This window comes from Coregonus lavaretus (genome assembly GCF_964263955.1).
Source record: "Coregonus lavaretus genome assembly, chromosome: 14".
Classification (NCBI taxonomy): Eukaryota; Metazoa; Chordata; class Actinopteri; order Salmoniformes; family Salmonidae; genus Coregonus; species Coregonus lavaretus.
Genome location: NC_140001.1, coordinates 1,770,513 through 1,842,601, shown reverse-complemented (window position 1 = coordinate 1,842,601; position 72,089 = coordinate 1,770,513). Strand labels below are relative to the sequence as shown.

Here is a 72,089-nt window from a genome sequence, read left to right as displayed (position 1 = left end):
TGTCATAGTTGACGTGTACCTATGATGAAAATTACAGGCCTCTCTCATCTTTTTAAGTGGGAGAACTTGCACAATTGGTGGCTGACTAAATACTTTTTTCCCCCACTGTACACCTGTTCTGAAAGGCCCCAGAGTCTGCAACACCACTAAGCAAGGGGCACCACCAAGCAAGCGGCACCATGAAGACCAAGGAGCTCTCCAAACAGGTCAGGGACAAAGTTGTGGAGAAGTACAGATCAGGGTTGGGTTATAAAAAAATATCAGAAACTTTGAACATCCCACGGAGCACCATTAAATCCATTATAAAAAAATTGAAAGAATATGGCACCACAACAAACCTGCCAAGAGAGGGCCGCCCACCAAAACTCACGGACCAGGCAAGGAGGGCATTAATCAGAGGCAACAAAGAGACCAAAGATAACCCTGAAGGAGCTGCAAAGCTCCACAGCGGAGATTGGAGTATCTGTCCATAGGACCACTTTAAGCCGTACACTCCACAGAGCTCGGCTTTACAGAAGAGTGGCCAGAAAAAAGCCATTGCTTAAAGAAAAAAAGAAGCAAACATGTTTGGTGTTCGCCAAAAGGCATGTGGGAGACTCCCCAAACATATGGAAGAAGGTACTCTGGTCAGATGAGACTAAAATTGAGCTATTTGGCCATCAAGGAAAACGCTATGTCTGGCGCAAACCCAACACCTTTCATCACCTCAAGAACACCATCCCCACAGTGAAGCATGGTGGTGGCAGCATCATGCTGTGGGGATGTTTTTCATCGGCAGGGACTGGGAAACTGGTCAGAATTGAAGGAATGATGGATGGTGCTAAATACAGGGAAATTCTTGAGGGAAACCCGTTTCAGTCTTCCAGAGATTTGAGACTGGGACGGAGGTTCACCTTCCAGCAGGACAATGACCCTAAGCATACTGCTAAAGCAACACTCGAGTGGTTTAAGGGGAACATTTAAATGTCTTGGAATGGCCTAGTCAAAGCCCAGACCTCAATCCAATTGAGAATCTGTGGTATGACTTAAAGATTGCTGTACACCAGCGGAACCCATCCAACTTGAAGGAGCTGGAGCAGTTTTGCCTTGAAGAATGGGCAAAAATCCCAGTGGCTAGATTATAAAGACATACCCCAAGAGACTTGCAGCTGTAATTGCTGCAAAAGGTGGCTCTACAAAGTATTGACTTTGGGGGGCGTGAATAGTTATGCACGCTCAAGTAGTTTTTTTGTCTTGTTTCTTGTTTGTTTCACAATAAAAAATGTTTTGCATCTTCAAAGTGGTATGCATGTTGTGTATATCAAATTATACAAAACCCCACAAAAATCTATTTTAATTCCAGGTTGTAAGGCAACAGAATAGGAAAAATGCAAAGGGGGGTGAATATTTAGCAAGGCACTGTAAAGTTACCAGATAAGTAGGGCTATATTCTCCATAAAATATCAACATATCTATTCCTTAAATTCAGTTTCCATTTTAAAACATTAACCTAACTTAATCTAATCTAACAGTCATAACGTTTTAGTGGGTAGGTCCTCATCCCATACCAGGCTGTGGTCTAAATGCCATTCTATACACTTTAAACATTATTTGCCTTAACAATGTACAGGTTTATACATTAAATAAAATGCACTCTCTCAGGCCCTGATTGCTTTTGGCTATGTTTAACAAAGCATTTCAACAAAGAAGGACAACTTAGCTCTACATCTGGTTCTGTGAATATGGATATTAAATGTGTTAAAATATCCTGATTCATAACCAACAAACTAAAGGTTCAAAAGTTGGGACTGTTGTGGTCCGGAAACCATTTTGGATTTGGGGATATTAACTTGTATACAATTTTACACAAAATACAAAAGGGATGCTCCAAGACAGGGAAGGACAAACAACAAGCACAGCACTTACACAAATGACTGATGATTGGCTGAGAGAAATTGATGATAAAAAGATTGTGGGGGCTGTTTTGTTAGACTTCAGTGCGGCTTTTGACATTATCTATCATAGTCTGCTGATGGAAAAATGTGTTATGGCTTTACACCCCCTGCTATACTGTGGATAAATAGTTACCTGTCTAACAGAACACAGAGGGTGTTCTTTAATTGAATCCTCTCCAACAAAATCCAGGTAGAATCAGGGATTCCCCAGGGCAGCTGTCTAGGCCCCTTAATTTTTTCAATCTTTACTAACGACATGCCACTGGCTTTGAGTAAAGCCAGTGTGTCTATGTGCGCGGATGACCCAACACTATACACGTCAGCTACTACTGCGACTGAAATGACTGCAACACTTAACAAAGAGCTGCAGTTAGTTTCAGAATGGGTGGCAAGGAATAAGTTAGTCCTAAATATTTCAAAAACTAAAAGCATTGTATTTGAAACAAATCATTCACTAAACCCTAAACCTCAACTAAATCTTGTAATGAATAATGTGGAAATTGAGAAAGTTGAGGAGACTAAACTGCTTGGAGTAACCCTGGATTGTAAACTGTCATGGTCAAAACATATTATATATTGATACAACAGTAGCTAGTATGGGGAGAAGTATGTCCATAATAAAGCGCTGCTCTGCTTTCTTAACAGCATTATCAACAATGCAGGTCTTACAGGCCCTAGTTTTGTTGCACCTGGACTACTGTTCAGTCGTGTGGTCAGGTGCCACAAAGAGGGACTTAGGAAAAATTGCAATTGGCTCAGAACAGGGCAGCACGGCTGGCCCTTGAATGTATACAGAGAGCTAATGTTAATAATAAACTCAGCAAAAAAAGTAACAGTCAGTATCTGGTGTGGCCACCAGCTGCATTAAGTCCTGCAGTGCATCTCCTCCTCATGGACTGCACCAGATCTGCCAGTTCTTGCTGTGAGATGTTACCCCACTCTTCCACCAAAGCACCTGCAAGATCCCGGACATTTCTGGGGGGAATGGCCCTAGCCCTCACCCTCCGATCCAACAGGTCCCAGACATGCTCAATGGGATTGAGATCCGGGCTCTTTGCTGGCCTTGGCAGAACACTGACATTCCTGTCTTGCAGGAAATCACACACAGAACGAGCAGTATAGCTGGTGGCATTGTCATGCTGGAGGGTCATTGTCAGGATGAGCCTGCAGGAAGGGTATCACATGAGGGAGGAGGATGTCTTCCCTGTAACGCACAGCGTTGAGATTGCCTGCAATGACCACAAGCTCAGTCCGATGATGCTGTGACACACCGCCACAGGCCATGATTGACCCTCCACCTCCAAATCGATCCCGCTCCAGAGTACAGGCCTCGGTGTAACGCTCATTCCTTTGACGATAAACGCGAATCCGACCATCATCCCTGGTGAGACAAAACCGCGACTTGATGTTCAGATGTATCGATCCTGTGCAGGTGTTGTTACACGTGGTCTGCCACTGCAAGGACGATCAGCTGTCCGTCCTGTCTCCCTGTAGCGCTGTCTTAGGCGTCTCACAGTACGGACATTGCAATTTATTGCCCTGGCCACATCTGCAGTCCTCATGCCTCCTTGCAGCATGCCTAAGGCAAGTTCACGCAGATGAGCAGGGACCCTGGGCATCTTTCTTTTGGTGTTTTTCAGAGTCAGTAGAAAGGCCTCTTTAGTGTCCTTTGTTTTCATAACTGTGACCTTAATTACCTTAATTGTTAGTGTCTTAACGACCGTCCCACAGGTGCATGTTCATTCATTGTTTATGGTTAATTGAACAAGCATGGGAAACAGTGTTTAAACCCTTTACAATGAATATCTGTGAAGTTATTTGGATTCTTACGAATTATCTTTGAAAGACAGGGTCCTGAAAAAGGGACGTTTCTTTTTTTGCTGAGTTTATGCACGTCAATCCCTCCTAGCTCAAATTGGAGGAGAGATTGACTTCATCACTACTTGTATTTGTGAGAGTTATTGACATGTTGAATGCACGAGCTGTCTGTTTAAACTACTAGCACACAGCTCAGACACCCATGCATACCCCACCAGAGGTCTCTTCACAGTCCCCAAGTCCAGAACAGAATATGGGATGCGCACAGTACTACATAGAGGCATGACTACATGGAACTCTATTCCACATCAAGTAACTAATGCAAGCAGTAAAATTAGGTTAAAAAAAAAAACATAAAAATACACCTCATGGAACAGTGGGGACTGACACAAACATAGGCACAGACACATGCATACAAACACACACATGGATTTTGTGTCGTAGATATGTGGTAGTAGAGTAGGGGCCTGAGGGTTGTGAAATCTGTTGTGAATGTATTGTAATGTTTTTAAAATTGTATAACTGCCTTAATTTTGCTGGACCCCAGGAAGAGTAGTTGCTGCCTTGGCAGCAGCTAATGGATATCCATAATAAATACAAATACAAGATGGCAAAAGTAATTAGATGGTACATACACAAGGTAAAACTAAATACAAAACATATTTTCAACATTTTGGGAAAGATGGCATTTGAGCACTCTTGGCGCTCAAGTTTCTATTTATTTATTTGTGGTCAATGTATGGTGTGGTGGATTATTATTGCTGTGACAGAAAGGGGAACACAAATCCACTGTTAAATATAGCTGCAAGCAGCCATGCCGGATTTAAGCTTTGGCCCCATAGCGCCACCATCAGGACACATTGGACACGTCGCCCTAGGATGAGCTACTTCTGTACTCCTTACCATGCCTACAAAATATCAGAACTCAACATCGAACACATGATGCAATATGCTTTTGGTACATTTTCAATGATGTTGACTACTTTAAAATGTCTTCTTCTCCAGAACCGCTGGACCGACTGGCACCAAATTTGGTAGCATCTATGTACTAGGGATGTGACAAATTGACAATTTTCCTTAAAGTTTAAACAGCCTTTTATCATTAAAACAATACAAATGTATAGAATTCCACGTGAATTCCCCAGGCCTTTATATCATCTAGTTAACACGGAAAATGTTTTGTGATTTTACATTTTGTGGGGGAAGAAAAACCAAAAAACCTTTTTTACGGTTAGGGATTTTTCTTAATGTTAAGGATCCCAACTTCATTTAAAAGTTTGAACATTTACACCCCTTTAAAGTTTAAACGCAATATTTTCCAGGCCTCTAGCTCAAGCAATATGTCGACTATGAGCCAATGTTTCTATTTTTTATTTTTTATTTCACCTTTATTTAACCAGGTAAGCCAGTTGAGAACAAGTTTTTCTCATTTACAACTGCGACCTGGCCAAGATAAAGCAAAGCAGTGCGATAAAAACAACAACACAGAGTTAAATACAGGGAAAAAGTATTTGATCACCTGCTGATTTTGTACGTTTGCCCACTGACAAAGACATGATCAGTCTATAATTTTAATGGTAGGTTTATTTGAACAGTGAGACAGAATTACAAAACAAAAATCCAGAAAAATGCATGTCGAAAATGTTATAAATTGATTTGCATTTTAATGAGGGAAATAAGTATTTGGCCCCTCTGCAAAACATGACTTAGTACTTGGTGGCAAAACCCTTGTTGGCAGTCACAGAGGTCAGATGTTTCTTGTAGTTGGCCACCAGGTTTGCACACATCTCAGGAGGGATTTTGTTCCACTCCTCTTTGCAGATCTTCTCCAAGTCATTAAGGTTTCGAGCCTGACGTTTAGCAACTCGAACCTTCAGCTCCCTCCACAGATTTTCTATGGGATTACGGTCTGGAGACTGGCTAGGCCACTCCAGGACCTTAATGTGCTTCTTCTTAAGCCACTCCTTTGTTGCCTTGGCCGTGTGTTTTGGGTCATTGTCATGCTGGAATACCCATCCACGACCCATTTTCAATGCCCTGGCTGAGGGAAGGAGGTTCTCACCCAAGATTTGACGGTACATGGCCCCGTCCATCATCCCTTTGATGCGGTGAAGTTGTCCTGTCCCCTTAGCAGAAAAACACCCCCAAAGCATAATGTTTCCACCTCCATGTTTGACAGTGGGGATGGTGTTCTTGGGGTCATAGGCAGCATTCCTCCTCCTCCAAACACGGCGAGTTGAGTTGATGCCAAAGAGCTCGATTTTGGTCTCATCTGACCACAGCACTTTCACCCAGTTCTCCTCTGAATCATTCAGATGTTCAATGGCAAACTTCAGACGGGCCTGTATATGTGCTTTCTTGAGCAGGGGGACCTTGTGGGCGCTGCAGGATTTCAGTCCTTCACGGCATAGTGTGTTACCAATTGTTTTCTTGGTGACTATGGTCCCAGCTGCCTTGAAATCATTGACAAGATCCTCCAGTGTAGTTCTGTGCTGATTCCTCACCGTTCTCATGATCATTGCAACTCCACGAGGTGAGATCTTGCATGGAGCCCCAGGCTGAGGGAGATTGACAGTTCTTTTGTGTTTCTTCCATTTGCGAATAATCGCACCAACTGTTGTCACCTTCTCACCAAGCTGCTTGGCGATGGTCTTGTAGCCCATTCCAGCCTTGTGTAGGTCTACAATCTTGTCCCTGACATCCTTGGAGAGCTCTTTGGTCTTGGCCATGGTGGAGAGTTTGGAATCTGATTGATTGATTGCTTCTGTGGACAGGTGTCTTTTATACAGGTAACAAGTTGAGATTAGGAGCACTCCCTTTAAGAGTGTGCTCCTAATCTCAGCTCGTTAGCTGTATAAAAGACACATGGGAGCCAGAAATCTTTCTGATTGAGAGGGGGTCAAATACTTATTTCCCTCATTAAAATGAAAAACCAATTTATAACATTTTTGACATGCATTTTTCTGGATTTTTGTTGTTGTTATTCTGTCTCTCACTATTCAAATAAACCTACCATTAAAATTATAGACTGATCATTTCTTTGTCAGTGGGCAAACGTAAAAAATCATCAGGGGATCAAATACTTTTTTCCCAGCAGAGAACTGGAAGGAATGGCGGACAAAGGAGGTGTTGGCTTTGGGGATGACCAGTGAGATATACCTGCTGGAGCGCATACTACGGGTGGGTGTTGCTATAGTGACCAATGAGCTAAGATAAGGCAGGGATTTGCCTGGCAGTGATTTATAGATGGCCTGGAGCCAGTGGGTTTGACGACGAATATGTAGTGAGGACCAGCCAACAAGAGCGTACAGGTCACAGTGGTGGGTAGTATATGGGGCTTTGGTGACAAAACGAGTAGCACTGTGATAGACTACATCCAATTTGCTGAGCAGAGTGTTGGAGGCTATTTTGTTGGCTATTCAGTTTTACGAGGGCATGTTTGGCAGCATGAGTGAAGGAGGCTTTGTTGCGAAATAGGAAGCCGATTCTAGATTTAACTTTGGATTGGAGATGCTTAATGTGAGTCTGGAAGGAGAGTTTACAGTCTAACCAGACACCTAGGTATTTGTAGTTGTCCACATACTCTAGGTCAGACCCGTCGAGAGTAGTGATTCTAGTCGGGTGGGTGGGTGCCAGCAGCATTCGACTGAAGAGCATGCATTTAGTTTTACTAGCGTTTAAGAGCAGTTGGAGGCTACGGAAGGAGTGTTGAATGGCATTGAAGCTCGTTTGGAGGTTTGTTAACACAGTGTCCAATGAAGGGCCAGATGTATACAAAATGGTGTCGTCTGCGTAGAGGTGGAGCTGAGAATCACCAGCAGCAAGAGCGACATCATTGATATACACAGAGAAAAGTGTCGGCCCAAGAATTGAACCCTGTGGCACCCCCATAGAGACTGCCATAGGTCCAGACAACAAGCCCTCCGATTTGACACATTGAACTCTATCTGAGAAGTAGTTGGTGAACCAGGCGAGGCAGTCATTTGAGAAACCAAGGCTATTTAGTCTGCCAATAAGAATGTGGTGGTTGACAGAGTCGAAAGCCTTGGCCAGGTCGATGAAGATGGCTGCACAGTACTGTCTATTATCGATCGTGGTTATAATATCGTTTAGGACCTTGAGCGTGGCTGAGGTGCACCCATGACCAGCTCGGAAACCGGATTGCATAGCGGAGAAGGTACGGTGTGATTCGAAATGGTCGGTGATCTGTTTGTTAACTTGGCTTTCAAAAACTTTTGAAAGGCAGGGCAGGATGGATATAGGTCTGTAACAGTTTGGATCTAGAGTGTCACCCCCTTTGAAGAGGGGGATGACCACGGCAGCTTTCCAATCTCTGGGGATCTCAGACGTTACGAAAGAGAGGTTGAACAGGCTAGTAATAGGGGTTGCAACAATTTTGGCGGCTAATTTTAGAAAGAAAGGGTCCAGATTGTCTAGCCCAGATGATTTGTAGGGGTCCAGATTTTGCAGCTCTTTCAGAACATCAGCTGTCTGAATTTGTGTGAAGGAGAAGCGGGGGGGGCATGGGCAAGTTGCAGCGGAGGGTGCAGAGCTGGTGACCGGGGTAGTGGTAGCCAGGTGGAAAGCATGGCCAGCCGTAGCAAAATGCTTGTTGAAATTCTCGATTATTGTAGATTTATCGGTGGTGATAGTATTTCCTAGCCTCAGTGCAGTGGGCAGCTGGGAGGAGGTGCTCTTATTCTCCATGGACTTTACAGTGTCCCCAAACCTTTTGGAGTTAGTGCTACAGGATGCACATTTCTGTTTGAAAAAGCTAGCCTTTGCTTTCCTAACTGCTTGTGTATATTGGTTCCTAACTTCCCTGAAAAGTTGCATATCGCTGGGGCTATTCAATGCTAATGCAGTACGCCAAAGGATGTTTTGGTGCTGGTCAAGGGCAGTCAAGTCTGAGGAGAACCAGGGGCTATATCTTTTCTTAGTTCTGAATTTTTTGAATGGGGCATGCTTATTTAAGATTGAGAGGAAAGCACTTTTAAAGAACATCCAGGCATCCTCTACTGACGGAATGAGATCGATATCCATCCAGGATACCTGGGCCAGGTCAATTAGGAAGGCCTGCTCGCTAAAGTGTTTTAGGGAGCGTTTGACAGTGATGAGGAGTGGTCGTTTGACCGCGGACCCATTACAGACGCAGGCAATAAGGCAGTGATCACTGAGATCCTGGTTGAAGACAGCGGAGGTGTATTTAGAGGGTAAGTTAGTCAGGATGATATTTATAAGGGTGCCCATGTTTACGGATTTAGGGTTGTACCTGGTAGGTTCCTTGATAATTTGTGTGAGATTGAGGGCATCTAGTTTAGATTGTAGGTTGGCCGGGGTGTTAAGCATATCCCAGTTTAGGTCACCAAGCAGTAAGAACTCTGAGGATAGATGGGGGGCAAGCAATTCACATATGGTGTCCAGGGCACAGCTCGGGGCTGAGGGGGGTCTGTAGCAAGCGGCAACAGTGAGAGACTTATTTCTGGAAAGGTGGATTTTTAGAAGTAGGAGCTCAAACTGTTTGGGCACAGACCTGGATAGTATGATAGAGCTCTGCAGGCTATCTCTACAGTAGATTGCAACTCCACCCCCTTTGGCAGTTCTATCTAGACGGAAAATGTTGTAGTTGGGGATGGACATTTCTGAATTTTTGGTGGCCTTCCTAAGCCAGGATTCAGACACTGCTAGAACATCAGGGTTGGCGGAGTGTGCTAACGCAGTGAATAACTCAAACTTAGGGAGGAGGCTTCTGATGTTAACATGCAAAAAACCAATGCTTTTACAGTTACAGAAGTCAACAAATGATAGCTCCTGGGGAGTAGGAGTGATTCTGGGGGCTGCAGGGCCTGGGTTAACCTCTACATCACCAGAGGAACAGAGGAGGACTAGAATAAGGATACGGCTAAAGGCTTTAAGAACTGGTCTTCTAGTGCGTTGGGGACAGAGAGTAAAGGGGGCAGATTTCCGGGCGTTGTAGAATAGATTCAGGCCATTATGTACAGACAAGGATATGGAAGGATATGAGTACAGTGGAGGTAGACCTAAGCGTTGGGTAACAATGAAAGAGATAGCATCACTGGAGGCACCGATTGAGCCGGTCTCCGCGTGTATGGGGGGTGGAACAAAGGAGCTATTTGAGGCAGTTTGAGAGGGACTTGGTGCTTTACAGTGAAATTGTTTAATAATAACTAACTGGAACAGCAATAGGCAAGGCATATTTACATGGGAGAGAGGCATAAAGCAATCACAGGTGTTATTCGAGAGAGCTAAGACAACAACTGGTAATGGCGATGAAAGTTTGGGCTGAGGCTAAACAGATAAACAGGACAGGGTACCGTGTAAAGGAACAGTCCAGCAGGCATCAGCTGTGCAGCTGAGTGATCATAAGGTCCAGTGAACAGCAATATGTGAGTCCGAGAGCAGTTCGAATTGGTGCTACAGCACTGGCTAGCAGGAAGCACGGCTGTTGTTTGCGTGTGCTAGCGGGCCGGGGCTAGCAGATGGATCTTCGTGGACGTCGCAACGGGAAGCCTGTTGAAACCACAGATGATTACGTTGGCAGACCAGTCGTGATGGATCGGCAGGGCTCCGTGTCGACTCTAGGAGATCCAGTCCGGTTGACAGAGAGGTAGATAGCTGGGAGATGGGCCTGACTCGAGGCTAGCTCAAGGCTGATTAGCCAACAACAACATCCATTTGGTTGCAGCTAGCTAGTTGCGATGATCCGGAGTTAAAGGTCCAGTGATTCCGGCAGAAAAACCGATATGTTCTGGGTCGATAACGCGCTGTGCAGACAGTGCAGACTGGCCGAATAATAGTCCAGGCTAGAGCTGGCTGGTAGGTAGTGCAGGCCATGGACAAAGATGAAAAACCGCTAACGGTAGCTGATAGCAAGTAGCTAGTTAGCTGGCTACTCCCGTCCGGTAGACAGAGAGGTAGATAGCCGGGATATGGCCCTGGCTCGAGGCTAGCTCAAGGCTAACTGGTGCTTGCTTCGGGGGCAGTGGTGATTAGCCAACAGCAACATCCATTCGGTTGCGGCTAGCTAGTTGCAATCCGGTGTTAATGTCCAGTGATTCAGTTATTCCGGCAGAAAATCTGATGTTCTGGGTGAAAACCGCTAACGGTGGCTAATAGCAAGTATAGCTAACTAGTTTCAACTGGAGATTCTAGATAAAAGGTAAGTCAATAATAGAATCCGTTCCGGGTTGCAGGAAAGTATATTTAGTAGAAAGATGAAAAGGGGGCGGCAGGTAGCTTAGTGGTTAAGAGCGTTGTGCCAGTAACCGAAAGGTCGCTGGTTCTAATCCCCGAGCCGACTAGGTGAAAAATCTGTCAATGTGCCCTTGAGCAAGGCACTTAACCCTAATTGCTCATGTAAGTCGCTCTGGATAAGAGCGTCTGCTAAATGACTAAAATGTAAATGTAAAAGTGTGATAGGGTAATATGTATGAAAAATACCAAAAATAAATTTAAAAAACAGGCTATTTACACGGACACACACATAGTACACGACCGCACTGCTACGCCATCTTGGATACATGAGATTGCGTAAATGTTTTTCCCGTCCGATAGCGCCACCATGCGACTAAACTGAACCATGATTAACAGGTTAGCTAGACTCATTTCCCTGACCATGTGCCAAATTTCATCACTCTGAGTAAAACAGATCAAGAGATGTATAGCGCCACTGTGTGGTCAATTTGAATGTCCTTGCATATGTCGAGTGTCAACAGTGTTCAGTACAAATGTTCTAAGTTTTGTTACAATATGAATGTGTCTGATTTATGTGCAAGACCACGCCCACGTGAATGTTTATTGGCCATGTTGTTTGAGATGCTAGCCTGGAAAATATTGCATTGAGAGACATTGGTCAATCGACGATATATGTCAAGTTTCGTCTAGATCGGCCCAGTGGTTCCGGAGATGTCATTTAAGTGTTTTCACCTTATTAACATTTCACTAAATTAACATTCAATTCTCTGGCAACATTCCTGTAGTCAGCATGCCAATTGCACACTCAAAACTTGAGACATCTGTGGCATTGTGTTGTGTGACAAAACTGCACATTTTAGAGTGGCCTTTTATTGTCCCCAGCACAAGGTGCACCTGTGTAATGATCATGCCGTTTAAAGCTTCTTGATATGCCACACCTGTCAGGTGGATGGATTATCTTGGCAAAGTATAAATGCTAACTAACAGGGATACAAACAAATTTGTGCACAACATTTTTGAGAAATAAGCTTTTTGTGCGTATGGAAAATGTCAGGGATCTTTTATTTCAGCTCATGAAACATGGGACCAACACTTTACATGTTGCGTTTTATATTTTTGTTCAGTGTAATTACACTTTGGATGGTGTATCAATACACCCAGTCACTACAAAGATACAGGCGTCTATCCTAATTCCGTTGCCGGAGAGGAAGGAAACCGCTCAGGGATTTCACCATGAGGCCAATGGTGACTTTAAAACAGTTACAGAGTTTAATGGCTGTGGATGATCAACAACATTGTAGTTACTCCACAATAATAACCTAACTGACAGAGTGAAAAGAAGGAAGTCTGTACAGAATAAAAAATATTCCAAAACATGCATCCTATTTGCAATAAGGCACTAAAGTAATACTGCAAAAAAAATGTGGGAAAGAAAGAAACGTTATGTCCTGAATACAAAGTGTTATGTTTGGGGCAAATCCAACACAACACATCACCGAGTACCACTCTCCATATTTTCAAGCATGGTGGTGGCTACATCATGTTATGGGTGTGCTTGTCATCGACAAGGACTAAGGAGTTTGGGAGGATAAAAACAAACAGAATAGAGCACAGGCAGAATCCCAGAGGGACACATGGTTCAGTCTGCTTTCCAACAGACACCGAGACTAGAGGAACACCTGGTTCAGTCTGCTTTCCAACAGACACCGAGACTAGAGGAACACCTGGTTCAGTCTGCTTTCCAACAGACACCGAGACTAGAGGAACACCTGGTTCAGTCTGCTTTCCAACAGACACCGAGACTAGAGGAACACCTGGTTCAGTCTGCTTTCCAACAGACACAGAGACTAATTCACCTTTCAGCAGGACAATAACCTAAAACACAAGGCCAAATATACACTGGAGTTGTTTACCAAGACAGTGAATGTTCCTGAGTGGCCGAGTTACAATTTGGACTTAAATCTGCTTGAAAATCTATGGTAAGACTTGAAAATGTCTGTCTAGCAATGATCAACAACCAATTTGACAGAGCTTGAAGAATTTTTAAAAGAATAATGTGCAAATATTTTACAATCCAGGTGTGGAAAGCTCTTAAGAGACGTACCCAGAAAGACTCACAGGTGTAAAGGTGATTCATATTACCTCAACTACCTCAACTAGCCGGTGCCCCCGCACATTGACTCTGCAACGGTACCCCCCTGTATATATAGCCTCCCTACTGTCACTTTATTTTACTTCTGCTCTTTTTTTCTCAACACTTTTTTTGTTGTTGTTTTATTCTTACTTTTTTTGTTTAAAATAAATGCACTGTTGGTTAAGGGCTGTAAGTAAGCATTTCACTGTAATGTCTGCACCTGTTGTATTCGGCGCATGTGACCAATAAAATGTGATTTGATTTGATTCTAACATGTATTGACTCAGGGGTATTTCTGTATTTCATTTTCAACAAATTTGCACAAATGTTTAAAAACATGTTTTCACTTTGTCATTATGGAGTATTGTGTGTAGATGGGTGAGAAAAACAATCAATTAAATCCATTTTGAATTTCAGCTGTAACAACAAAATGTGGAAATATTAGACAAATTATTTGATTAGATTCATGGCTGCTGTTTTACAGCCCTCTAACATGGCTCAGGAGACTGAAAAGATTTGGCATGGGTTCTCAGATCCTCAAAAAGTTATACAGCTGCACCATCGAGAGCATCCTGACTGGTTGCATCACCGCCTGGTATGGCAACTGCTCAGCCTCCGACCACAAGGCACTACAGAGGGTAGTGCGTACGGCCCAGTACATCACTGGGGCCAAGCTTCCTGCCATCCAGGACCTCTATACCAGGCGGTGTCAGAGGAAGGCCCTAAAAATTGTCAAAGACTCCAGCCACCCTAGTCATAGACTGTTCTCTCTGCTACCGCACGGCAAGCGGTACCGGAGCGCCAAGTCTTGGTCCAAAAGACTTCTCAACAGCTTCTACCCCCAAGCCATAAGACTCCTGAACAGCTAATCATGGCTACCCGGTCTATTTGCACTGCCCCCCCACCCCCACCCCATCTTTTTACTCTGCTGCTACTCTGTTAATTATGTATACATAGTCACTTTAACTCTACCCACATGTACATATTACTTCAACTACCTCAACTAGCCGGTGCCCCCGCACATTGACTCTGCACCGGTACCCCCCTGTATATATAGCCTCCCTACTGTTATTTTATTTTACTTCTGCTCTTTTTTTCTCAACACTTTTTTGTTGTTTTTTTATTTTACTTTTTTATTTAAAAATAAATGCACTGTTGGTTAAGGGCTGTAAGTAAGCATTTCACTGTAATGTCTGCACCTGTTGTATTCGGCGCATGTGGCAAATAAAATTTGATTTGATTTGAATATGTCAAGGGGTATGAATACTCACTGAACTCACAGTACAATGGGGTTTTACCTAGCGTCGCTGCTTGAACCCCTAATTAGTTAGTAGTACAACAGTGAGCTGCCTTGGGATAACTTCCCCTAGCTACTGAAAAGCAGCCGCTTCAACCAATCGACACCGTCAACCATAGCCATTGTCCCGCCTCCTGCTGAATGCTTCCATGTCAGTTCATCCAATAGAAAAAGCAATAAAGTGAAGACAGACAGGTGGTAAAAGTCAAGTGTCATGTTAAAGCCCCTCCCCTTCTCTTCTCTTCCTCATTAGCTGGTGAGACCAGCTCAGTGAGACCAGCTCAGTGAGACCAGCTCAGTGAGACCAGCTCAGTGAGACCAGCTCAGTGAGACCAGCTGGAGTCTGTGGGTGGGGTGCCTCCCAACTATCTTTTCCTTCCATCAGCACTGACCTAACAAAGCAGGGGCCGGGTGAAATAAAATAATGTGTCCCAACTTTACTGTGTCCCAACTTTACTGTGTCCCGACTTTACGGTGTCCCGACTTCACGGTGTCCCGACTTTACGGTGTCCCGACTTCACGGTGTCCCGACTTTACGGTGTCCCGACTTTACGGTGTCCCGACTTTACGGTGTCCCGACTTCACGGTGTCCCGACTTTAGGGTGTCCCGACTTTACGGTGTCCCGACTTTACGGTGTCCCGACTTCACTGTGTCCTGACTTTACTGTGTCCCGACTTTGCAGTGTCCCAACTTTACAGTGTCCCAACTTTACGGTGTCCCGACTTTACTGTGTCCCGACTTTACAGTGTCCCAACTTTACGGTGTCCCGACTTTACGGTGTCCCGACTTCACTGTGTCCTGACTTTACGGTGTCCCAACTTTGCAGTGTCCCAACTTTACAGTGTCCCAACTTTACGGTGTCCCAACTTTACGGTGTCCCAACTTCACGGTGTCCCGACTTTACTGTTACTGGCATCCAGACGCCAATGCAGATGAAGGGAAGGAGACCACTAGCTCTGGGATCTCGCTGGCCCAGTGGACAGAGACTGTGTCCCAAATGGCACCCTATTCCCTATATAGTGGCTGGACGGCCAAAAGTAGTGCACTATGTAGGGATTAAGATACCATTTCGGACACAGCCATTGAAGGCTTCTGATAGGAGGATCCTTTGAGTGATAAGAGAATCAGTCCAATGAGATGATGTCTGAGATGCTGTTGGACCCTCCCCCTCCCCCGGTAATAACCCCAGTTTCGTAGGAAGAGGTGGAAGTGTGGTGAGAGCTGGGCTCGTACTGGCTAGAAGAGGACACCAGGGCGGCGCTAGTGGGCACAGCCTGCAGGTTATCCAGGAACATGGGAGCTCTGTAATGCTGCCGGTCACCTTGGATCAGTGAGAACAGATCCAGACCTAGATGAGAGGGGAAAAGATTGTTTCACTCTCCTCCTCTGAACTCAAAGCATCACAGACATATAACCAGACATATAACCAGACATATAACCAGACATATAACCAGACATATAACCAGACATATAACCAGACATTGTTTGATCGGCAGGACAAAGAGGTCAAAGCTCCAACTAGGATTGCAAAATTCAGGAAATTCACAGGTTTTCCAGAAATACTGGTTGCAGGATTTCCTTCCAATAATATTCCCGCTTGATTACGGAAACAAAGAATTTCTGGAAAACTAGCCTAGCTCCAACACTAGCTGGTGACTAACTCTGGTGACAGGGGGGTGACTTACTCTGGTGACGGGGGGGGTGACTTACTCTGGTGACAGGGGGGTGACTTACTCTGGTGACGGGGGGGTGACTTACTCTGGTGACAGGGGGGTGACTTACTCTGGTGACAGGGGGGTGACTTACTCTAGTGACAGGGGGGTGACTTACTCTGGTGACAGGGGGGTGACTTACTCTGGTGACAGGGGGGTGACTTACTCTGGTGACAGGGGGGTGACTAACTCTGGTGACGGGGGGGTGACTTACTCTGGTGACGGGGGGGTGACTTACTCTGGTGACGGGGGGGGTGACTTACTCTGGTGACAGGGGGGTGACTTACTCTGCATGTCTGTAGGGATGGTGACAGGGGGGTGACTTACTCTGGTGACAGGGGGGTGACTTACTCTGCATGTCTGGAGGGATGGTGACAGGGGGTTGACTTACTCTGGTGACAGGGGGGTGACTTACTCAGGTGACAGGGGGGTGACTTACTCTGGTGACGGGGGGGTGACTTACTCTGGTGACGGGGGGGGTGACTTACTCTGGTGACAGGGGGGTGACTTACTCTGGTGACAGGGGGGTGACTTACTCTGGTGACAGTGGGGTGACTTACTCTGGTGACAGGGGGGTGACTTACTCTGGTGACGGGGGGGTGACTTACTCTGGTGACAGGGGGGTGACTTACTCTGGTGACAGGGGGGTGACTTACTCTAGTGACAGGGGGGTGACTTACTCTGGTGACAGGGGGGTGACTTACTCTGGTGACAGGGGGGTGACTTACTCTGGTGACAGGGGGGTGACTAACTCTGGTGACGGGGGGGTGACTTACTCTGGTGACGGGGGGGTGACTTACTCTGGTGACGGGGGGGGGTGACTTACTCTGGTGACAGGGGGGTGACTTACTCTGCATGTCTGTAGGGATGGTGACAGGGGGGTGACTTACTCTGGTGACAGGGGGGTGACTTACTCTGCATGTCTGGAGGGATGGTGACAGGGGGTTGACTTACTCTGGTGACAGGGGGGTGACTTACTCAGGTGACAGGGGGGTGACTTACTCTGGTGACGGGGGGGTGACTTACTCTGGTGACGGGGGGGGTGACTTACTCTGGTGACAGGGGGGTGACTTACTCTGGTGACAGGGGGGTGACTTACTCTGGTGACAGTGGGGTGACTTACTCTGGTGACAGGGGGGTGACTTACTCTGGTGACAGGGGGGTGACTTACTCTGGTGACAGGGGGTGACTTACTCTGGTGACAGGGGGGTGACTTACTCTGGTGACGGGGGGCGACTTACTCTGGTGACGGGGGGTGACTTACTCTGGTGACGGGGGGGTGACTTACTCTGGTGACGGGGGGTGACTTACTCTGGTGACGGGTGGGTGACTTACTCTGGTGACGGGGGGTGACTTACTCTGGTGAAGGGGGGGTGACTTACTCTGGTGAAGGGGGGGTGACTAACTCTGGTGACGGGGGGGTGACTTACTCTGGTGACGGGGGGGTGACTTACTCTGGTGACAGGGGGGTGACTTACTCTGCATGTCTGTAGGGATGGTGACAGGGGGGTGACTTACTCTGGTGACAGGGGGGTGACTTACTCTGCATGTCTGGAGGGATGGTGACAGGGGGGTGACTTACTCTGGTGACAGGGGGGTAACTTACTCAGGTGACAGGGGGGTGACTTACTCTGGTGACGGGGGGGTGACTTACTCTGGTGACAGGGGGGTGACTTACTCTGGTGACAGGGGGGTGACTTACTCTGGTGACAGGGGGGTGACTTACTCTGGTGACAGGGGGGTGACTTACTCTGGTGACAGGGGGGTGACTTACTCTGGTGACAGGGGGGTGACTTACTCTGGTGACAGGGGGGTGACTTACTCTGGTGACGGGGGCGACTTACTCTGGTGACTGGGGGGGTGACTTACTCTGGTGACGGGGGGTGACTTACTCTGGTGACGGGGGGGTGACTTACTCTGGTGACGGGGGGGTGACTAACTCTGGTGACGGGGGGGTGACTTACTCTGGTGACGGGGGGGTGACTTACTCTGGTGACAGGGGGGTGACTTACTCTGTATGTCTGTAGGGATGGTGACAGGGGGGTGACTTACTCTGGTGACAGGGGGGTGACTTACTCTGCATGTCTGGAGGGATGGTGACAGGGGGGTGACTTACTCAGGTGACAGGGGGGTGACTTACTCTGGTGACAGGGGGGTGACTTACTCTGCATGTCTGTAGGGATGGTGACTTATTCTGCATGTCTGTAGGGATGGTGACAGGGGGGTGACTTACTCTGGTGACAGGGGGGTGACTTACTCTGCATGTCTGGAGGGATGGTGACAGGGGGTTGACTTACTCTGGTGACAGGGGGGTGACTTACTCTGGTGACAGGGGGGTGACTTACTCAGGTGACAGGGGGGTGACTTACTCTGGTGACAGGGGGGTGACTTACTCTGGTGACGGGGGGGTGACTTACTCTGGGGACAGGGGGGTGACTTATTCTGGTGACAGGGGGGTGACTTACTCTAGTGACAGGGGGGTGACTTACGCTGGTGACAGGGGGGTGACTTACTCTGGTGACAGGGGGGTGACTTACTCTGGTGACAGGGGGGTGACTAACTCTGGTGACGGGGGGGTGACTTACTCTGGTGACGGGGGGGTGACTTACTCTGGTGACGGGGGGGTGACTTACTCTGGTGACAGGGGGTTGACTTACTCTGCATGTCTGTAGGGATGGTGACAGGGGGGTGACTTACTCTGGTGACAGGGGGGTGACTTACTCTGCATGTCTGGAGGGATGGTGACAGGGGGTTGACTTACTCTGGTGACAGGGGGGTGACTTACTCAGGTGACAGGGGGGTGACTTACTCTGGTGACGGGGGGGTGACTTACTCTGGTGACAGGGGGGTGACTTACTCTGGTGACAGGGGGGTGACTTACTCTGGTGACAGGGGGGTGACTTACTCTGGTGACGGGGGGTGACTTACTCTGGTGACGGGGGGGTGACTTACTCTGGTGACGGGGGGTGACTTACTCTGGTGACGGGTGGGTGACTTACTCTGGTGACGGGGGGTGACTTACTCTGGTGACGGGGGGGTGACTTACTCTGGTGAAGGGGGGGTGACTAACTCTGGTGACGGGGGGGTGACTTACTCTGGTGACGGGGGGGTGACTTACTCTGGTGACAGGGGGGTGACTTACTCTGCATGTCTGTAGGGATGGTGACAGGGGGGTGACTTACTCTGGTGACAGGGGGGTGACTTACTCTGCATGTCTGGAGGGATGGTGACAGGGGGGTGACTTACTCTGGTGACAGGGGGGTAACTTACTCAGGTGACAGGGGGGTGACTTACTCTGGTGACGGGGGGGTGACTTACTCTGGTGACAGGGGGGTGACTTACTCTGGTGACAGGGGGGTGACTTACTCTGGTGACAGGGGGGTGACTTACTCTGGTGACAGGGGGGTGACTTACTCTGGTGACAGGGGGGTGACTTACTCTGGTGACAGGGGGGTGACTTACTCTGGTGACAGGGGGGTGACTTACTCTGGTGACGGGGGCGACTTACTCTGGTGACTGGGGGGGTGACTTACTCTGGTGACGGGGGGTGACTTACTCTGGTGACGGGGGGGTGACTTACTCTGGTGACGGGGGGGTGACTAACTCTGGTGACGGGGGGGTGACTTACTCTGGTGACGGGGGGGTGACTTACTCTGGTGACAGGGGGGTGACTTACTCTGTATGTCTGTAGGGATGGTGACAGGGGGGTGACTTACTCTGGTGACAGGGGGGTGACTTACTCTGCATGTCTGGAGGGATGGTGACAGGGGGGTGACTTACTCAGGTGACAGGGGGGTGACTTACTCTGGTGACAGGGGGGTGACTTACTCTGCATGTCTGTAGGGATGGTGACTTATTCTGCATGTCTGTAGGGATGGTGACAGGGGGGTGACTTACTCTGGTGACAGGGGGGTGACTTACTCTGCATGTCTGGAGGGATGGTGACAGGGGGTTGACTTACTCTGGTGACAGGGGGGTGACTTACTCTGGTGACAGGGGGGTGACTTACTCAGGTGACAGGGGGGTGACTTACTCTGGTGACAGGGGGGTGACTTACTCTGGTGACGGGGGGGTGACTTACTCTGGGGACAGGGGGGTGACTTATTCTGGTGACAGGGGGGTGACTTACTCTAGTGACAGGGGGGTGACTTACGCTGGTGACAGGGGGGTGACTTACTCTGGTGACAGGGGGGTGACTTACTCTGGTGACAGGGGGGTGACTAACTCTGGTGACGGGGGGGTGACTTACTCTGGTGACGGGGGGGTGACTTACTCTGGTGACGGGGGGGTGACTTACTCTGGTGACAGGGGGTTGACTTACTCTGCATGTCTGTAGGGATGGTGACAGGGGGGTGACTTACTCTGGTGACAGGGGGGTGACTTACTCTGCATGTCTGGAGGGATGGTGACAGGGGGTTGACTTACTCTGGTGACAGGGGGGTGACTTACTCAGGTGACAGGGGGGTGACTTACTCTGGTGACGGGGGGGTGACTTACTCTGGTGACAGGGGGGTGACTTACTCTGGTGACAGGGGGGTGACTTACTCTGGTGACAGGGGGGTGACTTACTCTGGTGACAGGGGGGTGACTTACTCTGGTGACAGGGGGGTGACTTACTCTGGTGACAGGGGGGTGACTTACTCTGGTGACAGGGGGGTGACTTACTCTGGTGACTGGGGGGGTGACTTACTCTGGTGACGGGGGGTGACTTACTCTGGTGACGGGGGGGTGACTTACTCTGGTGACGGGGGGGTGACTAACTCTGGTGACGGGGGGGTGACTTACTCTGGTGACGGGGGGGTGACTTACTCTGGTGACAGGGGGGTGACTTACTCTGTATGTCTGTAGGGATGGTGACAGGGGGGTGACTTACTCTGGTGACAGGGGGGTGACTTACTCTGCATGTCTGGAGGGATGGTGACAGGGGGGTGACTTACTCTGGTGACAGGGGGTGACTTACTCAGGTGACAGGGGGGTGACTTACTCTGGTGACAGGGGGGTGACTTACTCTGCATGTCTGTAGGGATGGTGACTTATTCTGCATGTCTGTAGGGATGGTGACAGGGGGGTGACTTACTCTGGTGACAGGGGGGTGACTTACTCTGCATGTCTGGAGGGATGGTGACAGGGGGGTGACTTACTCTGGTGACAGGGGGGTGACTTACTCTGGTGACAGGGGGGTGACTTACTCAGGTGAGAGGGGGGTGACTTACTCTGGTGACAGGGGGGTGACTTACTCTGGTGACGGGGGGGGTGACTTACTCTGGGGACAGGGGGGTGACTTATTCTGGTGACAGGGGGGTGACTTACTCTAGTGACAGGGGGGTGACTTACGCTGGTGACAGGGGGGTGACTTACTCTGGTGACAGGGGGGTGACTTACTCTGGTGACAGGGGGGTGACTAACTCTGGTGACGGGGGGGTGACTTACTCTGGTGACGGGGGGGTGACTTACTCTGGTGACGGGGGGGTGACTTACTCTGGTGACAGGGGGTTGACTTACTCTGCATGTCTGTAGGGATGGTGACAGGGGGGTGACTTACTCTGGTGACAGGGGGGTGACTTACTCTGCATGTCTGGAGGGATGGTGACAGGGGGTTGACTTACTCTGGTGACAGGGGGGTGACTTACTCAGGTGACAGGGGGGTGACTTACTCTGGTGACGGGGGGGTGACTTACTCTGGTGACGGGGGGGGTGACTTACTCTGGTGACAGGGGGGTGACTTACTCTGGTGACAGGGGGGTGACTTACTCTGGTGACAGGGGGGTGACTTACTCTGGTGACAGGGGGGTGACTTACTCTGGTGACAGGGTGGTGACTTACTCTGGTGACAGGGGGTGACTTACTCTGGTGACAGGGGGGTGACTTACTCTGGTGACGGGGGTGACTTACTCTGGTGACGGGGGGGTGACTTACTCTGGTGACGGGGGGGTGACTTACTCTGGTGACGGGGGGTGACTTACTCTGGTGACGGGGGGTGACTTACTCTGGTGACGGGGGGGTGACTTACTCTGGTGAAGGGGGGGTGACTAACTCTGGTGACGGGGGGGTGACTTACTCTGGTGACGGGGGGGTGACTTACTCTGGTGACAGGGGGGTGACTTACTCTGCATGTCTGTAGGGATGGTGACAGGGGGGTGACTTACTCTGGTGACAGGGGGGTGACTTACTCTGCATGTCTGGAGGGATGGTGACAGGGGGGTGACTTACTCTGGTGACAGGGGGGTAACTTACTCAGGTGACAGGGGGGTGACTTACTCTGGTGACGGGGGGGTGACTTACTCTGGTGACGGGGGGGTGACTTACTCTGGTGACAGGGGGTTGACTTACTCTGCATGTCTGGAGGGATGGTGACAGGGGGGTGACTTACTCTGGTGACAGGGGGGTAACTTACTCAGGTGACAGGGGGGTGACTTACTCTGGTGACGGGGGGGTGACTTACTCTGGTGACGGGGGGGGTGACTTACTCTGGTGACAGGGGGGTGACTTACTCTGGTGACAGGGGGGTGACTTACTCTGGTGACAGGGGGGTGACTTACTCTGGTGACAGGGGGGTGACTTACTCTGGTGACAGGGGGGTGACTTACTCTGGTGACAGGGGGGTGACTTACTCTGGTGACGGGGGCGACTTACTCTGGTGACGGGGGGTGACTTACTCTGGTGACGGGGGGGTGACTTACTCTGGTGACGGGGGGTGACTTACTCTGGTGACTGGGGGGGTGACTTACTCTGGTGACGGGGGGGTGACTTACTCTGGTGACGGGGGGGTGACTTACTCTGGTGACGGGGGGGTGACTAACTCTGGTGACGGGGGGGTGACTTACTCTGGTGACGGGGGGGTGACTTACTCTGGTGACAGGGGGGTGACTTACTCTGCATGTCTGTAGGGATGGTGACAGGGGGGTGACTTACTCTGGTGACAGGGGGGTGACTTACTCTGCATGTCTGGAGGGATGGTGACAGGGGGGTGACTTACTCTGGTGACAGGGGGGTGACTTACTCAGGTGACAGGGGGGTGACTTACTCTGGTGACAGGGGGGTGACTTACTCTGCATGTCTGTAGGGATGGTGACTTATTCTGCATGTCTGTAGGGATGGTGACAGGGGGGTGACTTACTCTGCATGTCTGTAAGGATGGTGACAGGGGGGTGACTTACTCTGCATGTATGTAGGGATGGTGACAGGGGGGTGACTTACTCTGCATGTCTGTAGGGATGGTGACAGGGGGGTGACTTACTCTGCATGTCTGTAGGGATGGTGACAGGGGGTTGACTTACTCTGGTGACAGGGGGGTGACTTACTCTGCATGTCTGTAGGGATGGTGACGGGGGGTGACTTACTCTGCATGTCTGTAGGGATGGTGACAGGGGGGTGACTTACTCTGGTGACAGGGGGGTGACTTACTCTGGTGACAGGGGGGTGACTTACTCTGCATGTCTGTAGGGATGGTGACAGGGGGGTGACTTACTCTGGTGACAGGGGGGTGACTTACTCTGCATGTCTGTAGGGATGGTGACAGGGGGGTGACTTACTCTGGTGACAGGGGGGTGACTTACTCTGGTGACAGGGGGGTGACTTACTCTGCATGTCTGTAGGGATGGTGACAGGGGGGTGACTTACTCTGGTGACAAAGGGGTTACTTACTCTGCATGTCTGGAGGGATGGTGACAGGGGGGTGACTTACTCTGGTGACAGGGGGGTGACTTACTCTGGTGACAGGGGGGTGACTTACTCTGGTGACAGGGGGGTGACTTACTCTGCATGTCTGTAGGGATGGTGACAGGGGGGTGACTTACTCTGGTGACAGGGGGGTGACTTACTCTGCATGTCTGTAGGGATGGTGACAGGGGGGTGACTTACTCTGGTGACAGGGGGGTGACTTACTCTGCATGTCTGTAGGGATGGTGACAGGGGGGTGACTTACTCTGCATGTCTGTAGGGATGGTGACAGGGGGGTGACTTACTCTGGTGACAGGGGGGTGACTTACTCTGCATGTCTGGAGGGATGGTGACAGGGGGGTGACTTACTCTGGTGACAGGGGGGTGACTTACTCTGGTGACAGGGGGGTGACTTACTCTGGTGACAGGGGGGTGACTTACTCTGCATGTCTGTAGGGATGGTGACAGGGGGGTGACTTACTCTGGTGACAGGGGGGTGACTTACTCTGCATGTCTGTAGGGATGGTGACAGGGGGGTGACTTACTCTGGTGACAGGGGGGTGACTTACTCTGCATGTCTGTAGGGATGGTGACAGGGGGGTGACTTACTCTGGTGACAGGGGGGTGACTTACTCTAGTGACAGGGGGGTGACTTACTCTGCATGTCTGTAGGGATGGTGGACAGGGGGGAGTGGTGGAAGGGGACTGCGTAGTCGGCCAGCGAGGTCGTCCGGTGGGAGGTGTCCAGGGCCTGGGCGTTTGGCAGGCGCACCGTCGACGGCTGATAGGGCAATACTCTGAGGATTAGAAACAGTCCAGGGAGAGATGGATTAAGACGCATTCGAGACACAGCTTCATCGTGTGGTTTGATTGGTTGGTTGCAGGCCATAATGGAGGCCATATTGACTTCACCCCTAAAGACTAATTAAAGTTACAGATCAGTTAACTCACCCCTTGGCGTGCACCTCCTCTGTCTTGGACCTGTAGAGGCATCTCTTCTTCAGTGGTGCGTCAGGCTCCTCGTCCTCTGACGAGCTCTCCAGGGTCAGGTCGATCACGCCTGCCTTCTTATTGGTCGAGCTGGGCTCTCTGTGGGCAGGGACCACAGCACACTGACGCGCTGGGGGGCGGGGTTTAAATGTATTAAACAACGGCTTAAACAGTAGGTATTAAGGCTGGGAATCGGACCTCACTAAATTATCACCATACTTAGGTGGCGACATGATATGTATTGCAATTCTATATGTAGGGTGTTAGGTGACTCAACAATGGATGTTATGGGAGAATTCAACAGAAAGACGCAGTAAACAAATCTGTTCTCTAAAATGACAATAATGTGGTTGTCTAAATACATAAATCATTTGAAAACATTGTCTAAATCCAATACTGTGCGTTATATTGACTGATATGAACCCAAAACGTAAAGCAGGTGCCGTGCTAAGAACGTTCAAATCAGTGGGACACCTTTTTGTAAAAAACCTGCCAAATCGGTGTGTTCCTAATTTAGCTCTTTGTGGTGTTATTCCTCAACCTATCAGAATAAGATGGATGTGACATTGTATCGCCAAGAAGTATGGGAACGTCCTGAGGGTGTTTCACGGTCATCGGACATCTTTTGACTGAAATACCAGGTAAAAACGTTTTTTCCTTCGGTCATTGTTTTCAGAGAAACGAAACAAAAAAACAGCAGGTTACAAAGTAGAGGTTTGTTTTGATGCGTGGGTTGTCAGGGTCCAGATCCACGTTGCCACCCTATTTCATTGCGAGTGCTAGATTGCTAGCTGTAAGGGCGCGTGCCTGACGCCGTTCGCCGTGGCAACGAGCCGGGTGAGCGGCAGCGCTGCGCGGCATTGGCTGTATTGCGAAAGCAAGGAATTCTGTGATTGTGATTAAAAACTACCAGAACTCTGTGGCTACAGCCAATCGATAACAACACAGCTAGATACCAGTGAATTGAAAATGAGTCCCATCTATCTTTCTGTTCTGCTAGCAGGCAGTTAGTTCACTGTCTCTTCTGAGCCTATGCTAATTATTCCTGCTTTTTAGCCTCCCATCACCAGAGTTACGCATCAACACCAAACACAACTCAGGTGTAGGCCTAGATTAGACGTAAGCTGTGTTTTTAGACTAGTAGCCTTTTGGCCTAGCTTAGACGTAAGCTGTGTTTTTAGACTAGTAGCCTTTTGGCCTAGCTTAGACGTAAGCTGTGTTTTTAGACTAGTAGCCTTTTGGCCTAGCTTAGACGTAAGCTGTGTTTTTAGACTAGTAGCCTTTTGGCCTAGCTTAGACGTAAGCTGTGTTTTTAGACTAGTAGCCTTTTGGCCTAGCTTAGACGTAAGCTGTGTTTTTAGACTAGTAGCCTTTTGGCCTAGCTTAGACGTAAGCTGTGTTTTTAGACTAGTAGCCTTTTGGCCTAGCTTAGACGTAAGCTGTGTTTTTAGACTAGTAGCCTTTTGGCCTAGCTTAGACGTAAGCTGTGTTTTTAGACTAGTAGCCTTTTGGCCTAGCTTAGACGTAAGCTGTGTTTTTAGACTAGTAGCCTTTTGGCCTAGCTTAGACGTAAGCTGTGTTTTTAGACTAGTAGCCTTTTGGCCTAGCTTAGACGTAAGCTGTGTTTTTAGACTAGTAGCCTTTTGGCCTAGCTTAGATGTAAGCTGTGTTTTTAGACTAGTAGCCTTTTGGCCTAGCTTAGACGTAAACTGTGTTTTTAGACTAGTAGCCTTTTGGCCTAGATTAGACGTAAGCTGTGTTTTTAGACTAGTAGCCTTTTGGCCGAGCTTAGACGTAAGCTGTGTTTTTAGACTAGTAGCCTTTTGGCCTAGCTTAGACGTAAGCTGTGTTTTTAGACTAGTAGCCTTTTGGCCTAGCTTAGACGTAAGCTGTGTTTTTAGACTAGTAGCCTTTTGGCCTAGCTTAGACGTAAGCTGTGTTTTTAGACTAGTAGCCTTTTGGCCTAGCTTAGACGTAAGCTGTGTTTTTAGACTAGTAGCCTTTTGGCCTAGCTTAGACGTAAGCTGTGTTTTTAGACTAGTAGCCTTTTGGCCTAGCTTAGACGTAAGCTGTGTTTTTAGACTAGTAGCCTTTTGGCCTAGCTTAGACGTAAGCTGTGTTTTTAGACTAGTAGCCTTTTGGCCTAGCTTAGACGTAAGCTGTGTTTTTAGACTAGTAGCCTTTTGGCCTAGCTTAGACGTAAGCTGTGTTTTTAGACTAGTAGCCTTTTGGCCTAGCTTAGACGTAAGCTGTGTTTTTAGACTAGTAGCCTTTTGGCCTAGCTTAGACGTAAGCTGTGTTTTTAGACTAGTAGCCTTTTGGCCTAGCTTAGACGTAAGCTGTGTTTTTAGACTAGTAGCCTTTTGGCCTAGCTTAGACGTAAGCTGTGTTTTTAGACTAGTAGCCTTTTGGCCTAGCTTAGACGTAAGCTGTGTTTTTAGACTAGTAGCCTTTTGGCCTAGCTTAGACGTAAGCTGTGTTTTTAGACAAGTAGCCTTTTGGCCTAGCTTAGACGTAAGCTGTGTTTTTAGACTAGTAGCCTTTTGGCCTAGCTTAGACGTAAGCTGTGTTTTTAGACTAGTAGCCTTTTGGCCTAGATTAGACGTAAGCTGTGTTTTTAGACTAGTAGCCTTTTGGCCGAGCTTAGACGTAAGCTGTGTTTTTAGACTAGTAGCCTTTTGGCCTAGCTTAGACGTAAGCTGTGTTTTTAGACTAGTAGCCTTTTGGCCTAGCTTAGACGTAAGCTGTGTTTTTAGACTAGTAGCCTTTTGGCCTAGCTTAGACGTAAGCTGTGTTTTTAGACTAGTAGCCTTTTGGCCTAGCTTAGACGTAAGCTGTGTTTTTAGACTAGTAGCCTTTTGGCCTAGCTTAGACGTAAGCTGTGTTTTTAGACTAGTAGCCTTTTGGCCTAGCTTAGACGTAAACTGTGTTTTTAGACTAGTAGCCTTTTGGCCTAGCTTAGACGTAAGCTGTGTTTTTAGACTAGTAGCCTTTTGGCCTAGCTTAGACGTAAGCTGTGTTTTTAGACTAGTAGCCTTTTGGCCTAGCTTAGACGTAAGCTGTGTTTTTAGACTAGTAGCCTTTTGGCCTAGCTTAGACGTAAGCTGTGTTTTTAGACTAGTAGCCTTTTGGCCTAGCTTAGACGTAAGCTGTGTTTTTAGACTAGTAGCCTTTTGGCCTAGCTTAGACGTAAGCTGTGTTTTTAGACTAGTAGCCTTTTGGCCTAGCTTAGACGTAAGCTGTGTTTTTAGACTAGTAGCCTTTTGGCCTAGCTTAGACGTAAGCTGTGTTTTTAGACTAGTAGCCTTTTGGCCTAGCTTAGACGTAAGCTGTGTTTTTAGACTAGTAGCCTTTTGGCCTAGCTTAGACGTAAGCTGTGTTTTTAGACTAGTAGCCTTTTGGCCTAGCTTAGACGTAAGCTGTGTTTTTAGACTAGTAGCCTTTTGGCCTAGCTTAGATGTAAGCTGTGTTTTTAGACTAGTAGCCTTTTGGCCTAGCTTAGACGTAAGCTGTGTTTTTAGACTAGTAGCCTTTTGGCCTAGCTTAGACGTAAGCTGTGTTTTTAGACTAGTAGCCTTTTGTGTTACAGTTCAGACTTAGTGTGTGTCTGTGTAAGGCTGTGTGTGATGTGGTGTGGGTGATGTGGTTGGGGTGGTGGGGGTGATGTGGTGTGAGTGATGTGGTGGTGGGGGTGATGTGGTGGTGGGGGTGATGTGGTGGTGGGGGTGATGTGGTGGTGGGGGTGATGTGATATTGTGTGTGATGTGGTGTGGGTGATGTGGTTGGGGTGGTGGGGGTGATGTGGTGTGAGTGATGTGGTGGTGGGGGTGATGTGGTGTGAGTGATGTGGTGGTGGGGGTGATGTGGTGGTGGGGGTGATGTGGTGGTGGGGGTGATGTGGTGGTGATTTACATTTACATTTTACGTCATTTAGCAGACGCTCTTATCCAGAGCGACTTACATTATTATTTATTTTTTTCATACCCCCTGTGGGAATCGAACCCACAACCCTGGCGTTGCAAACGCCATGCTCTATCAACTGAGCTACATCCCTGCCGGCCATTCCCTCCCCTACCCTGGACGACGCTGGGCCATGGTGATGTGGTGGTGGGGGTGATGTTGTGGTGGGGGTGATGTGGTGGTGGGGGTGATGTGGTGGTGATGTGGTGGTGGGGGTGATGTGGTGGTGGGGGTGATGTGGTGGTGGGGGTGATGTGGTGGTGATGTGGTGGTGGGGGTGATGTGGTGGTGGGGGTGATGTGGTGGTGGGGGTGATGTGGTGGTGATGTGGTGGTGGAGGTGATGTGGTGGTGGGGGTGATGTGGTGGTGATGTGGTGGTGGAGGTGATGTGGTGGTGGGGGTGATGTGGGGGTGATGTGGTGGTGGAGGTGATGTGGTGGTGGGGGTGATGTGGTGGTGGGGGTGATGTGGTGGTGGGGGTGATGTGGTGGTGGGGGTGATGTGGTGGTGGGGGTGATGTGTGTCATAACAATATGACAACTCTATCTTGAGATACTGGACAAAACATGTTGAATTTGTTATCAATTGATTTGGTGCCATTATTGACTAGGGATTAACACTGACCTGTCTGCGACCTTTTTCCGATCACTTGAAAATGAGATCTCAGCAGTGGTAAGTCCTATCCTCATGAAATAAAGTGTTCTGAGTTCCTGAAAAGCTTCTCTATGACATGGAATACAGAGTACAACACCAGATCAACAGCTTCCCTTAACACTCTACTATACACTATGTATTGCGATTCCATGTTCCATATTACTCAGTATATGTCTGCTGCAGAGATGAGAAAAGGAGTTTTGAACAGTCATCAAAATAATAAAACGTGCTGAAAACAAGCCCCTCCCCTTCTATGTGTTACAGCCCCTCCCCTTCTATGTGTTACAGCCCCTCCCCTTCTATGTGTTACAGCCCCTCCCCTTCTCTGTGTTCCAGCCCCTCCCCTTCTCTGTGTTCCAGCCCCTCCCCTTCTCTGTGTTCCAGCCCCTCCCCTTCTATGTGTTCCAGCCCCTCCCCTTCTATGTGTTCCAGCCCCTCCCCTTCTATGTGTTCCAGCCCCTCCCCTTCTCTGTGTTACAGCCCCTCCCCTTCTATGTGTTCCAGCCCCTCCCCTTCTATGTGTTACAGCCCCTCCCCTTCTATGTGTTACAGCCCCTCCCCTTCTATGTGTTCCAGCCCCTCCCCTTCTCTGTGTTCCAGCCCCTCCCCTTCTCTGTGTTACAGCCCCTCCCCTTCTATGTGTTCCAGCCCCTCCCCTTCTATGTGTTACAGCCCCTCCCCTTCTCTGTGTTCCAGCCCCTCCCCTTCTCTGTGTTCCAGCCCCTCCCCTTCTCTGTGTTACAGCCCCTCCCCTTCTATGTGTTCCAGCCCCTCCCCTTCTATGTGTTACAGCCCCTCCCCTTCTCTGTGTTCCAGCCCCTCCCCTTCTCTGTGTTCCAGCCCCTCCCCTTCTATCCCTGTTTAAAAAGATGGAAAACAAGCTATATGATGAACGATAGGTACAACAGCACTAGCCAGCGCTACCTATCCAAACCTCAAGTCAAATATCGATAGAATATCGTCCCAAAATAATAATTGTGATATGTAACTATCGATTTCCCCCCCCCATCACTAGTAGGTATACTATAGATATTTATAGCAGTGATGTCTATAGGAGGACGGGCTCATTGTAATGGCTGGAACACATGGATACCTCCATCCAGTGATTTATAGTTGTTCTGGACCACTTGACCAACTTGTTCCCTATTCTATAACAAATACATTCTGCTTGACTTACGTTCTATTTTGGGGATGCAGGTTGAGGACACATTCAGGGGCTCTTTCTTTGGTCTCATGGGGCACCAGGTCCCGTCTTCCTGGAACTTGATCTCATCCACATCAGAACAGTCATTCAGAATCTCCATGAATAACCTGACAGACAGAGGGACAGGCAGAGGGACAGACAGAGGGACAGACAGAGGGACAGTCAGAGGGACAGTCAGAGGGACAGACAGAGGGACAGTCAGAGGGACAGACAGAGGGACAGTCAGAGGGACAGACAGAGGGACAGACAGAGGGACAGACAGAGGGACAGACAGAGGGACAGTCAGAGGGACATACAGAGGGACAGGCAGAGGGACAGTCAGAGGGACAGACAGAGGGACAGACAGAGGGACAGACAGAGGGACAGACAGAGGGACAGTCAGAGGGACAGTCAGAGGGACAGTCAGAGGGACAGTCAGAGGGACAGTCAGAGGGACAGACAGAGGGACAGTCAGAGGGACAGACAGAGGGACAGTCAGAGGGACAGACAGAGGGACAGTCAGAGGGACAGACAGAGGGACAGTCAGAGGAACAGTCAGAGGAACAGTCAGAGGGACAGACAGAGGGACAGTCAGAGGGACAGACAGAGGGACAGTCAGAGGGACAGACAGAGGGACAGGGGGACAGACAGAGGGACAGACAGAGGGACAGACAGAGGGACAGACAGAGGGACAGTCAGAGGGACAGACAGAGGGACAGTCAGAGGGACAGTCAGAGGGACAGACAGAGGGACAGACAGAGGGACAGACAGAGGGACAGACAGAGGGACAGTCAGAGGGACAGACAGAGGGACAGACAGAGGGACAGACAGAGGGACAGACAGAGGGACAGTCAGAGGGACAGACAGAGGGACAGTCAGAGGGACAGACAGAGGGACAGTCAGAGGGACAGACAGAGGGACAGACAGAGGGACAGTCAGAGGGACAGACAGAGGGACAGACAGAGGGACAGTCAGAGGGACAGTCAGAGGGACAGGCAGAGGGACAGTCAGAGGGACAGACAGAGGGACAGACAGAGGGACAGACAGAGGGACAGACAGAGGGACAGACAGAGGGACAGTCAGATGGACAGTCAGAGGGACAGACAGAGGGACAGTCAGAGGGACAGACAGAGGGACAGTCAGAGGGACAGACAGAGGGACAGTCAGAGGGACAGACAGAGGGACAGTCAGAGGAACAGTCAGAGGGACAGACAGAGGGACAGACAGAGGGACAGTCAGAGGGACAGACAGAGGGACAGACAGAGGGACAGGGGGACAGACAGAGGGACAGACAGAGGGACAGACAGAGGGACAGACAGAGGGACAGTCAGAGGGACAGACAGAGGGACAGTCAGAGGGACAGACAGAGGGACAGTCAGAGGGACAGTCAGAGGGACAGTCAGAGGGACAGACAGAGGGACAGACAGAGGGACAGACAGAGGGACAGACAGAGGGACAGTCAGAGGGACAGACAGAGGGACAGTCAGAGGGACAGACAGAGGGACAGACAGAGGGACAGACAGAGGGACAGACAGAGGGACAGTCAGAGGGACAGACAGAGGGACAGACAGAGGGACAGACAGAGGGACAGTCAGAGGGACAGACAGAGGGACAGTCAGAGGGACAGACAGAGGGACAGACAGAGGGACAGACAGAGGGACAGTCAGAGGGACAGACAGAGGGACAGACAGAGGGACAGTCAGAGGGACAGTCAGAGGGACAGACAGAGGGACAGTCAGAGGGACAGACAGAGGGACAGTCAGAGGGACAGACAGACTTCCATGTTCCAATAACGTTCATTTTGACATTCCATTAATGTTCTAAACTTCCATAGAACACTCCAGTATTGAGTTCTGCTCTTTATACCATTCAGAGCTGTTTTAACCTCAGCTAAAACACTAAGACAAGTTAGAAGATTATTGCCACTGCAATAACCGGGCTGTAAAATCAGGTGTTACCTTTCTTTATAAATGATAAAAGTAACAAATCAAATGAGAAGTCTAACAGTACTTTCCCCCTGGCAGCCTTCTAGTCACAGACAGGACAGATCCAGGAATTAGACAGGACAGATCCAGGAATTAGACAGGACAGATCCAGGAATTAGACAGGACAGATCCAGGAATTAGACAGGACAGATCCAGGTATTAGACAGGACAGATCCAGGTATTAGACAGGACAGATCCAGGAATTAGACAGGACAGATCCAGGAATTAGACAGGACAGATCCAGGAATTAGACAGGACAGATCCAGGTATTAGACAGGACAGATCCAGGAATTAGACAGGACAGACCCAGGAATTAGACAGGACAGACCCAGGAATTAGACAGGACAGATCCAGGTATTATTATAATAATTATTAGAGAGAGGTACCAACCCGTCGATGATGAGGCTCTCGTAGGCAGCCTTCTTGTCACAGACAGGACAGACCCAGGTGGGTTTCTTCTCATTCATCTGCAGGTAGAGCGCTGCGTCGAAACACTGCAGGTGGGAACAGGTGACAGCTCGACACGGCACAGTCAGGCGCATCTTACCCAGCTGGAGAGGGAGGAGAGAGATGGGGGAGAGGGAGGAGAGAGATGGGGGAGAGAGATGGGGGAGAGGAAGGGAGGAGAGAGATGGGGGAGAGAGAGGGAGGAGAGAGATGGGGGAGAGAGATGGGGGAGAGGAAGGGAGGAGAGAGAGGGAGGAGAGAGATGGGGGAGAGGAAGGGAGGCGAGAGAGGGAGGAGAGAGATGGGGGAGAGGGAGGAGAGAGATGGGGGAGAGGGAGGAGAGAGATGGGGGAGAGAGATGGGGGAGAGGAAGGGAGGAGAGAGAGGGAGGAGAGAGATGGGGGAGAGGAAGGGAGGAGAGAGAGGGAGGAGAGAGATGGGGGAGAGAGAGGGAGGAGAGAGATGGGGGAGAGAGATGGGGGAGAGGGAGGAGAGAGATGGGGAGAGGAAGGGAGGAGACAGAGGGAGGAGAGAGAGGGAGTAGAGAGATGGGGGAGGAGAGAGATGGGGAGAGGGAGGAGAGAGATGGGGAGAGGGAGGAGAGAGATGGGGGAGAGAGATGGGGGAGATGAAGGGAGGAGAGAGATGGGGGAGGAGAGAGATGGGGAGAGGGAGGAGAGAGTTGGGGGAGAGGGAGAAGAGTTGGGGGAGAGGGAGAAGAGTTGGGGGAGAGGGAGAAGAGATGGGGGAGAGATGAGGAGAGGGAGGAGAGAGATGGGGGAGAGGGAGGAGAGAGATGGGGGAGAGGAAGGGAGGAGAGAGAGGGAGGAGAGAGAGAGGAGAGAGAGGGAGGAGAGAGATGGGGGAGGAGAGATGGAGGAGAGAGATGAGGGAGGGAGGAGAGATGGGGGAGGAGAGAGATGGGGGAGGAGAGATAGATAAAGACAAAAAAAGAGGAGGACAGTGAAAGAAGCAGAAAACATTAACAAATCACCAAATCTTTCTGTTATCAAACTGACTATCAAATGCACTTGTTTCCAGCAGGTTTTACTTACGGGGCACATGAGCGACACTCTTAGACTGGTTGTAGCAATCTCACTGTCAGGGTCTGCTGTCAGCTTCTCTTTTACTGCATTAGGAAAGAGGACGGTGTCGGGGGCATTACAGATGAAACACATGAACGTGTGTGACCATATGAGCGTGTGTGACCATATGAGCGTGTGTGACCATATGAGCGTGTGTGACCATATGAGCGTGTGTGACCATATGAACGTGTGTGACCACATGAACGTGTGTGACCATATGAGCGTGTGTGTGTGTGCTCACTCAGGGCTCTGGAGTGTTCTGGGTTTCTGATGCCCTTCATCCTGAGCCTCTGCAGCAGTAGAGGTGATGTGAGCTGTCTCACCAGGTACACCGACACGGAGTACGTCTGGAGCAACAGTCAGAAATAGAATTATACGTCCGCTTGAACAACGACAGGCTGATGACGGCTATAATGCAGAAAGTTGGCCACTACTTTAAATACAATTCACAATAAAATAGTGAAGAGTACGTTGATCCTCAATGTTAGTGCTTACCTTTCCGATTTCAGGTGCCCACGTTACGGACATCTGATTGGGTACTGCAGAGGACAATCTGACCAATGAAGTGATGTTTAGAGGTCTTCCTGGTCTCTTCTGTTCCACTCCATTTTTAGGGGGCGGGGCGTAACCCTAAAAACATGACAGCTTCAGTGGTTCTTCCTTTAAAAGGTTTTGAGCTTATGCCGCGACCATTTGTGGTAGATGGTGGCAGATTGCGGTAAATTGTATCATTCTGTCATTGCACCACACTACCACAAGGGGGTGTCAGAACGCTGATCTACCGGTAGTTTGAACTGTGGCACAAATTGACTTGTCTTTTCGTAAAATGTACGGAGGTGTGAATGTTTCAGTCCGAGAGTCTCTCTTCTCTGGTATTAGAGTCTTGCATCAGGCAGCAACAACAAAAATAGCTGCCGGGTGGTCCCGGAGTTGAGAGAGAGAACCGGGTGGTCCCGGAGTTGAGAGAGAACCGGGTGGTCCCGGAGTTGAGAGAGAACCGGGTGGTCCCGGAGTTGAGAGAGAACCGGGTGGTCCCGGAGTTGAGAGAGAACCGGGTGGTCCCGGAGTTGAGAGAGAACCGGGTGGTCCCGGAGTTGAGAGAGAACCGGGTGGTCCCGGAGTTGAGAGAGAACCGGGTGGTCCCGGAGTTGAGAGAGAACTTGAGTTGATACAATGGCCCAATTACAGTTGACATGTGGACTGACCATTTTCGAAAAATAGACACAGAGGGCTTTAGGTTTCTCTCACTCTAAAAACAGAAATAAATCATTCTAAATAACAAACTGGCTTTATTTACCACAGTGTGAAAGAGTGATAGCCCCTCTATATGAAGGGAGTTTCTGAAACACGGAGTCCTTCTTTACTGATGGGAAGAAGAAACTGAATGAAAGAGTCCAGGGAGGACAGGAAGGACAGGGAGGACAGGGTGGACAGGGATGACAGGGTGGACAGGGTGGACAGGGAGGACAGGGGGACATGGAGGACATGGATGACAGGGAGGACAGGGAGGACAGGGGGACATGGAGGACAGGGAGGACAGGGAGGACAGGGGGACAGGGTGGACAGGAAGGACAGGGAGGGCAGGGGGACAGGGAGGACAGGGTGGACAGGAAGGACAGGAAGGACAGGGGGACAGGGTGGACAGGGAGGACAGGGTGGACAGGGTGGACAGGGAGGACAGGAAGGACAGGGAGGACAGGGTGGACAGGGATGACAGGGTGGACAGGGTGGACAGGGGGACATGGAGGACATGGAGGACAGGGAGGACAGGGGGACATGGAGGACATGGAGGACAGGGAGGACAGGGAGGACAGGGTGGACAGGGGGACAGGGTGGACAGGGGGACATGGAGGACATGGAGGACATGGAGGACAGGGAGGACAGGGAGGACAGGGAGGACAGGGGGACAGGGTGGACAGGAAGGACAGGGAGGGCAGGGGGACAGGGAGGACAGGGTGGACAGGAAGGACAGGGTGGACAGGGGGACAGGGAGGACAGGGTGGACAGGGAGGACATGGAGGACAGGGGGACAGGGAGGACAGGGGGACATGGAGGACAGGGAGGACAGGGAGGACAGGGAGGACAGGGTGGACAGGGGGACATGGAGGACATGGAGGACATGGAGGACAGGGAGGACAGGGAGGACAGGGTGGACAGGAAGGACAGGGTGGACAGGGTGGACAGGAAGGACAGGGAGGACAGGGGGACATGGAGGACAGGGAGGACAGGGAGGACAGGGAGGACAGGGGGACAGGGTGGACAGGAAGGACAGGGTGGGGAAAAGGTTAGCTACTTCATTTATTTATGAAATGTACATTCACACCTCCATTAATTTACCAAAGGATAGTCTAATAGCTCAGCTAGGTGGTCTAATAGCTCAGCTAGGTGGTCTAATAGCTCAGCTAGGTGGTCTAATAGCTCAGCTAGGTGGTCTAATAGCTCTAATAGCTCGGCTAGGTGGTCTAATAGCTCAGCTAGGTGGTCTAATAGCTCTAATAGCTCAGCTAGGTGGTCTAATAGCTCAGCTAGGTGGTCTAATAGCTCTAATAGCTCAGCTAGGTGGTCTAATAGCTCGACTAGGTGGTCTAATAGCTCAGCTAGGTGGTCTAATAGCTCAGCTAGGTGGTCTAATAGCTCGGCTAGGTGGTCTAATAGCTCAGCTAGGTGGTCTAATAGCTCTAATAGCTCAGCTAGGTGGTCTAATAGCTCAGCTAGGTGGTCTAATAGCTCTAATAGCTCAGCTAGGTGGTCTAATAGCTCAGCTAGGTGGTCTAATAGCTCAGCTAGGTGGTCTAATAGCTCAGCTAGGTGGTCTAATAGCTCGACTAGGTGGTCTAATAGCTCTAATAGCTCAGCTAGGTGGTCTAATAGCTCGACTAGGTGGTCTAATAGCTCTAATAGCTCAGCTAGGTGGTCTAATAGCTCAGCTAGGTGGTCTAATAGCTCAGCTAGGTGGTCTAATAGCTCTAATAGCTCAGCTAGGTGGTCTAATAGCTCAGCTAGGTGGTCTAATAGCTCGACTAGGTGGTCTAATAGCTCGACTAGGTGGTCTAATAGCTCAGCTAGGTGGTCTAATAGCTCAGCTAGGTGTTCTAATAGCTCAGCTAGGTGGTCTAATAGCTCAGCTAGGTGGTCTAATAGCTCAGCTAGGTGGTCTAATAGCTCGACTAGGTGGTCTAATAGCTCTAATAGCTCGGCTAGGTGGTCTAATAGCTCAGCTAGGTGGTCTAATAGCTCTAATAGCTTGGCTAGGTGGTCTAATAGCTCAGCTAGGTGGTCTAATAGCTCAGCTAGGTGTTCTAATAGCTCAGCTAGGTGGTCTAATAGCTCAGCTAGGTGGTCTAATAGCTCTAATAGCTCAGCTAGGTGGTCTAATAGCTCTAATAGCTCAGCTAGGTGGTCTAATAGCTCAGCTAGGTGGTCTAATAGCTCTAATAGCTCAGCTAGGTGGTCTAATAGCTCTAATAGCTCAGCTAGGTGGTCTAATAGCTCAGCTAGGTGGTCTAATAGCTCTAATAGCTCAGCTAGGTGGTCTAATAGCTCAGCTAGGTGGTCTAATAGCTCTAATAGCTCAGCTAGGTGGTCTAATAGCTCTAATAGCTCAGCTAGGTGGTCTAATAGCTCAGCTAGGTGGTCTAATAGCTCTAATAGCTCAGCTAGGTGGTCTAATAGCTCAGCTAGGTGGTCTAATAGCTCTAATAGCTCAGCTAGGTGGTCTAATAGCTCGGCTAGGTGGTCTAATAGCTCTAATAGCTCAGCTAGGTGGTCTAAAGATTCCGGTAAACTCCGTTCCGTTTCCTTTTACGTGTCCTACCAATTATTATTGGATTATTCACCATGGCAACCACTTGTTAGTATAAAAACTAAACTTATTTCTCAGTTCGGTTGGCTTTTCGTGGCGATCAGACCATTTTCATTTGCAGGGATATTTGTGCATTTCTGACCAAATGCAAGTCAGAAAAAAAATACTTTATTTCACGTTTCCTGTTGCTGTCGTTATATGTAAATACAAGACATGTTTATGTAGAGGGGTAAATTTCTGCACCAGCTCTCTTCCCATTGTGTGTGAGTCGCCTACCAGTTGGTGTAACTGTAATGGTAATTCTCCTGAGAGGAATGATGGTGCGTTATTATTCTCTTATTGTCAATCGTATAGAGATTGTTGACATTACTGTTTAATGTAATATTGTTTATTGGATTTACATTTCTTTATCTTGTTTCCCTCTGTACACAGACCATAATAATATAATAATAATATGCCATTTAGCAGACGCTTTTATCCAAAGCGACTTACAGTCATGTGTGCATAAATGTTTACGTATGGGTGGTCCCGGGGATCGAACCCACTACCCTGGCGTTACAAGCACCATGCTCTACCAGCTGAGCTACAGAGGACCAAGCGCCGTGCTCTACCAGCTGAGCTACAGAGGACCAAGCGCCGTGCTCTACCAGCTGAGCTACAGAGGACCAAGCGCCGTGCTCTACCAGCTGAGCTACAGAGGACCAAGCGCCGTGCTCTACCAGCTGAGCTACAGAGGACCAAGCGCCGTGCTCTACCAGCTGAGCTACAGAGGACCAAGCGCCGTGCTCTACCAGCTGAGCTACAGAGGACCAAGCGCCGTGCTCTACCAGCTGAGCTACAGAGGACCAAGCGCCGTGCTCTACCAGCTGAGCTACAGAGGACCAAGCGCCGTGCTCTACCAGCTGAGCTACAGAGGACCAAGCGCCGTGCTCTACCAGCTGAGCTACAGAGGACCAAGCGCCGTGCTCTGCCAGCTGAGCTACAGAGGACCAAGCGCCGTGCTCTGCCAGCTGAGCTACAGAGGACCAAGCGCCGTGCTCTACCAGCTGAGCTACAGAGGACCAAGCGCCGTGCTCTACCAGCTGAGCTACAGAGGACCAAGCGCCGTGCTCTGCCAGCTGAGCTACAGAGGACCAAGCGCCGTGCTCTACCAGCTGAGCTACAGAGGACCAAGCGCCGTGCTCTACCAGCTGAGCTACAGAGGACCAAGCGCCGTGCTCTACCAGCTGAGCTACAGAGGACCAAGCGCCGTGCTCTACCAGCTGAGCTACAGAGGACCAAGCGCCGTGCTCTACCAGCTGAGCTACAGAGGACCAAGCGCCGTGCTCTACCAGCTGAGCTACAGAGGACCAAGCGCCGTGCTCTACCAGCTGAGCTACAGAGGACCAAGCGCCGTGCTCTACCAGCTGAGCTACAGAGGACCAAGCGCCGTGCTCTACCAGCTGAGCTACAGAGGACCAAGCGCCGTGCTCTACCAGCTGAGCTACAGAGGACCAAGCGCCGTGCTCTACCAGCTGAGCTACAGAGGACCAAGCGCCGTGCTCTACCAGCTGAGCTACAGAGGACCAAGCGCCGTGCTCTACCAGCTGAGCTACAGAGGACCAAGCGCCGTGCTCTGCCAGCTGAGCTACAGAGGACCAAGCGCCGTGCTCTACCAGCTGAGCTACAGAGGACCAAGCGCCGTGCTCTACCAGCTGAGCTACAGAGGACCAAGCGCCGTGCTCTACCAGCTGAGCTACAGAGGACCAAGCGCCGTGCTCTACCAGCTGAGCTACAGAGGACCAAGCGCCGTGCTCTACCAGCTGAGCTACAGAGGACCAAGCGCCGTGCTCTACCAGCTGAGCTACAGAGGACCAAGCGCCGTGCTCTACCAGCTGAGCTACAGAGGACCAAGCGCCGTGCTCTACCAGCTGAGCTACAGAGGACCAAGCGCCGTGCTCTACCAGCTGAGCTACAGAGGACCAAGCACCATGCTCTACCAGCTGAGCTACAGAGGACCAAGCGCCGTGCTCTACCAGCTGAGCTACAGAGGACCAAGCGCCGTGCTCTACCAGCTGAGCTACAGAGGACCAAGCGCCGTGCTCTACCAGCTGAGCTACAGAGGACCAAGCGCCGTGCTCTACCAGCTGAGCTACAGAGGACCAAGCGCCGTGCTCTACCAGCTGAGCTACAGAGGACCCCTCCTAGACTGGGCTTCTGTCGGTCATCACCCTCTGACCAGCGTGCAGTCCGGTATCCGTTTACTCCCAGTGGCCTTAGAGAGCACCAGACTCCGTTTTAATAATATAACTTATTTTGAATGAAAGCCAGGAATGTTCCTGCTTCCGTTGCCTAGTTCAGTGTTTTTTTAATATCCTACTGATCCTGTGACCCCCCCCCCCTGTATTTAATATCCTACTGATCCTGTGACCCACCCTGTATTTAATATCCTACTGATCCTGTGACCCCCCCCTGTATTTAATATCCTACTGATCCTGTGACCCCCCCCTGTATTTAATATCCTACTGATCCTGTGACCCCCCCCTGTATTTAATATCCTACTGATCCTGTGACCCCCCCCTGTATTTAATATCCTACTGATCCTGTGACCCCCCCCTGTATTTAATATCCTACTGATCCTGTGACCCCCCCCCCGTATTTAAAATCCTACTGATCCTGTGACCCCCCCCTGTATTTAATATCCTACTGATCCTGTGACCCCCCCCTGTAGCTCAGTTGGTAGAGCATGGCGCTTGCAACGCCAGGGTTGTGGGTTCGATTCCCACGGGGGGGGGGGGGGGGGGGGCAGTATGAAAAATGTATGCACTCACTAACTGTAAGTCGCTCTGGATAAGAGCGTCTGCTAAATGACTAAAATGTAGATGTAAATCACTGAGCCTCATGCAACCGCAAAATGTCAGATGAAGCAATTTCACACTCAAAAATATATAAATGTTTTCTCTACGTTGTCAGAGGAAGCTGTAACTGGGCCAAGTAATGCATATAGATGCATATACAGTATCTGTTCATTAACATCTTTATGTTTTCGTTCATAAAATAATCATTAAAAAAAGACTTTCAAAATGCAGATGTTTTATTTAAACTACATTTTAGCTGCACTTCCCCCCAGCTCCACGACCACAGGTAAAACCACTTCAAATCAAATCAAATCAAATTTTATTGGTCACATGCGCCGAATACAACAGGTGCAGACATTACAGTGAAATGCTTACTTACAGCCCTTAACCAACAGTGCATTTATTTTAAACAAAAAAAGTAAGAATAAAACAACAACAAAAAAAGTGTTGAGAAAAAAAGAGCAGAAGTAAAATAAAGTGACAGTAGGGAGGCTATATATACAGTAAAATAAAGTGACAGTAGGGAGGCTATATATACAGGGGGGTACCGTTGCAGAGTCAATGTGCGGGGGCACCGGCTAGTTGAGGTAGTTGAGGTAATATGTACATGTGGGTAGAGTTAAAGTGACTATGCATAAATACTTAACAGAGTAGCAGCAGCGTAAAAAGGATGGGGTGGGGGGGCAGTGCAAATAGTCAGGGTAGCCATGATTAGCTGTTCAGGAGTCTTATGGCTTGGGGGTAGAAGCTGTTGAGAAGTCTTTTGGACCTAGACTTGGCACTCCGGTACCGCTTGCCGTGCGGTAGCAGAGAGAACAGTCTATGACTAGGGTGGCTGGAGTCTTTGACAATTTTGAGGGCCTTCCTCTGACACCGCCTGGTATAGAGGTCCTGGATGGCAGGGAGCTTTGCCCCAGTGATGTACTGGGCCGTACGCACTACCCTCTGTAGTGCCTTGCGGTCAGAGGCCAAGCAGTTGCCATACCAGGCGGTGATGCAACCAGTCAGGATGCTCTCGATGGTGCAGCTGTAGAATTTTTTGAGGATCTGAGGACCCATGCCAAATCTTTTTAGTCTCCTGAGGGGGAATAGGCTTTGTCGTGCCCTCTTCACGACTGTCTTGGTGTGTTTGGACCATGATAGTTCGTTGGTGATGTGGACACCAAGGAACTTGAAGCTCTCAACCTGTTCCACTACAGCCCCGTCGATGAGAATGGGGGCGTGCTCAGTCCTCTTTTTTTTCCTGTAGTCCACAATCATCTCCTTTGTCTTGGTCACGTTGAGGGAGAGGTTGTTGTCCTGGCACCACACGGCCAGATCTCTGACCTCCTCCCTATAGGCTGTCTCATCGTTGTCGGTGATCAGGCCTACCACTGTTGTGTCGTCGGCAAACTTAATGATGGTGTTGGAGTCGTGCCTGGCCATGCAGTCATGGGTGAACAGAGAGTACAGGAGGGGACTGAGCACGCACCCCTGAGGGGCCCCCGTGTTGAGGATCAGTGTGGCAGATGTGTTGTTACCTACCCTTACCACCTGGGGGCGGCCCGTCAGGAAGTCCAGGATCCAGTTGCAGAGGGAGGTGTTTAGTCCCAGGATCCTTAGCTTAGTGATGAGCTTAGAGGGCACTATGGTGTTGAATGCTGAGCTGTAGTCAATGAATAGCATTCTCACGTAGGTGTTCCTCTTGTCCAGGTGGGAGAGGGCAGTGTGGAGTGCGATAGAGATTGCATCATCTGTGGATCTGTTGGGGCGGTATGCAAATTGGAGTGGGTCTAGGGTTTCTGGGATTATGCTGTTGATGTGAGCCATGACCAGTCTTTCAAAGCACTTCATGGCTACAGACGTCAGTGCTACGGGTCGGTAGTCATTTAGGCAGGTTATCTTAGAGTTCTTGGGCACGGGGACTATGGTGGTCTGCTTGAAACATGTTGGTATTACAGACTCAGTCAGGGACATGTTGAAAATGTCAGTGAAGACACTTGCCAGTTGGTCAGCACATGCTCGGAGTACACGTCCTGGTAATCCGTCTGACCCTGCGCCCTTGTGAATGTTGACCTGCTTAAAAGTCTTACTCACATCGGCTACGGAGAGCGTGATCACATAGTCGTCCGGAACAGCTGGTGCTCTCATGCATGCTTCAGTGTTGCTTGCCTCGAAGCGAGCATAGAAGTGGTTTAGCTCGTCTGGTAGGCTTGTGTCACTGGGCAGCTCGCGGCTGTGCTTCCCTTTGTAGTCTGTAATAGTTTTCAAGCCCTGCCACATCCGACGAGCGTCAGAGCCGGTGTAGTACGATTCAATCTTAGACCTGTATTGACTCTTTGCCTGTTTGATGGTTCGTCGGAGGTCATAGCGGGATTTCTTATAAGCGTCCGGGTTAGAGTCCCGTTCCTTGAAAGCGGCAGCTCTACCCTTTAGCTCAGTGCGGATGTTTCCTGTAATCCATGGCTTCTGGTTGGGGTATGTACGTACGGTCACTGTGGGGACGACGTCATCGATGCACTTATTGATGAAGCCAGTGACTGATGTGGTGTACTCCTCAATGCTGTCTGAAGAATCCCGGAACATGTTCCAGTCTGTGCTAGCAAAACAGTCCTGTAGCTTAGCATCTGCGTCATCTGACCACTTTTTTATTAACCGAATCACTGGTGCTTCCTGCTTTAGTTTTTGCTTATAAGCAGGAATCAGGAGGATAGAGTTATGGTCAGATTTGCCAAATGGAGGGCGAGGGAGAGCTTTGTATGCGTCTCTGTGTGTGGAGTAAAGGTGGTCTAGAGTTTTATTTCCTCTGGTTGCACATTTAACATGCTGGTAGAAATGAGGTAGAACGGATTTAAGTTTCCCTGCATTAAAGTCCCCGGCCTCTAGGAGCGCTGCATCTGGATGAGCGTTTTCCTGTTGATTAATGGCCTTGTACAACTCATTCAGTGCAATCTTAATGCCAGCATTGGTTTGTGGTGGTAAATAGACAGCTATGAAAAATATAGATGAAAACTTCCCCCCCAGCTCCACGACCACGGGTAAAACCACTTCCCCCCCAGCTCCACGACCACGGGTAAAACCACTTCCCCTCAGCTCCACGACCACGGGTAAAACCACTTCCCCCCAGCTCCACGACCACGGGTAAAACCACTTCCCCCCAGCTCCACGACCACGGGTAAAACCACTTCCCCTCAGCTCCACGACCACGGGTAAAACCACTTCCCCCCAGCTCCACGACCACGGGTAAAACCACTTCCCCCCAGCTCCACGACCACGGGTAAAACCACTTCCCCTCAGCTCCACGACCACGGGTAAAACCACTTCCCCCCCCCAGCTCCACGACCACGGGTAAAACCACTTCCCCTCAGCTCCACGACCACGGGTAAAACCACTTCCCCTCAGCTCCACGACCACGGGTAAAACCACTTCCCCCCCCAGCTCCACGACCACGGGTAAAACCACTTCCCCCCCAGCTCCACGACCACGGGTAAAACCACTTCCCTCCCCAGCTCCACGACCACGGGTAAAACCACTTCCCCCCCCAGCTCCACGACCACGGGTAAAACCACTTCCCCCCCCAGCTCCACGACCACGGGTAAAACCACTTCCCCCCCCAGCTCCACGACCACGGGTAAAACCACTTCCCCCCAGCTCCACGACCACGGGTAAAACCACTTCCCCCCCCAGCTCCACGACCACGGGTAAAACCACTCCCCCCCCCCAGCTCCACGACCACGGGTAAAACCACTTCCCCCCCCAGCTCCACGACCACGGGTAAAACCACCCCCCCCCCCCAGCTCCACGACCACGGGTAAAACCACTCCCCCCCCCAGCTCCACGACCACGGGTAAAACCACTTCCCCCCAGCTCCACGACCACGGGTAAAACCCCCCCCCAGCTCCACGACCACGGGTAAAACCCCCCCCCAGCTCCACGACCACGGGTAAAACCACTTCCCCCCCAGCTCCACGACCACGGGTAAAACCACTTCCCCCCCAGCTCCACGACCACGGGTAAAACCACTTCCCCCCCCAGCTCCACGACCACGGGTAAACCCCCCCCCAGCTCCACGACCACGGGTAAAACCCCCCCCCAGCTCCACGACCACGGGTAAAACCCCCCCCAGCTCCAAGACCACGGGTAAAACCACTCCCCCCCCCCAGCTCCACGACCACGGGTAAAACCACTTCCCCCCAGCTCCACGACCACGGGTAAACCCCCCCCCAGCTCCACGACCACGGGTAAAACCCCCCCCCAGCTCCACGACCACGGGTAAACCCCCCCCCCCCAGCTCCACGACCACGGGTAAAACCACTTCCCCCCAGCTCCACGACCACGGGTAAAACCTGGCTGAGATTATCCATGTATTCGTTGCAACTTGACGAACTGCTCACCAGGCACAGCAAGGGCCGTCCGGAACCGTTATACTGTTCTGCTGTTCTGCTGTTCCAAGGATGTGTTACCGAAGAGAGATACCACGAGTGGACACAGAATACCAACTGGGATGGATCCCGAGGCTAACGTGGCTTACCAGTGAACCTCGGAGTGTTCATCATTAACACTGTGTCTCAGAGGTTTCTGTCCATGACTGATGCAACCCGAAAAAGCATTAAAGACAGAGTTAATGAGTACTTGAGGTCACTGAGAAAGTCTGGACATGACCTGCTCTCCCTTATGTAAGGAATCAGGCACTTTACTATGTAGGCTCCAGTAAACATCTCATTGTCCTGTAGGCTCCAGTAAACATCTCATTGTCCTGTAGGCTCCAGTAAACATCTCATTGTCCTGTAGGCTCCAGTAAACATCTCATTGTCCTGTAGGCTCCAGTAAACATCTCATTGTCCTGTAGGCTCCAGTAAACATCTCATTGTCCTGTTGGTTTTTATCAGAAGCACAGTAGCCTAATAAATATATTTTAAAAAGTGTATTTATTTTCTTATTTTTTCAGAATTCAACTATATATTTGTACCACTGTAGATGCTGTTTATTCATTTTTAGAATACAGTTCTCGGTTTACAGTAGTGATGGACAGCTGGAGGCACAGTTCTCGGTTTACAGTAGTGATGGACAGCTGGAGGCATTGTGAAAATGTGTTTTTTCAAACACTTGTTTTTCCCAAGTGTAGCAGGTTGTGAACTCTGCAAACAACGTTTCCACTCCGAGAATGAGAATGGTAAAGGACTGTAATTAATACATTAATTCAATACATTGGAATAGAAAAAGAAGCCATCCACCCATGATGGGCTATAAGCAGGACAATAGACTTACCAGGAAGGGTAGGAGGAGCATGCTATTTAAAGACACAGTAGCCCAATAAACACATGCATTTTGAAATAGTTCATCAACAAAAAATCTAATTCAATAACATATTTCTACCACGGTAGACGCTGTGTTTTTGGTTGATAGGCAATATTAAAAACAGTCAAATGCATTCGTGTCACAACACAACTGATTGGCTCAAACGCATTAAGAAGGAAAGAAATTCCACAGATTAAACTTTTAACAAGGCACACCTGCTAATTGAAATGCATTCCAGGTGACTACCTCATGAAGCTGGTTGAGAGAATGCCAAGAGTGTGCAAAGCTGTCATCAAGGCAAAGGGTGGCTATTTGAAAAATGTCAAATATAATATATTTTGATTTGTTTAATACTTTTTTTGGTTACTACGCGATTCCATATGTGTTGTTTCATAGTTTTGATGTCTTCAAACTTTAGACTGATACTGTATTTAAAGCCATGGATGACTTGTATGCTTTAGGTAGGCCTATAAAGTAGGCCTTTATGCCAATAAGTACGTTACGCTAAAACAGCTACAGAAAACAGGACTCTTAGGCCCACAGCTCCATGTCATTTCAAATAACTCAGCTTCTCAAAGACTCCCTCTGGTGGTCGAACTAGCATTAGTGGCAACAATGGCTGACAGTTAAATACCCATAGAATTCTGCGACTGTGCTGCAGTATGAAGCAACTTTTAAAGGAAGAACCACTGTATTTTAATTTTAAAGTTAGCCTTATGTTATTCATATAACCGCATAGAAATAAAACAATGTTTATGAATGATATCAGGGCCCATATTCACAAATACTTTCACCATAGACTGTGCTGATCTAGGATCCGTTTTGCCTTATAGATCATAATGAATAAGATTGCATGGACAGAGGGGCCCTGGTCCTAGATCAGTTCAGAAACCAGTACATACCGGTATGGGGAACAGCTTCCCATTGACTTTAATGCAGAGACTGTTTGGGTAGTTGTCTTCTTGGGGACAACTGGTTTCGGACAGACAGAACCTACAAGGAAACACATCAATCATAACACATTCTAGTGAATCAATCAGAACACATTCTAGTGAATCAATCAGAACACATTCTAGTGAATCAATCAGAACACATTCTAGTGAATCAATCAGAACACATTCTAGTGAATCAATCAGAACACATTCTAGTGAATCAATCAGAACACATTCTAGTGAATCAATCAGAACACATTCTAGTGAATCAATCAGAACACATACTAGTGAATCAATCAGAACACATTCTAGTGAATCAATCAGAACACATTCTAGTGAATCAATCAGAACACATTCTAGTGAATCAATCAGAACACATTCTAGTGAATCAATCAGAACACATTCTAGTGAATCAATCCCAGAAAGCTGTTTCACATTCCCAGAAAGCTGTTTCTAGTGAATCAATCAGAACACATCCCCAGAAAGCTGTTTCTAGTGAATCAATCAGAACACATTCCCAGAAAGCTGTTTCTAGTGAATCAATCAGAACACATCCCCAGAAAGCTGTTTCTAGTGAATCAATCAGAACACATCCCCAGAAAGCTGTTTCTAGTGAATCAATCAGAACACATTCCCAGAAAGCTGTTCCTAGTGAATCAATCAGAACACATTCCCAGAAAGCTGTTTCTAGTGAATCAATCAGAACACATCCCCAGAAAGCTGTTCCTAGTGAATCAATCAGAACACATTCCCAGAAAGCTGTTTCTAGTGAATCAATCAGAACACATCCCCAGAAAGCTGTTCCTAGTGAATCAATCAGAACACATTCCCAGAAAGCTGTTTCTAGTGAATCAATCAGAACACATTCCCAGAAAGCTGTTCCTAGTGAATCTGTTCTTGGGGCTCGAGGCGTCTACATTCCTACTGGAATAATCACCGCATTCTATACATTCCAAACATTCTCACCTCAGTTGTATCTGAACCATGTAGTCTCTTCTGCCACCTGGTAGGAAGTCCCTTTAAGAAAGAACAAAAACCAATACAATTAGAAACAGAACTACTATGGAATGTGGTAGGAAGAGTCAGTTGTGGTGTGAGGGTAAGGTAGGGTAGAGTAGGGTAAGGTAGGAAAAGGTAGGGTGAGTAGGGTAGAGTAGGGTAAATGTACAGTAGGGTAGAGTAAGGTAACAGTACAGTAGGGTAGATGAAGGGTAACAGGACAGTAGGGTAGAGTAGGATAACAGGACAGTAGGGTAGAGTAGGGTAACAGGACAGTAGGGTAGAGTAGGGTAACAGTACAGTAGGGTAGAGTAGGGTAACAGTACAGTAGGGTAGAGTAGGGTAACAGGACAGTAGGGTAGAGTAGGGTAACAGTACAGTAGGGTAGAGTAGGGTAGAGTAGGGTAACAGTACAGTAGGGTAGAGTAGGGTAACAGGACAGTAGGGTAGAGTAGGGTAACAGGACAGTAGGGTAGAGTAGGGTAACAGGACAGTAGGGTAGAGTAGGGTAACAGTACAGTAGGGTAGAGTAGGGTAACAGTACAGTAGGGTAGAGTAGGGTAACAGTACAGTAGGGTAGAGTAGGGTAACTGTACAGTAGGGTAGAGTAGGGTAACAGGACAGTAGGGTAGAGTAGGGTAACAGTACAGTAGGGTAGAGTAGGGTAACAGTACAGTAGGGTAGAGTAGGGTAACAGTACAGTAGGGTAGAGTAGGGTAACAGGACAGTAGGGTAGGGTAGAGTAGGGTAACAGTACAGTAGGGTAGAGTAGGGTAACAGTACAGTAGGGTAGAGTAGGGTAACAGGACAGTAGGGTAGAGTAGGGTAACAGGACAGTAGGGTAGAGTAGGGTAACAGTACAGTAGGGTAGAGTAGGGTAACAGTACAGTAGGGTAGAGTAGGGTAACAGTACAGTAGGGTAGAGTAGGGTAACAGTAGAGTCGGGTAACAGTACAGTAGGGTAGAGTAGGGTACAGTACAGTAGGGTAGAGTAGGGTAACAGTACAGTAGGGTAGAGTAGGGTAACAGGACAGTAGGGTAGAGTAGGGTAACAGTACAGTAGGGTAGAGTAGGGTAACAGTACAGTAGGGTAGAGTAGGGTAACAGTAGAGTAGGGTAACAGTACAGTAGGGTAGAGTAGGGTAACAGGACAGTAGGGTAGAGTAGGGTAACAGTACAGTAGGGTAGAGTAGGGTAACAGTACAGTAGGGTAGAGTAGGGTAACAGGACAGTAGGGTAGAGTAGGGTAGAGTAGGGTAACAGTACAGTAGGGTAGAGTAGGGTAACAGTACAGTAGGGTAGAGTAGGGTAACAGTACAGTAGGGTAGAGTAGGGTAACAGTACAGTAGGGTAGAGTAGGGTAACAGTACAGTAGGGTAGAGTAGGGTAGAGTAGGGTAACAGTACAGTAGGGTAGAGTAGGGTAGAGTAGGGTAACAGTACAGTAGGGTAGAGTAGGGTAGAGTAGGGTATCAGTACAGTAGGGTAGAGTAGGGTAACAGTACAGTAGGGTAGAGTAGGGTAACAGTACAGTAGGGTAGAGTAGGGTAACAGTAGAGTAGGGTAGAGTAGGGTAACAGTACAGTAGGGTAGAGTAGGGTAACAGTACAGTAGGGTAGAGTAGGGTAACAGTACAGTAGAGTAGGGTAACAGTACAGTAGGGTAGAGTAGGGTAGAGTAGGGTAACAGGACAGTAGGGTAGAGTAGGGTAACAGTAGAGTAGGGTAGAGTAGGGTAACAGTACAGTAGGGTAGAGTAGGGTAACAGTACAGTAGGGTAGAGTAGGGTAACAGTAGGGTATAGTAGGGTAACAGTAGAGTAGAGTAGGGTAACAGTACAGTAGGGTAGAGTAGAGTAACAGTAGAGTAGAGTAGGGTAACAGTACAGTAGGGTAGAGTAGGGTAGAGTAGGGTAGAGTAGGGTAACAGTACAGTAGGGTATAGTAGGGTAACAGTACAGTAGGGTAGAGTAGGGTAGAGTAGGGTAACAGTACAGTAGGGTAGAGTAGGGTAACAGTACAGTAGGGTAGAGTAGGGTAACAGTACAGTAGGGTAGAGTAGGATAACAGGACAGTAGGGTAGATGAAGGGTAACAGGACAGTAGGGTAGAGTAGGATAACAGGACAGTAGGGTAGAGTAGGGTAACAGGACAGTAGGGTAGAGTAGGGTAACAGTACAGTAGGGTAGAGTAGGGTAACAGTACAGTAGGGTAGAGTAGGGTAACAGGACAGTAGGGTAGAGTAGGGTAACAGTACAGTAGGGTAGAGTAGGGTAGAGTAGGGTAACAGTACAGTAGGGTAGAGTAGGGTAACAGGACAGTAGGGTAGAGTAGGGTAACAGGACAGTAGGGTAGAGTAGGGTAACAGGACAGTAGGGTAGAGTAGGGTAACAGTACAGTAGGGTAGAGTAGGGTAACAGTACAGTAGGGTAGAGTAGGGTAACATGACAGTAGGGTAGAGTAGGGTAACAGGACAGTGTGGTAGAGTAGGGTAACAGTACAGTAGGGTAGAGTAGGGTAACAGTACAGTAGGGTAGAGTAGGGTAACAGTACAGTAGGGTAGAGTAGGGTAACAGTACAGTAGGGTAGAGTAGGGTAACAGGACAGTAGGGTAGGGTAGAGTAGGGTAACAGTACAGTAGGGTAGAGTAGGGTAACAGTACAGTAGGGTAGAGTAGGGTAACAGGACAGTAGGGTAGAGTAGGGTAACAGGACAGTAGGGTAGAGTAGGGTAACAGTACAGTAGGGTAGAGTAGGGTAACAGTACAGTAGGGTAGAGTAGGGTAACAGTACAGTAGGGTAGAGTAGGGTAACAGTAGAGTCGGGTAACAGTACAGTAGGGTAGAGTAGGGTACAGTACAGTAGGGTAGAGTAGGGTAACAGTACAGTAGGGTAGAGTAGGGTAACAGGACAGTAGGGTAGAGTAGGGTAACAGTACAGTAGGGTAGAGTAGGGTAACAGTACAGTAGGGTAGAGTAGGGTAACAGTAGAGTAGGGTAACAGTACAGTAGGGTAGAGTAGGGTAACAGGACAGTAGGGTAGAGTAGGGTAACAGTACAGTAGGGTAGAGTAGGGTAACAGTACAGTAGGGTAGAGTAGGGTAACAGGACAGTAGGGTAGAGTAGGGTAGAGTAGGGTAACAGTACAGTAGGGTAGAGTAGGGTAACAGTACAGTAGGGTAGAGTAGGGTAACAGTACAGTAGGGTAGAGTAGGGTAACAGTACAGTAGGGTAGAGTAGGGTAACAGTACAGTAGGGTAGAGTAGGGTAGAGTAGGGTAACAGTACAGTAGGGTAGAGTAGGGTAGAGTAGGGTAACAGTACAGTAGGGTAGAGTAGGGTAGAGTAGGGTATCAGTACAGTAGGGTAGAGTAGGGTAACAGTACAGTAGGGTAGAGTAGGGTAACAGTACAGTAGGGTAGAGTAGGGTAACAGTAGAGTAGGGTAGAGTAGGGTAACAGTACAGTAGGGTAGAGTAGGGTAACAGTACAGTAGGGTAGAGTAGGGTAACAGTACAGTAGAGTAGGGTAACAGTACAGTAGGGTAGAGTAGGGTAGAGTAGGGTAACAGGACAGTAGGGTAGAGTAGGGTAACAGTAGAGTAGGGTAGAGTAGGGTAACAGTACAGTAGGGTAGAGTAGGGTAACAGTACAGTAGGGTAGAGTAGGGTAACAGTAGGGTATAGTAGGGTAACAGTAGAGTAGAGTAGGGTAACAGTACAGTAGGGTAGAGTAGAGTAACAGTAGAGTAGAGTAGGGTAACAGTACAGTAGGGTAGAGTAGGGTAGAGTAGGGTAGAGTAGGGTAACAGTACAGTAGGGTATAGTAGGGTAACAGTACAGTAGGGTAGAGTAGGGTAGAGTAGGGTAACAGTACAGTAAGGATAGAGTAGGGTAACAGTAGAGTAGAGTAGGGTAACAGTACAGTAGGGTAGAGTAGAGTAACAGTAGAGTAGGGTAACAGTACAGTAGGGTAGAGTAGGGTAGAGTAGGGTAGAGTAGGGTAACAGTACAGTAGGGTATAGTAGGGTAACAGTACAGTAGGGTAGAGTAGGGTAGAGTAGGGTACAGTAGGGTAGAGTAGGGTAGAGTAGGGTAACAGTACAGTAGGGTAGAGTAGGGTAACAGTAGAGTAGGGTAGAGTAGGGTAACAATAGAGTAGGGTAGAGTAGGGTAACAGTACAGTAGGGTGGAGTAGGGTAACAGTACAGTAGGGTAGAGTAGGGTAGAGTAGGGTAACAGTACAGTAGGGTACAGTAGGGTAGAGTAGGGTAACAGTAGAGTAGGGTAGAGTAGGGTAACAGTACAGTAGGGTAGAGTAGGGTAACAGTAGAGTAGAGTAGGGTAACAGTACAGTAGGGTAGAGTAGGGTAACAGTACAGTAGGGTAACAGTACAGTAGGGTAGAGTAGGGTAACAGTACAGTAGGGTAGAGTAGGGTAGAGTAGGGTAACAGTACAGTAGGGTAGAGTAGGGTAGATTAGGGTAACAGTACAGTAGGGTAAAAGTAGGGTAGAGTAGGGTAACAGTACAGTAGGGTAGAGTACGGTAACAGTACAGTAGGGTAGAGTAGGGTAACATGACAGTAGGGTAGAGTAGGGTAACAGGACAGTGTGGTAGAGTAGGGTAACAGTACAGTAGGGTAGAGTAGGGTAACAGTACAGTAGGGTAGAGTAGGGTAACAGTACAGTAGGGTAGAATAGGGTAACAGTACAGTAGGGTAGAGTAGGGTAACAGGACAGTACAGTAGGGTAGAGTAGGGTAACAGTACAGTAGGGTAGAGTAGGGTAACAGGACAGTAGGGTAGAGTAGGGTAGAGTAGGGTAACAGTACAGTAGGGTAGAGTAGGGTAGAGTAGGGTAACAGTACAGTAGGGTAGAGTAGGGTAGAGTAGGGTAACAGTAGAGTAGGGTAGAGTAGGGTAACAGTACAGTAGGGTAGAGTAGGGTAACAGTACAGTAGGGTAGAGTAGGGTAGAGTAGGGTAACAGTAGAGTAGGGTAGAGTAGGGTAACAGTACAGTAGGGTAGAGTAGGGTAACAGTACAGTAGGGTAGAGTAGGGTAACAGTACAGTAGGGTAGAGTAGGGTAACAGGACAGTAGGGTAGAGTAGGGTAACAGTACAGTAGGGTAGAGTAGGGTAGAGTAGGGTAATAGGACAGTAGGGTAGAGTAGGGTAACAGTAGAGTAGGGTAGAGTAGGGTAACAGGACAGTGGGGTAGAGTAGGGTAACAGGACAGTAGGGTAGAGTAGGGTAGAGTAGGGTAACAGTACAGTAGGGTAGAGTAGGGTAACAGGACAGTAGGGTAGAGTAGGGTAACAGGACAGTAGGGTAGAGTAGGGTAACAGGACAGTAGGGTAGAGTAGGGTAACAGGACAGTAGGGTAGAGTAGGGTAACAGGACAGTAGGGTAGAGTAGGGTAACAGTACAGTAGGGTAGAGTAGGGTAACAGGACAGTAGGGTAGAGTAGGGTAACAGTACAGTAGGGTAGAGTAGGGTAACAGGACAGTAGGGTAGAGTAGGGTAACAGTACAGTAGGGTAGAGTAGGGTAACAGGACAGTAGGGTAGAGTAGGGTAACAGTACAGTAGGGTAGAGTAGGGTAACAGTACAGTAGGGTAGAGTAGGGTAACAGGACAGTAGGGTAGAGTAGGGTAACAGTACAGTAGGGTAGAGTAGGGTAACAGGACAGTAGGGTAGAGTAGGGTAACAGTACAGTAGGGTAGAGTAGGGTAACAGGACAGTAGGGTAGAGTAGGGTAACAGTACAGTAGGGTAGAGTAGGGTAACAGGACAGTAGGGTAGAGTAGGGTAACAGTACAGTAGGGTAGAGTAGGGTAACAGGACAGTAGGGTAGAGTAGGGTAGAGTAGGGTAACAGTACAGTAGGGTAGAGTAGGGTAACAGTACAGTGGGGTAGAGTAGGGTAACAGGACAGTAGGGTAGAGTAGGGTAACAGGACAGTAGGGTAGAGTAGGGTAGAGTAGGGTAACAGTACAGTAGGGTAGAGTAGGGTAACAGTAGAGTAGGGTAGAGTAGGGTAACAGGACAGTAGGGTAGAGTAGGGTAGAGTAGGGTAACAGTACAGTAGGGTAGAGTAGGGTAACAGTACAGTGGGGTAGAGTAGGGTAACAGGACAGTAGGGTAGAGTAGGGTAACAGGACAGTAGGGTAGAGTAGGGTAGAGTAGGGTAACAGGACAGTAGGGTAGAGTAGGGTAACAGTACAGTAGGGTAGAGTAGGGTAGGCCATACCTGGAGATGCACACCTCCCTGACTTGTTGAGGCGTCAAGGCGAAGAGGAAGTATTTCTCTTGGTGGTATCTCTGAACAGTATTTCTCTTGGTGGTATCTCTGAACAGTATTTCTCTTGGTGGTATCTCTGAACAGTATTTCTCTTGGTGGTATCTCTGAACAGTATTTCTCTTGGTGGTATCTCTGAACAGTATTTCTCTTGGTGGTATCTCTGAACAGTATTTCTCTTGGTGGTATCTCTGAACAGTGCTGCCTCCTAATAGAATAAGGACATCAGACACTTCATTGCAGTCTTTGGTCAGTAACGTCAAGCCTGGCCAGTATCCAGATGACCAGAAAGCTATTATGATATTGACAACACCCATCATTGGATCTAGGAGAACTGTCTAAAGTTTAGAGCCTACAGGCTGATTTCAGGCTCAAAAATGGAATTTACAACAAGAAATGGACCGATTGTGACCAGCGTGAACAAACATTCAGACACCTAATCAGAGTCTATCAGTAATCATTCACGTCACCAGTAACGTAAAGCCTGCCCAGTAATATGGTAGGGTTCCACATAGATAGATTTACCAGAGACACTGACCCAGGCTGGAGGGTTTGATGAGGATGTCCAACACGTCGTAGAACGGCAGAGACTTCATCTGGACGTCTGGGTGGACAGGGGGAATGAGAGGGTCGGGCTGCTGGAGGTTCATCCTCAGCTCCTTATTGGTCTCCTCGTGTAGCAGCAGCGAATCACCAGACAGGACCAGCGAATCAGATAGCAGGTAAGAGTCCAGGGAGACACCACCGTCGGGGGACAGGTCAGTGAGGTCAGAGCTCACCACGATAACACCAACACCACCTTCCACTGCCTAGAAGAACGTCGACGTGATGACCGCTATGTCGGGGAGACTACTGTCTATCGCCCTGGGGTAGTGCTGTTGATAAAGTTCCTTGATTTTGGGCTGGACTGCAGGAGGCGTTCTTTAGGAGGTGCAAGGCCCTCAGAATGAGTTCATGCTTGCGACCGCTTGTGTTTCGCCCGGTGAAGCCCAGCAACAGTCTGAAACTTGATCCCATGCTCTGGAAGACAAGGGCAGACATGAGGACACATTGTCAATGTAAGGCAGCAATGTTCATCTGTTTGAACAGTGTAATGAATAATTTTGCTAATCATCTTGCCAATATAGGAAAACTCAGGTTCTCATGCGCATGTTTTCTTTCATTCAAATTATGATTGATTAGCCACATTTTGAAATTGTAAAATGTGTTTACAAATGGAAAACTATGTAGGCTAACTAGGATGCAATTGTAAAAGCTAGATTTAAATTAATACAGAGGAAATATAGCACAATGTCACGTCTAGGCAATATATTAAAGCACATATTTTAACAAAATAAGACATTTTATAATGACTAAATGTAATGATATCCTTACATGGCACAGCCAGGTTAGAAACTTGTTAAAAGCAAAAACACAAAACACGTCTTCTAGAACTTAATGGCTAACTGACATTGTGAAACTACCCAGAATATAGCTATTTTGATGATCAATTGATACATTTGATAATACGTGTGAATTAAAGTCCCATCCCTCCCACATACTCCATCCACAGCCCCAACAGAACAGAACAGGAAGAAAGCCCCAACTGACCCTTCATTACATGGTCCATCCTTCAGCTGTTAAATGTCTACTTCCTGTTGTCTTATATGTGACCACTAAGCATCTGAAATGCTGAGAATAAGGCCAGAGCCATTAGACCAGATCAAACATCCAGCAGGGAGAGAATAGCATTGGCAAGGCAGAAGAAGAACAGTGAGGCCGAGCTTGACTTTAAAATAGAAAAACAACACTGTGGTCAGGTAGGCAACGGAAAACTGTGGGACTGCAGAATCACGCTCATGGATAAGAATTGGTTAGGCTATACAATAAGGCTGTACACAAATAGGTATTGTTATGGGGCAGGGGTATTCCTCTCTTACTCTACCAGGTCCGGAGCCTGACGAGTGTTCAGACAGCAGTCATTGGCTGACATGGCTAAGCTAGTTGTCATAGTAACAACAGGTGTGTGCACAGTGGTGTATGCTGATAGGTGGTGGTGCTTCCCATCACTCAGGAGTTATGTAATAATATAATAATAATATGCCATTTAGCAGACGCTTTTATCCAAAGCGACTTACAGTCATGTGTGCATACATTTTTGTGTATGGGTGGTCCCGGGGATCGAACCCACTACCCTGGCGTTACAAGCGCCATGCTCTACCAATTGAGCTACAGAGGACCACGTGTAGCAAGCTACACTGACAATGCCTGCCACAGACGTTTCCCAGTTGCTTTTAATGTTCAAAATCATAATGTAAAGGACACTTTTAAAGCCTCAATAAAATGATCCAACTTTCCAAAACGAGTCCTTTTTGTCTAGCCACAGCAGTCAACTTGCTAGCTAGGTATCTGTTTAGCTTACTAGCACATTCACTCATTAGTAAACTATTTACAAGCTAGTTAGCTACCACATGTTCTTGTAAAACTGTGAACAGAGTAGCTAGGAAGCAACAATATATGCCAAATAACAGTCTAAAAACCACTTGAGGGCAAATAAATCAGATCTGACCACAGACAAGTCACATGGCCAGGAATCAGATTTTTATTGGACTTGGCTTGAAATATCAGATTTTATTTATTTTTTTGGCTGTAGGAAAAGGAACAGATTCGAGTCGGATATGTATTTTTTATTTTGATTTGAGTCACTTCAAACTGCCAATGTGAACAAGGCTCCCAAACCTTGTTCCTGGAAGAGGTCTTCACTCCAACCCTAATCTAGCGCACCTGATTCTACTAATGCGCTGGTTGATAAAATGAAGTTAGTTACAACTGGGGTTGGAGCAAAAAACCTACAGCAGGGTAGCTCTCCAGGAACCGGGTTTGGAAAGCCCTGCACTAACAGCTGTGATTTACTTTTCTAGCGAGAATAATAACTAACCTGGGGTGTATTCATTACGCCGATTGTTGCAAAACAGTTTACTCCAAACGCGGTCGACTTCCATTTTGTTCTTAAGACGGAAGTTGTAGTTCAGTCGTGTCTCCTTTAAAAAATATATAAAGTGGCTGGAAGAATTTGGGACTTAACTCCACTTTAGAGCATATGGAAGAAGCGATCACTTATAGATATGCAGTTTGTGCCACACTTTGCAGACTAATGGCAACCATACAATTAAAATGTACTACAACTTACATTTAAGAACCCAACAGCTTTCACGTCACGTTGAAGAGCGTTTGGAGTAAACGGTTTTGTTGCAAAACGGCGTAATAAACACCTCCAGAATAGATTGGTGGCTAGTTCACGTTGGCTAGCTAGCTTCCACGTAGCTAACTAAAGTATCTTATTTGATCTATTACATTACAGTAATGTTTGCAGAGTAAATCATGGCAGTCTAGGGCACCTTGTCTACAAGCTCAATCCTCTGAAAGTATCCTTATTTTATACCCGTGTGTGATGCTAGCTAACAGCTGTCCATATCTAGCTAAAGTAGCTAGCCTACACTGGAAATACTAACGTTAGCTAGCTATGCTAGTCCACACATTTGAACGTCAATATAGCGAACAGTTAACATGCTTCCTGTTATATGTAGTAAAACAATGTTTAGGTGCATTATAATAATAATAATAATAATAATAATTGGTCATTTAGCAGACGCTCTTATCCAGAGCGACTTACAGGAGCAATTAGGGTTAAGTGCCTTGCTCAAGGGCACATCGACAGATTTTTCACCTAGTCGGCTCGGGGATTAGAACTAGCGACCTTTCGGTTACTGGCACAACGCTCTTAACCACTAAGCTACCTGCCGCCCTCATTAGCTAGCTGTTACTAAACGATTTGGCTTTCCTAAGCCGATGGCTAATCGTTGTTAGGTAGCTACATGTTAACTAGGTAAAACAACAGATATGCATCATTTCACAGTTCGCTACATAAAGCAAAGTCTAGCGCCTTTAAACTGACGCTACACATTTATAAAATAGCGAAATCAATCGTTGTGCAGCTGCCTACCCGTAGCTCCTCAAAGTCCTTCTTCTTCTGTGGGTTTTATGGCGGACTACAACCCCAAAAGGTGTATTGCTGCCACCAACTGGACGGGTTGAAACCAAAACAAGGTAAAAAGAAAATCCATACCTAATGGGGAAACTAACTTAATCGACCCAAATAAAAATAGTAAATTGACAAAACAAAAACTCCCACTTCTTTCAAATCTCCATATCTCCCTGCTCTAGGGTCTGAGAAGGTGGTACGGCTTGTCACAATATTCCATGTAACTCCTTCACCGAGAAATCTTTCAGCCCAAGGAACCGCTCCGCCACATCCACAAGGATTTCTATCTTCCTGGACCTTCTCTCCACCTTGGCAGTGCCATTAATCACCATAGCTATAACCTATCAAACCAATCAAACCAAAAGCATTTCACATCCACTCAGCTAAACAATAGCTGTGAGGAAAAACTAAAAGTTTTATGCAATTATGTTCCTGTGTATCAGTTTCTCCTGAAGAGGATGACATCCCAAGGTCAAGGTTGATCTGCATTGGCTTGAGGTTTGATGGCAGAATCAAGGTCTCACAGTGATCCCCACATTGGCTTTGGGATGTTCCTGATTACATAAGACACATTTGGTTACAGACAATGTGGTAAACACTAGGGGGGCCAGTATGAAAAATATAAAAAATAATGTATGTACTCACTAACTGTAAATCGCTCTGGATAAGAGCGTCTGCTAAATGTAAATGTAAATGTAAAAACAACACATACTAAGAAGTGCAGACCATTATACCACGAAACCAAACTCCCATGAAATCTCTCTCCAATGACACAGTATACATAAAGAGCATATGTCGTTCTCATATTCCGTCACAGCAACCTAACTTCTCACCTATGATCGCACATAATACAATATGACAACACAATGCTAAGCTGTGGATTGGATGAAATGTGCAGGTTGAGCAATAGTGGATGATAGAATGAATGACAGGCATGATGACAGCTGGAGGATATTACAAAAGACAATGAACAAACAACATGAGGAAGAATAAAGACTTCCCTAGGACAGCTTGCCCGTTCATGTCAAGATCAGTTTGCACACCATTCAAGTCCTTGTTAAGATTGGCTGCTCATTTTGGTTCTCTGCAGTGTTGTAGTGGTAGAGAATGTTGGGCGCAAGAAAGATGTGAGCCGGCGGGGTCATCATGTTTAAAAAATGTTTTTCTTCATTCTAGAGAAGCTGCTCTGCTACCTGGGAGTTCACCCACCCCGCCAGCTCTGGTACGAGCTCCGTCCGTCTCAGTGCATCCGTCACCCACCCCGCCAGCTCTGGTACGAGCTCCGTCCGTCTCAGTGCATCCGTCACCCACCACGCCAGCTCTGGTACGAGCTCCGTCCGTCTCAGTGCATCCGTCACCCACCACGCCAGCTCTGGTACGAGCTCCGTCCGTCTCAGTGCATCCTTCACCCACCACGCCAGCTCTGGTACGAGCTCCGTCCGTCTCAGTGCATCCGTCACCCACCACGCCAGCTCTGGTACGAGCTCCGTCCGTCTCAGTGCATCCTTCACCCACCACGCCAGCTCTGGTACGAGCTCCGTCCGTCTCAGTGCATCCTTCACCCACCACGCCAGCTCTGGTACGAGCCCCGTCCGTCTCAGTGCATCCTTCACCCACCACGCCAGCTCTGGTACGAGCTCCATCCGTCTCAGTGCATCCGTCACCCACCGTCTCAGTGTGTCCTTGGTGTTATCCTCCTGAAATGGATCATTAAGACAAAGTGGTCAGAGGATCCTGTCAAAGGATGACCATCAGGGTGTGGAATATCTTTCCTTTGCTTCAGCCAATCAACCCTCAGCTTGCCTTCTTTCACAAGCTTTAAGTCAGCATCTGTTGTCTCTAGAAGCCGTCCTTCATGAGGCCTGAAGGGCATCTTTGTTGGATTGCGTAGGTTGGCATGGGTTGCAAGTCCTCATTTGGAATGTGCTGCCAGGACATCAAGATGTCACCATAGTCCCCTGGAGATTCTGCTCTGAATAGGAACTTTATGCTGTAAACAACTGCACAGGGGCACATCACAACAGCCCATCCACTTAAGTGGGAAAAGCTTAAATAAAATGATTGACTAACTGATCCAGTTGTCTTGATATTGTCAATGACAAAATACAAGCTTTACAAAAAACTTAGCATCATACGTGGACACCATTAATCAATTCAGTACAACAGATTAATCCATTCAATACAACATACAGTGGGGAAAAAAAGTATTTAGTCAGCCACCAATTGTGCAAGTTCTCCCACTTAAAAAGATGAGAGAGGCCTGTAATTTTCATCATAGGTACACGTCAACTATGACAGACAAAATGAGGGAAAAAAATCCAGAAAATCACATTGTAGGATTTTTAATGCATTTATTTGCTAATTATGGTGGAAAATAAGTATTTGGTCAATAACAAAAGTTTCTCAATACTTTGTTATATACCCTTTGTTGGCAATGACACAGGTCAAACTTTTTCTGTAAGTCTTCACAAGGTTTTCTCACACTGTTGCTGGTATTTTGGCCCATTCCTCCATGCAGATCTCCTCTAGAGCAGTGATGTTTTGGGGCTGTTGCTGGGCAACACAGACTTTCAACTCCCTCCAAAGATTTTCTATGGGGTTGAGATCTGGAGACTGGCTAGGCCACTCCTTCGTTTGCCCGGGCGGTGTGTTTGGGATCATTGTCATGCTGAAAGACCCAGCCACGTTTAATCTTCAATGGCCTTGCTGATGGAAGGAGGTTTTCACTCAAAATCTCACGATACATGGCCCCATTCATTCTTTCCTTTACATGGATCAGTCGTCCTCGTCCCTTTGCAGAAAAACAGTCCCAAAGCATGATGTTTCCACCCCCATGCTTCACAGTAGGTATGGTGTTCTTTGGATGCAACTCAGCATTCTTTGTCCTCCAAACACGACGAGTTGAGTATTTACCAAAAAGTTATATTTTGGTTTCATCTGACCATATGACATTCTCCCAATCCTCTTCTGGATCATCCAAATGCACTCTAGCAAACTTCAGATGGGCCTGGACATGTACTGGCTTAAGCAGGGGGACACGTCTGGCACTGCAGGATTTGAGTCCCTGGCGGCGTAGTGTGTTACTGATGGTAGGCTTTGTTACTTTGGTCCCAGCTCTCTGCAGGTCATTCACTAGGTCCCCCCGTGTGGTTCTGGGATTTTTGCTCACCGTTCTTGTGATCATTTTGACCCCACGGGGTGAGATCTTGCGTGGAGCCCCAGATCGAGGGAGATTATCAGTGGTCTTGTATGTCTTCCATTTCCTAATAATTGCTCCCACAGTTGATTTCTTCAAACCAATCTGCTTACCTATTGCAGATTCAGTCTTCCCAGCCTGGTGCAGGTCTACAATTTTGTTTCTGGTGTCCTTTGACAGCTCTTTGGTCTTGGCCATAGTGGAGTTTGGAGTGTGACTGTTTGAGGTTGTGGACAGGTGTCTTTTATACTGATAACAAGTTCAAACAGGTGCCATTAATTCAGGTAACGAGTGGAGGACAGAGGAGCCTCTTAAAGAAGAAGTTACAGGTCTGTGAGAGCCAGAAATCTTGCTTGTTTGTAGGTGACCAAATACTTATTTTCCACCATAATTTGCAAATAAATTCATTAAAAATCCTACAATGTGATTTTCTGGAGAAAAAAAATCTCAATTTGTCTGTCATAGTTGACGTGTACCTATGATGAAAATTACAGGCCTCTCTCATCTTTTTAAGTGGGAGAACTTGCACAATTGGTGGCTGACTAAATACTTTTTTCCCCCACTGTATTTCATGTAATAGATGGTCAATTCAATACAACAGATTTTATGTAAAAGATGGTCAATTCAACACAGCAGAATTCATGTCACAGTAAAATATGGTCAATTCAACACAGCAGAATTCATGTCACAGTAAAACATTGTCAAGGTCCATAACCAGTACTGGAGGAGGTTTCCACATTTATGGCATGAGAAGGAATAAGGGCCTCAAAATGGAGGTAACCCTGAAGCACTGTTTTCACACGGACACTTCACACCATTGGCCAGCTGCCCTCTGCCAGGGATTCCTCCTAAAACTGGAGGTATACCTCTCAAACATCAGCCCGGCTCCATCGGAGCGGGAGAAGGGGTCCGCCCTCGGCATTACGAATACCTGGTGATGCCTTACAGTTTGATGAATGCTCCATCCGTCTTCCAGTCCTTTGTGAATGAGGTGTTTCGGGACATGCTTGGTCGCGGTGTAGTGGTCTACATCAATTACATTCTGGTTTATTCCGCTACACGCGCCGAGCATGTGTCCCTGGTTCGCAGAGGTCTGGCCCGACTGCTGGAACATGACCTTCATGCCAAGGCAGAAAAGTGTCTGTTTTTTCAAAAGTCCTTCTCCTTCCTTGGATACCGCATTACCACCTCAGGTGTGGAGATGGAGGGAGATCGCATTTCAGCCGTGAGTAATTGGCCGATTCCAACCACGGTTAAGGAGGTGCAGCGCTTTATTGGCTTTGGCAAGGTCGCAGCTCCCATCACATCTCTGTTGAAGGTTGGGCCGTCCCGGCTCCGCTGGTCTGCTGAGGCTGACTGGGCCTTCAGTAACCTGAGGGTTCTGTTCACCTCAGCCCCGGTACTGGCCCATCCCGATCCATCACTACAGTTCGTAGTGGAGGTGGACGCGTCCGAGGTAGGGGTCGGCGCTGTCCTATCGGTGCTGTCCTATCGGTGCTGTCCTATCGGTGCTGTCCTATCGGTGCTGTACTATCGGTGTTGTCCTATCGGCGTTGTCCTATCCCAACCCTTGGGCACGCCACCCAAGCTCCTCCCCTGTGCCTTCTTCTCTAAGAAGCTCACCTCGGCGGAGCAGAACTACGACGTTGGTGATCGGGAGCTGTTGGTACTGTCATGACTTCCTCCGAGGCTGCCTCCTCTCCTTGTTCGGGCAGGCTTAGGCGTTCATCGTCACCAGCCTTCTAGCCACTGCCGCTCCTCATCTCATCATTCCATTTGTTTTGTCTTGTTTTTACACACACCTGGTTCATATCCCCTCATCAGTACCTGTATAGGTGTTCCCTCTGCCCCCAGGGAGGTGACCAAGAACCTGATGGTCACTTTGACAGAGCTCTAGAGTTCCTCTGTGGAGATGGGAGAACCTTCCAGAAGGACAACCATCTCTGCAGCATTCCACCAATCAGGCCTTTGTGGTAGGGTGGCCAGATGGAAGCCACTCCTCAGTAAAAGGCACATGACAGCCTGCTTGGAGTTTGCGAAAAGGCACCTAAAGACTCTCAGACCTTGAGAAACAAGATTCCCTGGTCTGATGAAACCAAGATGGAACTCTTTGGCCTTAATGCCAAGCGTCACGTCTGGAGGAAACCTGGCACCATCCCTACGGTGAAGCGTGGTGGTGGCAGCATCATGCTGTGGGGATGTTTTCAGCGGCATTGACTGGGAGACTAGTCAGGATCGAGAGAAGGATGAACAGAGTAAAGTACAGAGAGATCCTTGATGAAAACCTGCTCCAGAGCGCTCAGGACCTCAGACTGGGGTGAACGTTCACCTTCCAACAGGACAACAACCCTAAGCACACAGCCAAGACAATGCAGGAGAGCCCGGACTTGAACCCGATCGAACATCTCTGGAGGGACCTGAAAATAGCTGTGCAGCTACACTCCCCATCCAACCTGCCAGAGCTTGAGAGGATCTGCAGAGAAGAATGGGAGACACTCCCCATCCAACCTGTGCCAAACTTATAGCATCATACCCAAGAAGACTCGAGGCTGTAATCGCTGCCAAAGGTGCTTTAACAAAGTACTGAGTAAAGGGTCTGAATACTAATGTAAATGTGATAACCTATTTTTGCTTTGTCATTATGGGGTATTGTGTTTAGAGATATGAGGAAAATTATATGTTTAATCCATTATAGAACAAGGCTGTAACGTAACAAAATGTGGAAAAGGGGAAGGGGTCTGAATACTTGCTAGATTTGGTTTGCTACTTTCAGAACTCAGCTAAGCGAAGTGACCATCATACTCCCTAAAGACCTTCGCTTGTAAAATATTACTGTTTGTCCCTCTTGAGCCACCGTATCAACAACTTAGCCAGAAACAAATCCTCAAAGTAGTCAGCATGAATCTAAGATAAATCAATACATCAATAAATCAATGTTACTGCTGTTTGTTACTCTTGAGTGGTGAGGTTTTAATGGGTTTAGGGATAGTTGGTATAGTGGTGAGGTTTTAATGGGTGTAGGGTTAGTTGGTATAGTGGTGAGGTTTTAATGGGTTTAGGGTTAGTTGGTATAGTGGTGAGGTTTTAATGGGTGTAGGGATAGTTGGTATAGTGGTAAGGTTTAAAGGGTGTAGGGTTAGTTGGTATAGTGGTGAGGTTTAAAGGGTGTAGGGTTAGTTGGTATAGTGGTGAGGTTTAAAGGGTGTAGGGTTAGTTGGTATAGTGGTGAGGTTTTAATGGGTGTAGGGTTAGTTGGTATAGTGGTGAGGTTTAAAGGGTGTAGGGTTAGTTGGTATAGTGGTGAGGTTTAAAGGGTGTAGGGTTAGTTGGTATAGTGGTGAGGTTTAAAGGGTGTAGGGTTAGTTGGTATAGTGGTGAGGTTTAAAGGGTGTAGGGTTAGTTGGTATAGTGGTGAGGTTTTAATGGGTGTAGGGTTAGTTGGTATAGTGGTGAGGTTTTAAAGGGTGTAGGGTTAGTTGGTATAGTGGTGAGGTTTAAAGGGTGTAGGGTTAGTTGGTATAGTGGTGAGGTTTAAAGGGTGTAGGGTTAGTTGGTATAGTGGTGAGGTTTTAATGGGTGTAGGGTTAGTTGGTATAGTGGTGAGGTTTTAATGTCCCACCCCGTCACGCTGTAATTTAATCAGGAAGACGCTCATGGAGAGACAAAGGGTGAGGCCTGGTTTTATTTACATAAAAAAAAAAAATTTTTTTAGTCGTTTAGCAGATGCTCTTATCCAGAGCGACTTTCATCAGATAAGACAACCGAAGACAGGTCAGATGACCAGAGAACAAACACATGAACCCAGGGAGAGAAACCAATTACGTTCTTGCCTAGCAACAGAGATGTATCAATGTTCAACCCTGGCTCCGTGTTTGTTGATTAACCATGTCTATCCCATAGTCCACTGAACAATCCTCATCATATGGTTAAAAACTAACAGAGCCACGAGATTGCGTGAAGAAGATGACGTACGGCGTAAAGAAAATTATTGTTCCCAGTTGGTGCTTGTTTTTTCCACGAGTTCCCAGTTGTCATACTGAAGATTGAGATTTTCTAGTTCCGAATTCCAAGTTCTCAGTTGTTTTGAACAAGCCATTAGCGAGTGGTAGACGCACGTCACTTGATCCAAACGATAGACGGAAAGAAGGAGGAAAGCCAAGCGGTTTGATGAAATGTTTCTCCCGAACTTGGGTAATGTGAGATATGTACAAAAAATGCTGCAGGGTAAGAATTGTAAAAAGTTTGGACACGTGGCAAATGTTCGCAGAAGGAATACATACTGTATGCGTTGGTGAAGAGTCTGTGGAAGCACAGTGCTGCAAATGCGGTGGGAACCACATTCCCGAGTTCCCAGAGTGCCCTGTAAGGGTGAAGGAGGTCCCAGTAGCTGGCATCAGGGCCATCCAGCAGGTCTCCGGGCCATCCAGCAGGTCTCAGGGCCATCCAGCAGGTCTCAGGGCCATCCAGCAGGTCTCAGGGCCATCCAGCAGGTCTCAGGGCCATCCAGCAGGTCTCAGGGCCATCCAGCAGGTCTCCGGGCCATCCAGCAGGTCTCAGGGCCATCCAGCAGGTCTACGGGCCATCCAGCAGGTCTCAGGGCCATCCAGCAGGTCTCAGGGCCATCCAGCAGGTCTCAGGGCCATCCAGCAGGTCTCAGGGCCATCCAGCAGGTCTCAGGGCCATCCAGCAGGTCTCAGGGCCATCCAGCAGGTCACAGGGCCATCCAGCAGGTCTCAGGGCCATCCAGCAGGTCTCAGGGCCATCCAGCAGGTCACAGGGCCATCCAGCAGGTCTCAGGGCCATCCAGCAGGTCTCAGGGCCATCCAGCAGGTCTCAGGGCCATCCAGCAGGTCTCAGGGCCATCCAGCAGGTCTCAGGGCCTGCCAGCAGGTCTCAGGGCCATCCAGCAGGTCTCAGGGCCATCCAGCAGGCCTCCTGTGTGGAGGCAGTACAAATAGCTGAAGGAGCGAGTGGAGATGAGATGGTAGTGGATGGTAGTGGATGGTAGTGGCCCCACAGCCTGTGGTGAAATGCCATTAATCAGGGGATCATGAAATACTAATAGTGAAGAAGGTGGACTTTGTTGCGTTTATTGTCAAGTGATAAATTGCACTGGACAAACTAATAAAACATCTAAGAAACTAGACATTGTGAAGATGGCGAAAATATTTTTGGATCTCCAGGACTTCATGGTCAAAGCGTTGCAGGGAATACTGAATGAAGAGGTCCCCCCCCTCTCAGGCTCCCTGTGTAGGGACCTGACTAGACATTTGAATCTGACTGAAGGAGTCATTTATTTATTTTAGTTTACTTTTGGAACATGTTTTTCCCCCTTCCCCCATTATTTATGCGTTAAGGTTTATCAGTTTTCACCCCATCCAGTAGGTGGTGGCATAACGTTTGCTTGCGGACCGCCATAATACCATAGAAGAAGAACAACAACCGGTTTGGTCTAATACTACTTTTAGTCGTTGAAAACAATGACATCCTTTTTCGTTCTGCCATCATGAATCAAAATCACATCAAATCAAAGTTTATTGGTCGCGTACACAGTTTAGCAGATGTTATAGCAGGTGCAGCGAAATGCTTACGTTACTAGTTCCTCATAATGCAATAAAATGTCACACAGGTACACAATCAATAATAAAAAATAATAAAAAATATGAAATAACCACAAGAAATGTCCAATTAACAACCCATGGTGTAACAGTGCGTATGCATTTTATTAGGAATGTATATGTACAGCAGTAGATATATTAGACTGAGCTATCCCAAGAATCCAGTGTATAATAAATATGTAGGGTAACATCAAATACAGTGAAACTTACGGCCGTTACGAGCCCTTCCCATCAATGCAGAGAGGAAAATAACAATAAATAAATAACAATAAATAAATACACAATAAATAAATACACAATGAGTAACGAAAACTTGGTCAATGCAGATAGTCCAGGTAGCTATTTGGTTAAATATTTAGTAGTCTTATGGCTTGGGGGGTAGAAGCTGTTCAGGGTCCTGTTGGTTCCAGACGTAGTGATGTGGACACAGAAGAACTTGAAGCACACGACCCGGGCCACTACAGCCCCGTCGATGTGGATGGGGGGGTGTGCTCGGCCCTCCATTTCCTGTAGTCCACGATCAGCTCCTCGTTGAGGGAGAGGTTGTTGTCCTGGCACCACACTGCCAGGTCACTGACCTCCTCTCTTTAGGCTGTCTCATCGTCGTCGGTGATCAGGACATCAGGACTACCACCGTCGTGTCATCAGTAAACTTAATGATGGTGTTGGAGTCGTGCGTGGCCACGCAGTCTTGGGTGAATATGGAGTACAGGAGGGGACTAAGCACGCACCCCTGAGGGGCCCCTGTGTTGAGGGTCAGCGTGGGAGATGTGTTGTTGCCTACCCTCACCACCTGGGGGCGGCCCATCAGGAAGTCCAGGATCCAGTTCAGAGGGAGGTGTTAAGACCCAGGGTGATGAGCTTGGAGAACACTATGATGTTGAACGCTGAGCTGTAGTCAATGAATAGCTTTCTCACATAGGTGTTCCTCTTGTCCAGATGGGAGAGGGCAGTGTGCAGTGCAATAGAGATTGTGTCATCTGTAGATCTGTTGGGGCGGTATGCGAATTGGAGCGGTTCCAGGGTGTCTGGGATGATGGTGTTGATGTGAGCCACGACCAGCCTTTCAAAGCATTTCATGGCTACAAATGTGAGTGCTACGTGGCGACAGTCATTTAGACAGGTTACCTTGGCGTTCTTGGGCACAGGGACTGTGGTGGCTTGCTTGAAACATGTAGGTATTAAAGACTGGGTCATGGAGAGGTTCAAAATGTCAGTGAAGACACCCACCAGCTTGTCAGCGCATGCTCTGAGTACGTGTCCTGGTAATCCGTCTGGCCCTGCGGCCTTGTGAATGTTAACCTGTTTAAAGGTCTTACTCGCATCGGCTACGGAGAGCGCGATCACACAGTCGTTCGGAACAACTGGTGCTCTCATGCATGGTTCAGTATTGCTTGCCTCGAAGCGAGCATAGAAGGCATTTAGCTCATCTGGTAGGCTCACGTCACTGGGAGCTTGCGGCTGGGTTTCCCTTTGTAATCCGTGATCGTTTGTTTAAAAGCCCTGCCACATCCGATGAGCATCAAAGCTGGCGTAGTAGGATTACATTTTAGTCCTGTATTGACGCTTTGCCTGTTTGATGGTTCATCGGAGGGCATAGCGGGATTTCTTATAAGCGTCCTGGTTTGTGTCCCGCTCCTTGAAAGTGGAAGCTCTAGCCTTTAGCTCAGTGCGGATGTTTCCTGTAATCCATGGCTTCTGGTTGGGATATGTACGTACGGTCACTGTGGGGACGACGTCGTCGATGCACTTATTAATGAAGCTGGAGCATATTCCTGTCTGTGCTAGTGAAGCAGTCCTGAAGCTTAGCATGTATTGAGCTGGTACTTCCTGTTTGAGTTTTTGCTTGTAAGCAGGAATCAGGAGGATAGCGTTATTGTCAGATTTACCAAAGGCAGGGCGAGGGAGAGCCATGTATGTGTTTCTGTGAGTGGAGTAAAGGTGATCTAGAGTTTTTTTTGCCTCTAGTTGCACAGGTGACATGCTGGTAGAAATTAGGTAAAATGGATTTCAGTTTGCCTGCATTAAAGTCCCCTGCCACTAGGAGCACTGCCTCTGGATGAGCGTATTTCTGTTTACTTATGGCCTTATGCAGCTCATTGAGTGCAATCTTAGTGCCAGCATCGGTTTGTGATGGTAAACAGACAGCTAGGAAAAAAATAGATGATAACTCTCCTGGTAAATAGTGTGGTCTACAGGTCTATGGCTTATTATGAGGTACTCTAACTCAGGTAAGCAAAAACTTGAGACTTGATCAGCATTGAATTATTGAACGAATCATTGAATCAACAATGTGAATGCAGCATAAGGATCATAACATTGGTAATAGAAGTAATCAAATTAATTTACGCTATGTTACAAAAATATATGGTAAGATTTTCTTTTTTTTTCCCCAGCTCCTGGACCAGAAGTACGTTCTTTTCAACACAAGAGGGAGGTACAACCTTGATGGAGAGGCAAAACTCCAACCCAACTACCAAACCGACCAACAACTCCAACCCAACTACCAAACCGACCAACAACTCCAACCCAACTACCAAACCGACCAACAACTCCAACCCAACTACCAAACCGACCAACAACTCCAACCCAACTACCAAACCGACCAACAACTCCAACCCAACTACCAAACCTACCAACAACTCCAACCCAACTACCAAACCGACCAACAACTCCAACCCAACTACCAAACCGACCAACAACTCCAACCCAACTACCAAACCGACCAACAACTCCAACCCAACTACCAAACCGACCAACAACTCCAACCCAACTACCAAACCGACCAACAACTCCAACCCAACTACCAAACCGACCAACAACTCCAACCCAACTACCAAACCGACCAACAACTCCAACCCAACTACCAAACCGACCAACAACTCCAACCCAACTACCAAACCGACCAACAACTCCAACCCAACTACCAAACCGACCAACAACTCCAACCCAACTACCAAACCGACCAACAACTCCAACCCAACTACCAAACCGACCAACAACTCCAACCCAACTACCAAACCGACCAACAACTCCAACCCAACTACCAAACCTACCAACAACTCCAACCCAACTACCAAACCGACCAACAACTCCAACCCAACTACCAAACCGACCAACAACTCCAACCCAACTACCAAACCGACCAACAACTCCAACCCAACTACCAAACCGACCAACAACTCCAACCCAACTACCAAACCGACCAACAACTCCAACCCAACTACCAAACCGACCAACAACTCCAACCCAACTACCAAACCGACCAACAACTCCAACCCAACTACCAAACCGACCAACAACTCCAACCCAACTACCAAACCGACCAACAACTCCAACCCAACTACCAAACCGACCAACAACTCCAACCCAACTACCAAACCGACCAACAACTCCAACCCAACTACCAAACCGACCAACAACTCCAACCCAACTACCAAACCTACCAACAACTCCAACCCAACTACCAAACCGACCAACAACTCCAACCCAACTACCAAACCGACCAACAACTCCAACCCAACTACCAAACCGACCAACAACTCCAACCCAACTACCAAACCTACCAACAACTCCAACCCAACTACCAAACCTACCAACAACTCCAACCCAACTACCAAACCTACCGACCAACAACTCCAACCCAACTACCAAACCGACCAACAACTCCAACCCAACTACCAAACCGACCAACAACTCCAACCCAACTACCAAACCTACCAACAACTCCAACCCAACTACCAAACCGACCAACAACTCCAACCCAACTACCAAACCGACCAACAACTCCAACCCAACTACCAAACCTACCAACAACTCCAACCCAACTACCAAACCGACCAACAACTCCAACCCAACTACCAAACCGACCAACAACTCCAACCCAACTACCAAACCGACCAACAACTCCAACCCAACTACCAAACCGACCAACAACTCCAACCCAACTACCAAACCTACCAACAACTCCAACCCAACTACCAAACCGACCAACAACTCCAACCCAACTACCAAACCGACCAACAACTCCAACCCAACTACCAAACCTACCAACAACTCCAACCCAACTACCAAACCTACCGACCAACAACTCCAACCCAACTACCAAACCGACCAACAACTCCAACCCAACTACCAAACCGACCAACAACTCCAACCCAACTACCAAACCGACCAACAACTCCAACCCAACTACCAAACCGACCAACAACTCCAACCCAACTACCAAACCGACCAACAACTCCAACCCAACTACCAAACCGACCAACAACTCCAACCCAACTACCAAACCGACCAACAACTCCAACCCAACTACCAAACCGACCAACAACTCCAACCCAACTACAAAACCTACCGACCAACAACTCCAACCCAACTACCAAACCGACCAACAACTCCAACCCAACTACCAAACCTACCAACAACTCCAACCCAACTACCAAACCGACCAACAACTCCAACCCAACTACCAAACCTACCGACCAACAACTCCAACCCAACTACCAAACCTACCGACCAACAACTCCAACCCAACTACCAAACCGACCAACAACTCCAACCCAACTACCAAACCGACCAACAACTCCCTGCACGATCCAGCTTCTTTCATGGAAACCCAAGTGGGTCTAGGCTTGATTATGTACTTGATGAGCACTAAGTTGAATGTACCCTTACATTTATTATGCAATGATTGGTTGTTTCTCTAGAAACATGTTCTCCAAAATTCAAACTCTCTAGAAGAATGGAAACATTTAAGTAGAAATCCAATTTTTCGACCTGGAAGATGAAGTAGTGTAGATATAGGTAGGGGTAAAGTGACTAGGCAACAGGATAGATAATAGACAGTAGCAGCAGTATACTGTAGGTAGGGGTAAAGTGACTAGACAACAGGATAGATAATAGACAGTAGCAGCAGTATACTGTAGGTAGGGGTAAAGTGACTAGGCAACAGGATAGATAATAGACAGTAGCAGCAGTATACTGTAGGTAGGGGTAAAGTGACTAGACAACAGGATAGATAATAGACAGTAGCAGCAGTATACTGT

The 72,089-nt window shown here is 48.2% G+C and overlaps 1 protein-coding gene across 1 annotated transcript; it reads right to left on the bottom strand.

Annotated features, from left to right (window-relative positions):
* Positions 1-14,951: 14,951 nt before the first annotated feature.
* On the bottom strand, positions 14,952-58,210 carry LOC311141913 (E3 SUMO-protein ligase PIAS2-like). Its single transcript, XM_084177427.1, has 13 exons — positions 58,192-58,210; positions 54,748-55,229; positions 54,162-54,417; positions 47,890-47,940; positions 46,894-46,984; positions 34,571-34,705; positions 34,317-34,422; positions 34,046-34,119; positions 32,934-33,094; positions 30,553-30,686; positions 24,722-24,890; positions 24,428-24,567; positions 14,952-15,747 (listed from the first exon to the last, which is right to left on the bottom strand). Exons 2-13 carry the CDS (start codon positions 54,857-54,859, stop codon positions 15,524-15,526), a joined length of 1,653 nt encoding a protein of 550 aa, XP_084033553.1. The 5' UTR covers positions 54,860-55,229; positions 58,192-58,210; the 3' UTR covers positions 14,952-15,523.
* Between the last annotated feature and the right edge of the window lie 13,879 nt (positions 58,211-72,089).

What these genes read in the sequence shown, in the direction of transcription:
- LOC311141913 (XM_084177427.1), bottom strand. Translation starts at nt 54,859, where the DNA reads ATGAACCTCCAGCAGCCCGACCCTCTCATTCCCCCTGTCCACCCAGAC. An exon ending in GGAAGCTGTTCCCCATACCG is followed by an intron (nt 34,706 to 46,893) that starts GTATGTACTGGT and finishes TCATGTTTTTAG; the next exon opens with GGTTACGCCCCGCCCCCTAA. An exon ending in GAGGAGGTGCACGCCAAGGG is followed by an intron (nt 24,568 to 24,721) that starts GTGAGTTAACTG and finishes TCTAATCCTCAG; the next exon opens with AGTATTGCCCTATCAGCCGT.